Source organism: Prunus avium, chromosome 8, assembly GCF_965620075.1.
Source record: "Prunus avium chromosome 8, drPruAviu1.hap1.1, whole genome shotgun sequence".
Taxonomy (NCBI): domain Eukaryota; kingdom Viridiplantae; phylum Streptophyta; class Magnoliopsida; order Rosales; family Rosaceae; genus Prunus; species Prunus avium.
Genome location: NC_142291.1, coordinates 30,544,252 through 30,600,503, shown reverse-complemented (window position 1 = coordinate 30,600,503; position 56,252 = coordinate 30,544,252). Strand labels below are relative to the sequence as shown.

General features: G+C 37.8%; 7 protein-coding genes, 2 non-coding genes and 1 pseudogene across 14 annotated transcripts; 1 reads left to right on the top strand and 9 right to left on the bottom strand.

Annotated features, from left to right (window-relative positions):
• Window positions 1–15,348: 15,348 nt before the first annotated feature.
• On the bottom strand, window positions 15,349–18,377 carry LOC148292527 (putative disease resistance protein At1g50180; annotated as a pseudogene).
• A 1,582-nt stretch (window positions 18,378–19,959) lies between these two features.
• On the bottom strand, window positions 19,960–22,997 carry LOC110746435 (disease resistance protein RPP13). Its single transcript, XM_021946658.2, is given in 1 exon segment — window positions 19,960–22,997. A coding segment is annotated over 1 exon segment (2,571 nt). The 5' UTR covers window positions 22,876–22,997; the 3' UTR covers window positions 19,960–20,304.
• Window positions 22,998–26,203: 3,206 nt separating this feature from the next.
• On the bottom strand, window positions 26,204–29,001 carry LOC110772405 (putative disease resistance protein At1g50180). Its single transcript, XM_021976833.2, has one exon. It carries the CDS (start codon window positions 28,917–28,919, stop codon window positions 26,349–26,351), a length of 2,571 nt encoding a protein of 856 aa, XP_021832525.2. The 5' UTR covers window positions 28,920–29,001; the 3' UTR covers window positions 26,204–26,348.
• An 891-nt stretch (window positions 29,002–29,892) lies between these two features.
• Window positions 29,893–34,191, bottom strand: LOC110771698 (uncharacterized). Of its 4 annotated transcripts, none has more exons than XM_088245353.1 (3): window positions 34,050–34,191; window positions 33,710–33,776; window positions 29,893–31,843 (listed from the first exon to the last, which is right to left on the bottom strand). In XM_088245353.1, the coding sequence occupies exon 3, from the start codon at window positions 31,818–31,820 to the stop codon at window positions 30,225–30,227; it is 1,596 nt and encodes a 531-aa protein (XP_088101479.1). In that variant the 5' UTR covers window positions 31,821–31,843; window positions 33,710–33,776; window positions 34,050–34,191; the 3' UTR covers window positions 29,893–30,224. The 4 variants fall into 4 exon arrangements, with proteins under 4 accessions (XP_088101479.1, XP_021831738.1, XP_088101478.1 ...); XM_021976046.2 differs by having other exon boundaries at window positions 33,710–33,815; window positions 34,050–34,188; XM_088245352.1 differs by having other exon boundaries at window positions 33,710–33,815; window positions 34,054–34,173.
• Window positions 34,192–36,098: 1,907 nt separating this feature from the next.
• Window positions 36,099–37,753, bottom strand: LOC110771691 (thioredoxin M3, chloroplastic). The gene is made up of 2 exons (XM_021976037.2): window positions 37,428–37,753; window positions 36,099–36,753 (listed from the first exon to the last, which is right to left on the bottom strand). The coding sequence occupies exons 1-2, from the start codon at window positions 37,633–37,635 to the stop codon at window positions 36,434–36,436; spliced, it is 528 nt and encodes a 175-aa protein (XP_021831729.1). The 5' UTR covers window positions 37,636–37,753; the 3' UTR covers window positions 36,099–36,433.
• A 155-nt stretch (window positions 37,754–37,908) lies between these two features.
• Window positions 37,909–37,981, bottom strand: TRNAR-UCU (transfer RNA arginine (anticodon UCU)). The gene has a single exon. It is a non-coding gene; the product is annotated as a tRNA-Arg (tRNA).
• Window positions 37,982–38,497: 516 nt separating this feature from the next.
• On the bottom strand, window positions 38,498–42,916 carry MCCB (3-methylcrotonyl-CoA carboxylase). Its single transcript, XM_021976032.2, has 10 exons — window positions 42,542–42,916; window positions 42,323–42,442; window positions 41,705–42,139; window positions 41,523–41,613; window positions 40,882–41,120; window positions 40,625–40,789; window positions 39,850–39,924; window positions 39,194–39,325; window positions 38,942–38,998; window positions 38,498–38,856 (listed from the first exon to the last, which is right to left on the bottom strand). Exons 1-10 carry the CDS (start codon window positions 42,746–42,748, stop codon window positions 38,653–38,655), a joined length of 1,725 nt encoding a protein of 574 aa, XP_021831724.2. The 5' UTR covers window positions 42,749–42,916; the 3' UTR covers window positions 38,498–38,652.
• Window positions 42,917–43,015: 99 nt separating this feature from the next.
• Window positions 43,016–47,433, top strand: DJ1C (Class I glutamine amidotransferase-like superfamily protein). Its single transcript, XM_021976033.2, has 8 exons — window positions 43,016–43,426; window positions 43,632–43,832; window positions 44,256–44,405; window positions 44,502–44,681; window positions 45,529–45,606; window positions 46,067–46,267; window positions 46,404–46,541; window positions 46,621–47,433. The coding sequence occupies exons 1-8, from the start codon at window positions 43,178–43,180 to the stop codon at window positions 46,831–46,833; spliced, it is 1,410 nt and encodes a 469-aa protein (XP_021831725.2). The 5' UTR covers window positions 43,016–43,177; the 3' UTR covers window positions 46,834–47,433.
• Window positions 47,434–47,546: 113 nt separating this feature from the next.
• TRNAE-CUC (transfer RNA glutamic acid (anticodon CUC)) lies at window positions 47,547–47,619 on the bottom strand. Its single transcript has one exon. It is a non-coding gene; the product is annotated as a tRNA-Glu (tRNA).
• Window positions 47,620–48,163: 544 nt separating this feature from the next.
• LOC110771690 (ABSCISIC ACID-INSENSITIVE 5-like protein 5) lies at window positions 48,164–52,001 on the bottom strand. Of its 3 annotated transcripts, none has more exons than XM_021976036.2 (5): window positions 51,844–52,001; window positions 49,749–50,908; window positions 48,867–48,938; window positions 48,746–48,775; window positions 48,164–48,572 (listed from the first exon to the last, which is right to left on the bottom strand). In XM_021976036.2, the coding sequence occupies exons 2-5, from the start codon at window positions 50,859–50,861 to the stop codon at window positions 48,498–48,500; spliced, it is 1,290 nt and encodes a 429-aa protein (XP_021831728.1). In that variant the 5' UTR covers window positions 50,862–50,908; window positions 51,844–52,001; the 3' UTR covers window positions 48,164–48,497. The 3 variants fall into 3 exon arrangements, 2 of the variants coding, with proteins under 2 accessions (XP_021831728.1, XP_021831727.1); XM_021976035.2 differs by lacking the exon at window positions 51,844–52,001 and adding an exon at window positions 51,592–51,786; XR_015826585.1 differs by lacking the exon at window positions 51,844–52,001 and having other exon boundaries at window positions 49,708–51,789.
• Between the last annotated feature and the right edge of the window lie 4,251 nt (window positions 52,002–56,252).

Here is a 56,252-nt window from a genome sequence, read left to right as displayed (position 1 = left end):
CTGGGCTTTTTGATGGTTTTTCTTGAGTTTGCAGGTTGAAATGCAGGATGCTCCTTCTTTCAACCGAGAAATGGTTTAAATAGACATATGCTCATAAGGGAGCCGACACCACTTTGCATTTCCTGCGCAATTTGTGGTTGCGTCCAGTTAAAAGGGGAAGCATTTCTACTTTCGCTTTGCTTTCTTTTCCTCCCTGTTTTCTGGTGCATTATGTTTTGATTTCTTTTTAGTTTGTCATTTTTGTTTTATTTCAGTTGGGGAAGTGTGATTTGTGTCTTTTTCGTTTGTCGCATTCCTTTTATTCCGGTTTGGGAAGTGCGTTTTGTTTTTCTTCTTTGTCTTTTGCAACTTTCTTTTCTTTTATTTCCGGAAACGAGAAATTTAAAAATTAAAAACAAAAAAACAAAAAAAAAAAACAAAACAAAACAAAAAACAATTACACGGAAAGGGCAAAGACAACCAGGCACACCACTAATACATTAGCAATTATTCTTTCACAGTGCTCGGTTTCTCGGCCATTGGACCTTTGAGTTTAGCCCTATGGCTATCCTCTTCCGGGGCTTCACGCACAGCCTCTTGGGGCTCATCACTCGAGCTCCCAAAGATCGCACTCTTAGCTTGAGCGTACCTACTCTCGCGATCTATTTTCTTGCGTTTACCCGGTCGGTCTATGTCCTCCAGCTGCTTTCTCATGTCATGGGCGTAAACACTTACCATCTTTGAGAGATTTTTGTTCTCTTCCCGCAACGCCTCCAGCTGGTGTCGATTCACCTCTAGTATCCTTGCCCTTTCTGTTTTTAAACTTTTAATAATACTCTGGCACTCTTCAACCATACTTCGCTCTGCCGCCAACTGACCTCTTAGCACCTCCACCTCATGGGACTTCGCAAGTAGGCGATGACCCACACTTGCGACTGTTGCAGTGCTTTGCACGCTTAGTGCCAGAGCATCGCTCACGACCCGGTTGTCATCCCTTGATCCCAGCACCCGTATATCCTTGGGAGTCACTAGATTTCTAGCAACTCCAAGGGCAACATCGTTGTCCAGCAGTATCGAGTCATTCACTGTCACGTGCCCCCGTGCAGAGGCAAAGTAGGGCATCCACACTGGTGCCACTGCTTGGCCCCGAGTCTGAGTCGGTGGAGCTAGGTTGAGATCCAACGAGAATGGGTAGGAAGAAGCCATTTGAACTTTCTTTTCTTTTGTTCTTTCTTTTCTCTGTTGTGTGTTTCTACGTTTGTGTGTTTTTCCCCAACTCTTTCTCTTCTTCTTTTATAGAGTTAGTTTCTTTGTAACCCTAGACACTGCGCTTCTGCGTTTTGCGCGGCCCTTACGGCCTATCCCCTTAGGTCACCTCACCTGGTCCCCAACCCCTTTAATTACAGTTCCGCCTTTCAGCGCTTTTGAGAAACGAAAGTCGTCACGCGTTCCTATGAAGCCAATAATTCTGGCTTGGGACCGTGAGGGAGACCTCTGCTTGTCGACACGTCTCTCACTTTGTATCCCGTGACTCACAGGTGCCGAGACATCGGGGCCCATTTTTTCTATTTTTCTGAGTTCTCGCTCTTTGTGCTTCTGACTTTGTTTCTTTGTCTTATTACTCTCTTCGCTTTTGGGCTTTCGTTTGGGTTGGGCTTTCATTTTGGTTTGTGCGTTTCTTTGGGTTGGATTTCTGCGTGCGTAGGGCTATTGTTAGGGCTTACTGTTTGGTTTTGTTTGGTGTTATTTTGTTTTGTTTTGTTTTGCAACTGTGTTGTAATTGTTTTTCTTGTGTGTTCTTGTATTTACTTGATTTATTCCCTTTATTTCTTGTTATAACATTGTTGATGCCTAAATTCTTTAACATTGAGGACAATGTTTATTTCTAAGTTTGGGAAGGGATAGCAAGTCTTTTTCGTTTCACTTAAATTCTTACTTTATTTTATTTTGTTTTCTTTTCTGTTTTGAGTCTTTTTGTTTTCAAGTCACTTTCCGGACATATATGATGAGATTGTGATGAATGTTTACATGACTTGATTGAAAATTTTGTATTAAAAAATAAAAATTAAAAATTAAAAAATTAAAAAATTTGTTATTCACTAAATGGCATCGTTCTAGCATGATATGTTTGAAACCCTCTATGCACTTGCCATTTGTTTCATAATTCTCCAGTTGAGGGACTTGCATGATCCAAAGAATTGTATCAAGCATGAATTAGACTTGTATAACCATAAATAATGTGAGCTTTGAGCCTTTTGCTTCAATTCATGAGTGTTATACACGTATTCTTTTTTTTTCTTGTCATCCGAGTTGTTGTTTGATCTCATTATTCATTGACTTGGTTGAGCACTTAAAAGACATTCATTATTGTGCAATTTGATTACATGACATTTGAGAAATGATATTAAGGCCCTCTTTGGACCGTTTGTGCCTTTCAAGCTAACCCTATGCATGCGTAAGCATGATTTTCCATTGTTAACCACCTTGAGCCTATATGTATGCCTTTTCTTTCAAGTAACCAATTTTTACTTCTAGCCTTAGCCTGAAAAACAAGAATTTACCTTTCTAAGGAACTCGTGAGCTTTAATTTAGATGTGTTTTTCATGCTAAGTTTGGGAAGTTTGTTTAAAAAAAAAAAAAAAAAAAGGAAGAGTACTTCACTCAAAGGGTGAAAGAAAAGAGAAAAGTTGTGGTGGCAATGGTTTCAAATTCAATTCCATGTTTCTTGGTTGTTCGAATGGAAGGAAGGAGTGTGAATCATAATTAGTGGAGGTATAAGGCTTTGTGGTCTATTTGATCACCTAAAAAAACATGAATGAAAATCTCAAGCGTGATGTTTCAAAGTCTTTTAGTCAACGATTATATGCTCTTACATTGTGAGTTCCTTGGACTTTGTTGTATCCATATCCTTCATTTCTCACTCACCTTACGCCCTTAGCCCCATTACAACCTATAATAAAGACCTAAATTGATCCTAAATATCATGTGGTTGAATTGTACACATTCTGCTTTTAAGTGTTTGGCATCCTTCTTGAGATCATATTCATGCATGTTTTTCATCTTGCCAATTGTGAGTTAAGTCCCGTATGGTTTAACTCTATTCTCATATTTACTATTGAGTGATGCATTGTACCCCTCTTCCGAGTGATTCATTTGTGAGAGGACAACTTTTGTGAGATTTGAAGTTACATTTGTGCTTGGTATGATTTTTGAAGTTGTGTGAAAACTGAAATTGGAGAATGAGTTCCATTTGGCCATCACACTACTACACTTTGAACATGTTGTGTTCTGAACTTTGCTGCCTTGTGAATAATGTCTAAACTGAGTTTTTCTTGTGAAAACTTTTGAGTCGTTTGCATGAGTCGCTCTCTCTTTGGAAAGTGTTCGGAAAGTTTGTTTCGAGTCTTGTTTTAGTTTCTGTTTTGCTCGAGGACTAGCAAAAGATAAGTTTGGGAAGTTTGTTCGGTTCATTTTTACACATGATTTTTCATGTTATTCACCCACTATTTTGAGTTAGTTCTTGACATTTTATAGCTTTTTACTTCTTTTTTGTGTTTTCTTAGATTTTACCTTGGTTGTGATGAAAATGAGCTAAAAGTGCATTATTAGTTATAAATTCTGTTTTTGTTCATTTTCGTAGGTCAACTTCTTGGCCTGGGATCAACATGCTCTGGTGCTCGGATGAGGTCATGATCTTCATGAGACTTGTTCCAATGGATGTTAACTACAACATATCCAAATTTGAGCTCCATTGGACAAGTATTGCCTATCCAACCAATCCAGCATGTTACCACAGCTCTGGAAATCCGGATTTGGCCAGCTTTTACCTCCTTTGTGTCATCTTAATTTCTTGTTACCATAACTCTTGGTAACAAGGAATTACCTTTGTAAATGAGATATTTTCTGAAGCTTTTGGCATCTTTGTGAGGACAAAGCTTCATCATGGCAAGGGGACAAGGGCAAAGGCTTTAAGGAAAGTATGAGTTTTATATTATATTTGTGAGCTGGAAATTGATGGGCAATGGAAAGGAAAGTGCAATCAGATTTTGGGAGAGGTTTTGAACGTGGGTAGCCAATTCATTCTATCATTCTACACATTGAGAGCAGATTTTGGAGAGTTTGGAGCTAGGAGAAAGCCAAGGTGCAGCCAAGCAAAGTGGAGAAGAAAGCTTCCACCATTGATGACCTTGAAGCTTTCACAATTTTCTCAAAATCTGTAAACTCTTTCTAATTTTATTTTGAGTTTGTATTTGGAATAAGTATGAGCAACTAAACTCCATAGCTAGGGCTTAGGTTGAAGCCCTAAACATGATTACCTTATTGTTTTGATACTTGAGTGTATGAATTTCTAGATATTGTTGATGAATTCCAATTCACCAAATTAATCTATCCTTGATGTGTGTTTTTCCTTGGTTGGCCATCTTTGAAAGCATGCTTCTTGAGATTGTTGGGATTATGTGTATCTTCATGTTATCCTAAGCAATAAATGGATGAAGTAAGAATCATCCATGTGAATTGGTTTCTTGAATACCTAATGTAAACACCATGCTATTAGGATTCTTGTGATGTTCATATTCTCTTTGAACTTAATGGGTTCTCCTTGTAATTGAATCGAAGTACGAACCATACCTAGGTTCGGTTATGGGGAGGGCACAAGTATTGTAGCACGAACCATGCACTTTACGTATATTAGAGAGAATCAATGCGTCTTGAGCCACGACCCATGGTCTTGATTGCGAACATCTTCATCAACACATTTAGAGTTCATCACTTGAGTATTCATGAACTTTGGTAGAATTGTTTAGGGTGGATTCCGAAACCCTAGTGTTTGTTACATTTTAATTTCACAATTTGATAATTCATCTCTGCTATTCTCATTTAAATTCAAAGTCCATTTACTTTCATGCAATAGAAATAGGTCACTTGAACCAAACCAAAACCCCTCCCCCCCAATGTGTGTGTGAGTTGTGTGTTTGATACGTTGTGTGTCTTGTTTACTGAATTCTGTTTATTTTAGTAACTGTTTTGGACTTTTGGTCCGCGCTGTGTTCTTCCATTTTCTGTGCTGATTCCAACCGTATAAAGAACGTGAAATTTGGATAAACGGTTGGAAAGTTATAGGCAAAACACTGGACAGAGGTCGAAACTGGAAAAATAGAAAAACGAATCTGTCCAAATGGTGATAAAATGGTGATAGAAAGTGCTGTTTGTGTTTTTCTCTAGTTTTCTTGTATTGTTTCATTTCTTTTACACTTTTTTTACTCATTTTTAGTTTCCATTTTGCATTTGTGGTGTGTCAATTAAGTGTTCTTTACGTACTCAAATTAGAACTTATAGGAAGCCGACAAGTTCTTCGTGGGATCGACCCCGTACTTACATAATCTATACTTCGATAGATCCGTGCACTTGCGGGTATTTTTAATTGGTTGTTTGCACATTAATTTGTGTCCTCTTAGGAATGCAACACATACTAAGTTTGGGAATGGGTGTTACATTTCGAAGAAAAAAAAAATCACACAATTGGTGAAAGAAAAGAGAAAATTTAAGTGGTGGTTGATTGAAATTTCATTTTTGGGCCTTCAAAATAAATTGGTGTTTGTTCAATTAAAGGAAAGGAGTATCAATCAATGTAAATGAAGGTATAAGGAGTTTTGATCATGTAAAAGAAAAAATCTAATCGTGATGATTCGAAGTCTTGTAAACAATTATTTTATGCTCTTACATTGCGAGTTCCTTGGACTTTGTATTATCCATACCTTTCATTTTTTACTCACCTTACTCCCTTGGCCCAGTTACAACCTTTACTAAAGACCTAAATTGATCTTAAAGGTCATGTGGTTGAATTGCATTCATTTTCTGCTTTTAAGTGTTTGGCATCCTTCTTGAGATCATATTAATGCAAGTTCTTCATCTTTCTATTTTGAGTTAAGTCTTTATGGTTTAACTCTAATCTCATGTTTATAACTGAGTGTTGCATTATAGCCCTCTTCTGAGTGATTCATTTGTGAGAGGACAACTTTGGTGAGATTTGAAGTTGAATTTGTGCTATGTATGATTTTTGAAATTGTGTGAAAACTAAGATTGGGGAATTTGTTGCATTTGGCTATCACACTACTACACTTTGAGCATATTATGTTTTGAACTTTGCCGCTTTGTGAATAATGTCTAAAATTGAGCTTTTATTGTCAAAACGTTTAAGTCATGTGCATGAGTCATTTCTCTTCACAAAATGTTCGGAAAGATTGTTTTGAGTTTTTATTTTGATTTTGTTTTTTTTTGTTTTTGTGTTTTGTGTTTTGTGTTTTGTTTTTATTTTTATGTTTGTTTTTGTTTTTGGTTTTGCTTAAGAACTAACAAATCTAATAAGTTTTCTAACCATTTTGTTTTGTAGAGTTAGAAAAACGTTTGTGGGTATCGTAACTGTTAAACCCTCAGGAGACAAAACTCCTCCTACTAGGGATGCCTAGAGGTTTAAAGGCTTGTTGCATACGCTCAATGCAATCGAGTTACCTACGAAAGTGGTCTAGTTAACTTCTTGTTTTGTTTTTAACTTTGTTTTGTGTTGTTTTGCTCGAGGACTAGCAAAATCTAGGTTTGGGGGTATTTGATCGGTTCATAATTGTATATCATTTTGTACCCTTCTAGCTTATGATTTGGTTATGTTTTTGAGTTAAACTTGTACTTTTAATCCTTTTTGTGTTTATCTTTCAGCTTTAGGGAACAATGATGGCTTTGGATAGTAAATGATGCAATCCATGCATGTTAAAGCCTGATTTGGATAAAGGGAAGAAGAGCTTAAAGACAAACTCATTTTGGCTACAGCCCCCTGCCAGTCCAGTTCCGTAGGTCATATTGCAAGTATTGTTTCAACAACCTACATAGCTCGAATGAGGCCACATTATTCATGAAAGTTGTTCCAATTGGTGTGTACTATAACATATCCAAAATTCGGCCCCATTGGATAAATTTGGAGTCCGTTACCTAGCAAACACAGAACCATGCTCAGGATGGATCTTATCAGCGCGGAAAATGAGTTAGCAATTTGTTTCGGCCTTATCTTCTTCCTCCGACCTTGGATTGGCCCAAATAACATATGGCTGGAAAGAAGACATTCTGAACTTCAATTTAGAGTGCTTAAAGTCCTAATTTGATTAAGAGAAGCCCAAGTTGTAAGCCCTTGAAGTTGCTGGTCATGCTGACCTCAGCATGTGCTGGTTGGATGCTTGGTCATGGTGAGCTAGGTATGAGCTATCATTTCTGGTTGGAAGCTTGGTCATGGTGACATGAAGATGAGCTAGGGCTGCTGGTGGGATCTATTGGTGAAGTGCATCAACCAATTCAAGATTTTCTAATACAAGTGCATCACCCAATTTAGATTTTCTAATACAAGTGCATCAACCATTTCAGATTTTATAAAACGAGTGTTGTATGCATTAGCCATTTTGAATTCAGATTTTCACTTCCCCTAGGCCTATAAATAGGGAAGTTCTCTAAGCTTGTAAACACACCCCAAGGGGGGGAGCTCTCAAGCACTTCTCTAGAGCTCCCTTCCCTTCTCTCCCTCAAATTCTCTTAGTTTCCCTTTGTAGTTCTCAATTGTTGTAATAAGATCATTCTATTAAATTTTCTTTGTACTAAATATCAAACATCTCTCTACTTCCCTTCTCTTCCAAAAGTCTTCATGTCTCAAACACTTCACAAACACATTCCCTTCCAAAATCCTCAAAGCTCTCAAACACATGTTCTTCCAAAATTCTCTAAAGTTCCCAAACACTTTCTTCTCCCTCCTCAAAGTTCTCAAACACTTCCTTTCTTCCTCAAAGTTCTCTTAGTTTCCTTAATGTTTTCTTAGTTGTAATTTATTTTTCTTTGTTATGTAAATTCTTTTCTTAAGTTTTCAAGTTGAATTAGTTTCCAAGTTTCAATTATGGTTTTTGTTCTTATTCATTATGCTTATAAGTTAATATGCTAGTTTGAATGATTGATCACCATTTAGGCTTGCATGTTAGCTATCTTGGTTTGAATTAAGAGTATACACCATGCTTTAATTCGAATTGAACTATGAATAGGAAGAGTATGTATGGACATTCGACAACAGGGATTAGATACATGCTTGGTTGTTTAAAATGTTCTTCTATGCTTAATGGGTTCCTAATGCTTAATTTTAGGTTAGACAACAAATGATCAAATTAGGGAATTAGGAACACAAGGTTATGACCACACACCATGGCTTAATCATACTTTAGCTAGAATCAATCCATTAATCTAATTGAACTTGGGAACTTATTTGCTTGAGTTACTTATTTCTTTCTTCCTTGTTTTATTCATTTCCTCTTTTTCATTTCTGTTTTGTGTAGGGAAACTAAATTGGATCATTCAATCACCAATCCCTGTGGAATCGACCTCGCACTTACATACGCTAAACTACCAACGGCTCGTGCACTTGCGAGTATCACAAGTTGAGGATGCAGCTTAATCCATTTTGGTGGAGCTAAATCTACGCAACAACGACCCTTTTTTGTTCAAAACCGTCGTTATTTATGGGTAAAAACGACGGTTTTTTAAAAACCGTTGTTATTTATGGTTAAAGACGACGGTTTTTGTTTAAAACCGTCGTAATTTATGGGTAAAAACGACGGTATTGTGTTGAAAATGGTCATTAATTATATGCACAGACGACAGTTTTTCCAATAAAACCATCGTTTTATTATCTTTAAATATGTCGTCTAATAAGTTCTCAACCTTTTACATTTTAGTTTTTTGTTTCCTATGATTCTATACAATGATTGTAACTAGAAAACCAATTATAATGCTTTATTAACAAATATATGCACTCAAAAATTATTTCTTTCATAAAACTTGAAGATTCAAAAGTAATTACATAGTCGACCAATCTTTATTCTATTACACACATACTTCCTACCAATAAATTAAAATAAAGGAGCTCACAAATTCTACTAATTTGATCTGAACTTTATCAATTTGTTCTTGGGTTGACATAGCTCTGCCTTCTTGCACATTTTCCAAGTTGTTGTATTCCCCTCCCCTGTAACAATATCAGCAACAGCAAGCCCTTCTATAAGACTTGCAAAATTAACATCAAACTCCACAAACACAAATCTTACTTCAGCAGTCATGTTGTTTTTGTCCATGCACAGTGCGTCTTGTGTGAGCTGCTCTGAGAAAAGATAACCATAAACAAAGTATTCCTGAAAATAACAATAGGGATAAAAAGCAGAGCCAAAGTAAGAGAATGGGTTTAACTGAACTACTCCAATTATCTATAATCAATACCTAAATCCAAACCTATAACCCATACCAACAGCAGAAAATCTGAACTCAAAAACAAAGATTCCTTTAATTCTTTTAAAGAAACATACATATATATGGTAACAGCCATTCTCTGTGGCCATTTCAGCCACTTCTTCTTTCTCCAATCTGCCAAACTAAAGTGTATTAGAATTGCTTTGAGTATTTTAAGTAACCCTTTTCTTGATGATCTGATAATTGCTTTTAGTTCGAGCTTTACCAGTGAGATGGTCCACCAAAGAGCCATTTGAGATGTTCTCAAGAACAATAAATACAGTGCTAGTTGTAGTTAGATGGTCCTGATAAGTGACAGTGCAGTGTCCAAGAAGGCTGACCAAATGCCTACTCCTCAGCTTTGACAAGGCTTCCATGCTCTGGTTCAAGTTTTGGGGCAACTGCTTCTACTTTAATTTCACACATTTCACTTGTACTGGTAAACCATTTCTGAGCCAGCCTTTGTAGACCTGTAATGTAAATATTGCACATAAATAATGCTATCAAGTTGATGAACAATAATGTTGGCTCAATCAAATAATGCATTCAAAGCCAATAAACATCACAAATTCAATGTTAATACCAGTCCCTGAGATCCTTCTCCCATCAAATTCGGGCATCGAAATTGTTTGTTGCATCATCAATTTCTTCCAATGTAAATACACGATATGGTGGGAGCCCAAGTGTTGGCAACCTCATCATATGGGGCACACGCCCTGAAAAATCCAAATCAATATAATCAGCTTCAATGCTTCACGAACTAAAAACCATAAAGCATGCATCTTTGTTTTCTGTTTTTTTTTTCAGTCATTAAAATTAGGGACTTTCAAAGGAATTAAGGAAACAAAGAGGGCCTTACTTGCATCGATGTTCGGCTTTGGGGAGCTTCAAACGGAAATTTTCTCAACCATGGATCTATTAAATTTATCTTCTCTGTTCCTCTGCCCTGCCCTGCTCTTTTGATAATTACCAAAATCAACAACCCAATGAGTGCAGCCGCACACACAACACGAAGAGAATACAGAGAGAGAGAGAGAGAGAGAGAGAGAGAGAGAGAGAGAGAGAGAGAGAGAGTTTGGCTACCCATGAGAATCCCGGAGAGTCTGAGATCCATGGGAACTGAAGGATTCAAAAGATCCTCGCTGCAAACAAAAAAATCATGAAAATTTGCATTGGATTTTTAGACAACAAATCAGAAGAAGCCTAAGCAAACTCCTAGAAAAGTAACTTCGTACCTTTCTGGTCCACGAGGAAGAAGATCTAATCTAAAGCTTATGAAATGGAAGATGGGAATCCAGATGGGGGCTTAAAAATGGTCGCGATGAGGAAGGGTAGCTTCCATGGGCAGCGCAAGGGAGATGACGAACGCGGCAAGATCGGTGACCTGAACGGCTCGACGGAGATGGCGATCAAGGCAAGTTCGGTGGACGGCGCGAGGGAGATGTGCTTCATAGATGTGAGAAAGGGTTTTCTTCTGAAAGGTCGTGATGTAGTACAATGTTTGAGAGAGCGTGGGTTTTCTGAAAAGCTCCGCGCTCGCGAACTTAAAAGTTAAATTTTGTTTAGCGCCTCCTAAAAACACGACGGTTGTAATAAGGTATCGTCGCAACTTTATAAATTAACCCAAAGCATCAGCGTATTAGGCACCTTATCACGACGGTATTATAACACTCGTCGTCTTTTAAAATACCACGACAGTTTTTATATAAACGGTCGTCTATTGGGTGTCGTTGTTTAACATAATTGTAGTAGTGCAATAATAGACCTCAAACCATGTATTGCAATTAAGCAAATGCTTCACACCGTATAGTCATGTCCAATAGATTCCAAATATGATAAGCAGATGGAAAAACTTGCAACGTATATCAAAACGATGAAACATAGAAATTAGAAGTAGGTATCAATATTAGATCTATATAACATTTATACATCACAGGAAGGATGGAGAGTGCTCATTATCTTAGAAGCAGAAATGGCACTACCATATCTGCAATGTCTCTGTAAATTTCCTTGCAGCAATATTCTGTTAGGGTTCTTTTTCTTTGCTGCAAATTTCTATTAGGTCCTTTGTTAACTACAATTCTAGGATTAAAAGAAGGAAAAGGAATTATGGCCACTTAATGTATGAATACAACCACAGAAACTCGTATAGTTTATGAACTGAAAAAAAAAACCAGGGTACATGGAAAAATTATGAAAGATATTGGGCGCTGAACAAAACTAGAAAGAATTAGGAAAAAAAAAAAACCATTGGTTTGAACCTAGTGAGTTAAAACAAGAGATCAAACATAGGGATTATATACATATTTTGTCAGTATACCATTGGTGGGTCAGTATAATTGGCTCTCGATTCAAAGCTAGGGATTATATACCATTGATAATGGCAAAATATGTATTCGACAAAAATACCATTGGTGGGTCAGTATAATTGGCTCTCGATTCAAAGCTCAGCCAGATTCCAGATTTTTTATATATTAACGTGGCTAATGCTCTGGTAAACTCATGGTTTATGCTTATCTTGTTACTGGCTTGTTTTGTTCATGAGATTTCAGTTCACAATCAGTTACACAAACACACACACTGATAAAATAGATTTTCTTCCTAATTTGCTGTTCTGAACTGCAGGAGTATATATCTCCATTTCTATTGTGATCCTCCTCTGTGCCATAGAGATATTAAGTCTAGCAACATCTTAATTGGATGAGAGTTTTCGTGCCAAGATATATGGTTGGATACAGATATAGCTTTTAATACAATCTCTTTGGTGCAAATTTTTAATTTTTATTTTGTAAACAACTAAATGAAGAAAGATAATAGTTTCTCTTGATAGATCCAGGTGTGTTCACATACTCATTTGTGACTAAATTTTCTCCTCTTTAAATAAAAGAGGTTCAAAAGGGGAAGGACACTTTTTACAATTACTTTTAGAGTTTTAAGATATTATGGCATGGAATGCATGCTAATAACCCCTTTTAAATTCTTTGAAATAGATCTCTCCCCTTTTTGTTCCAGGTTGCAGATTTTGGCCTTGCGCATGCTTCGAAAGATGGTTCTATTTGCTTTGAAGCAGTAAACACGGATATCCGGGGCACTCCAGGTTAGAGTAGTCAAGCTTGTTTAATATCCGGAACATAAGAATATTGAACGGATGACTTCAGGTTATATGGATCCTGAGTATGTGGTTACCCAAGAGCTGACGGAGAAAAGTGACGTATATTGCCAATGTTTTCAAAGACGAGGCGTTTTTAGTAGCGCTACGCGAGGCGTAAGTCTTGAAGCATTAAGGCGTAAGCCTTTTGAATATTAATTTATTTTAGTAAGAAAAATTTATGAATAATACAATACAATTAAATTATACAACTAATTCTTATTAAACCATAACAATCTTTTAAATATAATTAAATATAAGTACTAATTGTCATTCAAAGCATAATAATCAATTCCAAAATATAAAATATTTATTCAACATCAAAACAAAAACATAATTTACTTGCAGTCTTGGATGCACCGATACGCCGGATTTTTGGGGTATGCGCGTATCCGATATGCCCCCGATACGATACGGCACCGATACGGCTCCGATACGTATCCGATACGCCACGTGGCGTATCGTGGACTTTTCTGACCTGTTGACTTTGCGATACGGCTCCGATACTTCGTCGATACGGTCACGATACGGTCGCGATACGTTTTCGATATGTCAGGGGGTAAAATTGAAAATAATTGGAAAATTTGGGGGTGATTTTGAAGGTTATTAAATATTTGGGGTAAAATTAAAACTTAGAAGTTCAAACACTCTGCCTATGTCGAGAGGCTAGGTTTTTTTGGGTCTCATTCCAACAGCAAACAAAACAGAAGACGGAGGAAGAAGGAAATAGGAAGAAGGAAGAAGGAAGAGAACTCACCAGCGTCGTCGCACCTGGCCGTCGCACCCATAGCCGTCGCCATCTCAGATTCATTTGGGGTTTCTTACGCAGCAACTCAAGGTTTTCTTTCTGTTTTCTTTTAATAAGCTGCTTTGCTGTTTTGTTAGTTGGGTTTGGGTATATAATTTTAAAAATTGTTGTGTGGTAGTTTGTGAAGTTGGAATTGTTGTTAATTAGATAATAGGTACGTATATACTATATTATATGGGTTGGGTATATAATATATTCTTTAAAATATTTTGGAAACAGCTGCCTATGAAGTTATGTGTTTTGTTAATGTTTTGAACATATTATGGATGAAATATCAATTATCAATTATTCTATTTATATTATTATTTTTAAATATATATTATTTTAATCGCCGTATCGGTGCCGTACCCGTATCCTACTTTTTGGAGATTTGCCGTATCGGCGTATCGTATCGTATCGTATCGCCGTACCCGTATCCGTATCGGTGCAACATAGCTTGCAGTTGAAAGATGAAGAGAATTCTTGAAATTGACGGAGATTATCTAGTAAGAGTAGAAATTAGGGTTGTACTATATAGTGTTAATATATTAATTTAGAGAAAATTAAAAAAAAAAAATTAAAACAGGTAAGTAGAAAAGCTACAGTCGGCTGGAGATAAGAAGATATTACAATAAAGGGAAGGGAAAAAAAACAGAAACTTGCGTCTTTTCTCTTTTTCAAAACACTCCAAGTGAAATGACGTCGTTTCACTTTAAGGTTTTTTAGAACACTTCAATCGAAACGACGTCGTTTCATTACAATTAACCTAAAAAAAAACCCACGCAAGTCGTCTTCCTCGTAGAGCCGCAGCAAATTTGCAGACTCGCAAAATTTCTTCCAGTTCAGAGTGTCCAGATCTGGCGCGCCTTGCTCCGCCTCGCTGCGCCTTGAAACGCCTCGCTTCGACTCCTTCCCCGCGCTAAACGTGCAACTCGCGAAACAAACGACGCCTATGGTGTGCTACTGTTGGAAATAGTGACTGCGAGACGAGCAATACAAGACAACAGGAATTTGGTAGAATGGTCGCAAAAATACATGGCATCAGAGTTAAGGCTACCTGATCTAGTGGATCCCAGTATACGGGATTTAGTTGATCTGGATCAGCTTCAGACTATCATGTCTGTTGTGAGATGGTGCACCCAGAAAGAAGGCCGGGATAGGCCTTCAATTAAACAGGTGCTCAGGCTTTTGTATGAGAGTTCAGATCCAATGTATAGTGGATTTCTAGCAGCTGTGGACAATGAAGAGTGCGAAGAGACTGAAGGACGGGGAAGGAATAGTAAAGGGAAGATGCATAGGAATGACATGATTTTTCACAGTGGGGATGGAAGATATCTTGCTTCTTCTTCAAGTACATCCAGGTCGTACTGTAGTAGAAGCTTCTTGCTGGAAAATGGTTCCCCACAATCCCCTCCAAATATTCTATCCGTTTGACGCATTCATTTAGCCATTATCACCAATTAGAAAGGGCTGGTATAGCACTTGATCATTTTTGAAACCACCGTATCAGATTGCCGGCCTGTTGCGAGATTCAAGGTACGTTGAGTATTTCTTTAGCTCAACTTTTTGAAAAGCACATCAAACAACTTCAAGGTATTTCCCAGTAATGTTGCATCCTTTTGTGTTTTGCTTGTGCTATTGGTATTAAGTTTAACAATTTTATAACCAACATTTAGTAGAAATTAGTGTTATACCTAGAAGAAATGTCTTTTGGATATGTAATTCTACATGAATTCGAGTTACTTGTGATGGCCAAAACAGATAAAAAGCAATCTTACTCATCCGTGTCCCAAAAGGGCTGAAAACAAGCCTGAGGCTTGCATCAGAAATTAGCCTGCATTTATCTGCATATTTCATTGGATTGCCAAATTTCAAATCTGGCATTGGATCGGATGTGAGAACCCAATTGAATCAAATCAAACGTAGTTGGTTTCATGCAATTTTTCCTCTTTTAGTAATTTGAAATTAAATAAATTATGAACATTTTAAAGTGATTTGATGGAGAATTATGTCAGTGTAATATATTATAATGGACCGGGATACATACGGTACGGCCTCAGAATAATCCTCAACTCAAGCAATCAAACAGCAAGCTTGAAAAACAAAAGAAAAACAGCAGAACAACAATGCAAACCCACCCTCAACTCAATTACATAGTATTTTCTTTCAGAAATTAACACTCGAAGAACAACATACTTTTATTAGGAAAAGCCAAACAAACAACCTGCAAAATAACCCAAATAGCTAGTAGAACCGGAGGAAATAGACAGACCAGCGGACAAGGAGAAATTTAAAGAAATAAGACAGACCAGCCAATATAAATCCCCTTCCTTCAAGATTGTGTAGTCAATAACTTAAATCGTTCTGGAATCTTTCGCAATCTTGGACAGCGGAGTATCTTTAGATTCTTGAGCTTCATCAGCGGAGTATCTTTAGATTCTTGAGCTTCATCATTGCCCCTTCCACTATCAACTCCTCCAATTCATCTAAAGATTGTAGATGTAGAATGTGCAACTGAGGAAACCCTTCCGAGGAGGAGCAAACCAGTTTTGTCCACTTGTATGAATGGTATCCCAAGAGAAGCATCTTTAGGTTTGGCAACCTCCCAAGCTTAACTATTGAACCTTCCTTGAGATCGGAATGAAAAAGACTTAGCTTGACGTGGTTCGGTGGGAATTGGTGTGGATCAGGTAGCTTCTTTATTTCCCCATCCAAATGCAGCTTGTGGAGATGCTCCAAATGAGAAAGGCTTATGGTTGTTGGCAATGTTGAATTGGACCAGGGGAAATCCAGTGACAAGGATTCAAGGCAGTGCAATCTCTCTGTGTTGGAAACCATTGAGTTTAATTCTTCTTGCGGTAATTGTACTATTTTCAATCGTCGCAGATTAGTCAAGCTGGCTAAACGGCCATCTTCTATCCATCTTCCACCCGTTACCCCTTTTAGGGTCCTTAAATTGTTTAACAAATCCAATCTAGAATTCATTACAGGGACTACACCGACGACCACCAAATGTCTCAAATTCTTCAACTTCCTAATAGTATCAGGAAAACACAGATCATCAATGCTGAAATCGTTTACTTCGAGTGTCAGTAGATTCTTCAGTTTTCCAATTGATCGAGGCAGATCGATTTTCTCCATATCTGTTTCCATTAATACTCCTAAATACCTAAGTTGAATTAGGTTTCCTACATCACTTAATGCTCGAGATGAAACACCATCTAGGACCCTAAGCAACTTGAAATCCTTGAAAACAAAGTCGAGTTTTGAATACCCTATGTTGAAAAATAGAAGGGAGCGTAAATAGGGGGCATACGGCTTTAGAAAAACATACAGATTATCATGTTCACCATGGATTGCAAGCCTTCAACATTTGGTCCGTTGTGATGTTGGCGATGCAATTTCCTGCCCACTATAAATTTCAAGAAAATTTTCCTCTCGGCCCTTGGAGATGGAGAAGTCTCTGAGAACATCATGCATGCGAACGGCTTTAAGACTTCCAAATGAGGTTAGTGTTCCTACCTGGATCATGCACCTATCAACCAACTCGTTTAAGCAATTTTCGGCAACACCTTCCGCAGCTTCTTCTCCTTGTTGTGGTAAGAATCCTTCTACAACCCACAATTGTATTAACTTTGTTTTCAATATAGAGGAATCCTCAGGGAAAAGACCCATATAGAGAAAACATGATTTTAAGTGGAAAGGCAAATCATTGTAGCTTAGAGCTAAAACTGCAGAAACACGATCTTGGTCAATCAGTCGCCATGTGATGTTTTGAAGCACACTTCTCCATTCCTCCGCGGTCTTCCTTTTTGTGGACAATAATCCTCCAAGCACCACCACTGCAAGTGGAAGAGCACCACATTTAGCCATCATCTCTCTACCGAGTTTCTCCAAATCACAAGGCATGTGGTCCATTCCCGGGAGTGCTTTCTTGCAGAACAGTTCCAAGCTTTCATCTTGTGTGAGAAATCGTGGCTCAATGGGTTCGCTCCTTGCATCTGCATATAAAGCAACTTCCTTATTTCGGGTGGTGAGCATCACCTTACTTTCCATCTTTCCACTCGGAAATGCAGACTGCAAGCTATCCCAAATCTCCCTTTTCCAGATATCGTCAAGAACCACTAGATACCTCCTCTCCTTCAACAAGTCGTGCAGCTTCAATACCAACGCCTCCTCTGCTAGTTTCTTCAAATCCTCCATTTTGCAATCAAGACTTGTAGCTGCAATTATTCCTTGTAGAGTATCTCTTCTACTGTAATCATTAGATACATAAACAAACGCTTTGCAATCAAATTTGTATTTGAGATCACAATGATTGTACAATTGTTTTGCAAGAGTGGTTTTGCCCAGACCCCCCATGCCCACAATAGAAACCACACGGCGACGCCGGTCCATGCTGGACAGTTGTGTTAGCAATGCTTTGGTATCTTCTACAAGATCAACCAAATCATCTTCCTCGATATTGGGCGATGTCTGTCTCCACCATCGTAACCTTTCATTTGGGGAAGCACTCGTCCCTTCACGTCCCTCTTGAGCAGTGCCAGTGATTCCAAAATGTTTTTTTTGGCGTGAAATATTTTGGACCCTAGATCGGATTTTTTCAATTTTCTTTCATGCCTGGTGAAGATTGATTAACTTTGCAGCTATGTTGCATGAACTGTGAGATGCTGCTTCGGCGATGTAAGTTTCTACAACAAGTTCAGCATCCAGGGCCACTTCTCTTATTTGAGACATCCAATTGCGAAGTCTATCATTCTTCTCTCGAATTGCATCTACATCCTTGAGGAAACTTTGCATCCACCGCAGTTGGTCTCGCAGTTGCTCAACCTTGTCGCCCACACCTTCCAAGAGAAGTGCTTCTTCGGTGATCCAGCTCGTGAGCTTTTCGACGACAGTCGAAACTGCAAACTCAGCCATCTTCTCTCTCTGGTCTGATTCTTTCTCTATGTTTCTTTTTCCAACAATAAAAATGGCTGGCTCTTAATAATTAATGGATGGAGATTACTTTTTTTTGGCTTTTGTTGATAATGAATGATTGGTTGCTGTTCTTCACCTAGGTATCTGAGTTCCTTGGATTCCCTTAACACAACGTGAAATTTGCTTTCGGATAAAGATAAAGTTCCTCATCTTTGTGAGAAGAGAAGAATTGAATTTCAAGGAACTTGCAAAGCGTTATTGCACCAATAATGATAAAGTTCCTCATTTGAGTGGGAACAATTGAATTTGAAGACACTTGGAAAAAATAACTGTAAAGTGATTGGTGAGTCCCTCCTACAGAATTGTACAGTTTTTTTGTTATGGGTCCTTCGATGCACCCACCTTCCTCGTATTCAAGGAACTTGCAAAGCGTTATTGCTTGGTAGATGCCCACCTAAAACTTTTTACACTTTTCAGCACCAATAATGTTTAAACATGTTTTATACAAGGACAGGATGGAGCCTCTGATAAGAACCAAAAATGTTAATCTAGTGTTTAAACATCTTTTACACAAGGACAGGATGTAGCCTCTGATAAGAAACATGCAGCAAATCACATGGGCAATTTGACAAAGGAAAGTGCTGTGAAACAAGTGTGGAAATTGTCATGGATTTTATTGACATTATTTAATGCATTAAGGTGGAATTTGGCAGGTGAAAGGAATATTTGTTGTCTGGTGCTTTCGGCTGGCTTGAGGCAATGATGGTGCCTACGCACGTGATCCCTGCTTGGGCTAGAGTGGGCTTTAGCCCAATGTTAACTTTGGAGAGAGAGACAAATTAGGCTTAATTGTGTGAACTCAATCCAAAAAAAATTAAATAATAACCCATCACTTTTTCTAGAAAGCAGCCCATGTCTACAGCCAAATACTTTAACACTTCAATTACTAAAGTTTCTTTTCTCTCTCTCTTCTTTGGTTTATTGAGCTTTTAATTTGGCTCAAATAATGTTTATATGTCTTTCCGATTTTGTTTTTTCAAATTTATTGAAGTTGCCTCTTTTGGAAATTTTGAAATATGGACCCTCCCAAACTAAGCCACTCCGCTAAGCCAAAGTCCTCGAGCTTCAAATTGTTCTTTGTCTCAGCCTATGAATTTTGGTTTTTCTAGGTTTTCTTTGTTTATTGTAGGTTTCTTTATTCACATATATATCTCTCCAAAAATAGTATTTTTTTTAAAATAAATTCTGAAAATAGTTTTAAATTTGAAGGAAATATACTGAATTAGTCAAAAAATATAGAAATATTGCTTTATATATATGTTTAAAAATACTGCTTATAAATTATAATTGATCCCAAAAAAAAAAAAATTAGCCCACCCTGTAAATATTCCTGGGTTCCATTATTTGTCTTTGCTTTGGCTATTTAATAAGGGATGGCTTGGCAAAGAGATAGTGTGGGCAGTTTTTGTGAGCACAAAATGTGAGAGAGTGCTCGTCATGGTGCAAGCCATATGCCACCATGGTGTCTTTGCTGGCGCACTTTTTGTATAAATGTTCTTCCTTTGTAACCTCTCTTTCTCTTTTGGTATCAGTGTGTGAGTGACTTAGGTGTATTTTGGGTTCTCCCATACCAAAAAATAAAAAATAAAAATGTTCTCATTGTTTATATAGATCTCCCATATCAAAAAAATTAAAAAATTTAGCACAGCTCTAGAAAAATTCTTGGTTCCACCATGACCACATTAGCTGATAATTCTATAAACGTAATGTTTTATTTTAGTTCAAATAGTCAAACAATGTCTCTCTCTCTCTCTCTGTCTGGTTTTTTAAAAAATTAAATTTTTTTATTTATGATATTGGACTCGGATTACATTAGGATCGATAGGAAAATAAATAAATAAACTCGAGCAATCAAACAGCAAGCTTGAAAAACAAAAGAACAACAACAGCAAAACAAAGCAAACCCACCCTCAACTCAATTACATAGTATTTTCTTTCAGAAATTAACACTCGACGAACAACAAACTTTTATTAGGAAAAGCTAAACAAACAACCTGCAAAATAACCCAAATAGCTAGTAGAATTGGAGGAAATAGAAAGACCAGCGAACAAGGAGAAATTTAAAGAAATAGATATAGACAGACCAGCCAATATAAATCCCCTTCCTTCAACAGTATGTAGTCAATAACTTAAATCGTTCTGGAATCTTCAATCCTGGACAGTCATGTATCTTTAGATTCTTGAGCTTCATCATTGCCCCTTCTTCCACTATCAATTCCTCCAAAGACCATAAAGATTGTAAATGTAGAATGTGCAACTGAGGAAACCCTTCCGAGGAGGAGCAAACCAGTTTTGTCCACTGGTATGAATAGAATCCCAAGAGAAGCATCTTTAGGTTTGGCAACCTCCCAAGCTTAACTATTGAATCTTCCCCGAGATTGGAATGAAAAAGACTTAGCTTGACGAGGTTCGGTGGGAATTGTTGTGGATCAGGTAGCTTCTTTATTGTCCCATTCAAATGGAGCTTGTGGAGATGCTCCAAATGAGAAAGGCTTATGGCTGTTGGCAATATTGTATTGGAATAAAGAAATTCCACCGATAAGGATTCAAGGCAATGCAATCTCTCTATGTTGGAAACCACTGAGTTTAATTCTTCTTGCGTTAATTGTACTGTTTTCAGTCGTTGCAGATTAGTCAAGCTGGCTAAAGGGCCATCTTCTATCCATCTTCCACCCGTTGTGCATTTTAGGGTCCTTAAATTGTTTAAGAAATCCAATCTATAAATCTTTACGGCAGCTGGAAAGACGACCACCAAATGTCTCAAATTCTTCAACTTCCAAATAGCATCAAAAGGTTTGACCAAAAAATAACGCCCAGATCTGAAATTTTCTACTTTGAGTGTCTGTAGATTCTTCAGTTTTCCAATCGATCGAGGAAACTTGACGTCCCCCTTGATATATCCGTTTAATACTCCTAGATACCTCAGTTGAATTAGGTTTCCTACAGTACTTAGTACTCGAGGTAGAAAGGGAACACCATCTAGGACCCTGAGCAACTTGAAATCCTTTAAAACAAACTCGAGTTTTGAATAACTTGTGTTGAAAAATAGAAGGGAGCGTAAGTAGGGGGCATACTGCTTTAGAAAAACATACAGATTATCATGTTCACCATGGATTGCAAGCCTTCGACATTTGGTCCGTTGTGATGTTGGCGATTCAATTTTCTGCCCACTATAAATTTCAAGAAAACTTTCCTCTCTGCCCTTGGAGATAGAGAAGTCTCTGAGAACATCATGCATGCGAACGGTTTTAAGATTTCCAAGTGAGGTTAGTGTTCCTACCTGGATCATGCACCTATCAACCAACTCGTTTAAGCAATTTTCGGCAACACTTTCCGCAGCTTCTTCTCCTTGTTGTGGTAAGAATCCTTCTGCAACCCACAAATGTATCAACTTTGTTTTTGATATAGAGGAATCCTCAGGGAAAAGACCCAAATACAGAAAACATGATTTTAAGTGGAAAGGCAAATCATTGTAGCTTAGAGCTAAAATTGCAGAAACACGATCTTGATCAATCAGGCGCCAGTTGATGTTTTCAAGCACACGTCTCCATTCCTCTGCGGTTTTCCTTTTCTTGGACAATAATCCTCCAAGCACCACCACTGCTAGTGGCAGACCACCACATTTCGCCATCATATCTCTACCGAGCTTCTCCAAATCACAAGGCATGTGGTCCATTCCAGGGAATGCTTTCTTGCAGAACAGTTCCAAGCTTTCATCTTGTGTTAGAAATCGCGGCTGAATGGGTTCGATCATTGCATCTGCATATAAAGCAACTTCCTTATTTCGGGTGGTAAGCATCACCTTACTTCCCATCTTTCCACTTGGAAATGCAGATTGAATGCTATCCTAGACCTCTGTTTCCCAAATATCGTCAAGAACCACTAGATACCTTCTCTCCTTCAACAATTCATGCAGCTTCAATACCAACGCCTCCTCTGCTAGTTTCGTCAAATCCTCCATATTGCATTCAGGACTTGTAGCTGCAATTATTCCTTGTAGAGTGTCTCTTCTACTGTAATCATTAGATACATAAACAAATGCTTTGCAATCAAATTTGTATTTGAGATCACAATGATTGTACAATTTTTTTGCAAGAGTGGTTTTGCCCAGACCCCCCATGCCCACAATAGAAACCACACGGCGACGTGGCTCCACACTAGACAGTTGTGTTAGCGATGCTTTGGTATCTTCTACAAGATCAACCAAATCATCTTCCTCGATATTGGGCGATGTCTGTCTCCACCATCGTAGCCTTTCATTTGGGGAAGCACTCGTCCCTTCACGTCCCTCTTGAGCAGTGCAAGTGATTCCAAAATGTTCTTTTTGGCTTGAAATATTTTGGACCCTAGATCGGATTTTTTCAATCTTCTTTCCTGCATGGTGAAGATTGATTAACTTTGCAGGTGTGTTCCATGAACTGTGAGATGCTGCTTCGGCGATGTAAGTTTCTACAACATGTTCAGCATCCAGGACCACTTCTCTTATTTGAGACACCCAATTGCGAAGTCTTTCATTCTTCTCTCGCTTTGCATCTACATCCTTGAGGAAACTTTGCATCCACCGCAATTGGTCTCGCAGTTGCTCAACCTTGTCGCCCACACCTTTCAAGAGAAGTGCTTCTTCGGTGATCCAGCTCGTGAGCTTTTCGACGACAGTCAAAACTGCAAACTCAGCCATCTTCTCTCTGGTCTGATTCTTTCTCTGTTTCTTTTTCCAACAATAAAAGTGGGTGGCTCTTAATAATTAATGGAGATTACTTTTTTTCTAGCTTTTGTTGATATGAATGGTTGGTTGCCGTGCTTCACGAAAAAAACTTGCCTACACCGCAGCCCGCCACGTGTCCAACTTTGTCAGAAAATGAACAAGTGGTGGGCTGCGATTGGAGGGGGATAGGACTACAGTCCTATCCCCGGCGCAAGTAAGTCTTTCTCGTGCTTCACCGCATCCACCTTCATCGAAAATTCTACCAATCAGAGAATTGTTGACTTTTTGGTACCTATAATGTTATGGGTCCTCATATTTTGGTACCAATAATGTTATGAGTCCCTTCAACGCATCCACCCATCTCCTTCGTAGTCATATTCAGAGAACTATTCAAACAAAATTGTAAAGAAAGTCATCATCTAGGCATTAAAGAACATATAGCTTCAAAATCAAAAAGACTTTTTCCTAAAAAAATTCAGCTTAAACAATCAGGACTCTACGTATTTAAAGTGTCAACAAATGCTTAGAAATTAGAAGTAGGTATCAATATTAGATCTAAATAACATTTATACATGACAGAAATGGCACTACCATATCTGCAATGTCTCTGTAAATTTCCTGGCCGCAATCTTCTGTTAGGGTTCTTTTTCTTTGCTGCAAATTTCTATTAGGTCCTTTTTGTTACCTACAATTTTAGGATTAAAAGAAGGAAAAGGAATTATGGCCACTTAATGTATGAATACAACCACAGAAACTCGTATAGTTTATGAACTAAAAATAAATAAAAACAGGGTACATGGAAAAATTATGAAAGATATTGGGCGCTGAACAAAACTAGAAACCAAGAGCATTAGGAAAAAAAATACCATTGGTTTGAACCTAGTGAGTTAAAACAAGAGATCAAACATCCGGTTCTCTTTGCTTCAACACATTGTATGCTCCTCAAATAATCAAATTGCAAAAAATAGGGATTATATACATATTATGTCGAATACAAAACTTAATATATATTAAATCTAACAATTTAACTTTCCAATTAACAACATTCACACAATAAAAAACACATATTCAAAGTGGCAACCATTTAGATTTTAAAAGGAATTATTTATGTTTTTCCTTTTCAATTTCAGGATTTCTGTACTAGTTAACAAAGTATCTACTCTGGAGAATACAATTCCTTCAGGGCTTGTTTGGTACATCGTATTAGACTCTAGATAGGAGTTAATAATTCATGTCAGTTGTTTGGTGTCAACTTGTATTATTTAATTACATGACTATTTTAAACGGTTTGGGCTTTTAATACTCTCCTTACCTGACTAACTAATACAACCGCACACTCTCCAGTTTAGATAATACACGCTTAATTATAAGGCTAGGAAAAAAAAAGAACACACTTCTACGTGAAAAATCAGACACTATTTTTATTTTCTTCTCCCTAGGGTTCTTCTCTGCTATCTTCTCCAATGGTTATTCTCTTCACTCTTCTCCAGGTATCCATCTCTCTTTCTCATACTTTCTCCAATATGTTTCTCCTCTCCACTCTTCATCTTCTTCTCTGCTATCTTCTTCATAGGCTATTTGGTGACTATTTATGGAAAACACAAATCAATAATTTGTGTATGGTGGTTTTTTTGTTTGAATTTCGAACACCCCAAGTTTGCAGCTTTGCTTAGTGTTGAAATTCATTCTTCCCATTTATGTTGTCTCGATTCAAAGCTCAGCCAAACAAGTTTGGTTCTCAATCCTATTTTTAATTTTTTAATTGGTGGGTTAGTATAATTGGCTCTCGATTCTAAGCTCAGCCAAATTCCAGATTTTTTATATATTAATTTTTTTTATAATCAAAATCCCATATTCCAAATTTAACTTGGGGGTTTTGCATCAATGATGTGGTGGGCCAGTGAGGAAGACAATGAAGGAAGCAGATAGAGGGAAGAGAGAATTGAGAGAGAAGTTTCTTGTTTTAGTATTAGGCAGCCGTTGGATGTATCTAATGGCTAAAATGATTTCTCAATACTTTGGCAAAAAAAAATAATTTGTCACATGAATCTTACCAAAAAATTTCGTGTTATTTGAATTTCAATTTCCACTTAAATTATTAAAGAATTATAAAAAAAATAAAAACAAAAAACAAGATGGAGTCAAAAAAAAAAGTGCGGGAGCGTGAAAAAATTGGAGGGAACAAGATGCTTTATTATTTTTAATAAAGCATCTATTCCAAAAAAAAAAAAAAAACTACTTTTAGCGGTATATTTGGATCTTTTTAAGGTTAGAAAATAGTTTCTTTAAGACAAAAAAAAAACATAAACACGCTAATTAAAATCATGTCGTTTTGTTTCTCTAAAAAGCAAAACCATGTCGTTTCTTTTACAGAAGTTTCTGGTCTCTTGCTTGCTCTCTCTCTCTCTCACTCACTCACTCCCTCATCAAACGAATTTGATAGCACATTGCCAAGCCCCTTTGAAATTTCCAACGGGTTGTTGAATAGATGATGACTACTGAGTTTGATGTTTGACAATTTGGTCTCTCTCTTCATCTTTCTCCCTCTTCTTTTTCCAGATAACTCAAACCACCAAAAAAATTCCAACTTGGAATTTCTTATTAATTATCATTTTATGATTGTTGAATTTAGCAGATATCAGTTTCTTCATAGGTTTAAATCTACCCAATTGAGATGGGAAATAAGGTAGATAAAAAGTAAGAAATCTGTAACGTGGCCTTAGCTTATGTTTTTTTTATGAAACATTACTCAGGTCAAAATGAAATAGAGAGAGACAGAGAGGGGCGGAGAGATTTCAGGGGAGGAGGGATAGGGGCTGGGGCTGGGCTGCGTGGAGAAGAGAGAGAGGCTGGGCTGAGAGATTTCAGGGGCTAGAGGAGATAAGGGTTGGCTGTTGTGGCTATGCCCGACAGGAAGGGAGGGGGAGGATCGCGTTCGCCGGACGTAGGTGATTGGGAGGGGCGTTGGGCGATGGGGAGGGAGATGGAGGATTGAGATGGAGTAATTAGAAAATGACTGAGGTAGTCACGTGTGAAAAGCAACCCACAACTACCGGTTTCCCAGGTTTTTTTCTCAATTTATTCTGGACCATTGGATCAAATAATTCAAATCTAACGGTCCAACAAGTTGATGTATAGATACTCTGATGTATATTAGAAATTTGGAGTAAATGGATTGTTAAGAGTATATGCTGGTATCTGTAACAAAACTTTTTTAGAAAATGCTTAGAGGACAGAATTTTCAATAGGAAATTTAAACCCACACAAACGACTTGTATTAGGAAAAACCAAACAAACAACCTGCAAAACAACAAAGAGGACAGACCAGCAAACAAACTCTTCAATCCAATCCAAGCAAATAAACATCATGTCCAACGGTGAAAAACAGATGTGCAACAACAAAACAAACATCATCAGCATTAAGAAGGATAGGAGAAATTCCTCAATTAACAGTCCAACAAGTCTAAGTTCTCTAAGTATCTATCGCCAAGAAATTCAATCGACGCTCCTGGACAGCGGCTTAACTTCAGATCCCTGAGCTTCTTCATTGCCGATTCTTTCACTATCAACTTCAAATTTGGTATATCTTCTATATGTAGAATGTGCAACTGAGGAAACCCTCGGCTGCAAACCAATTCTTTCCAGTTGTATGAATAGGCTCCCAAGAGAAGCTTCTGTAGGTTTGGCAACCTCTTAAGTTTACGTATGGAGTCTTGGTCGAGATAGGAATTTAACAAACGTAGCTTGATGAGGTTCGGAGGAAATTCGTGCAGAGCAGGTAGCTTCACTATTTTCCCATCCAAATGGAGCTTGAGGAGATGCTCAAAATGAGAGAGTCTTAAGGGTGGTCGAAATAATTCGTTTTCTCTGAATTCCAGTGACAAGGATTCAAGGTAGTGCAATCCCTTAATGTTGGAGAACACAGAGTTTAAATTTGCCTCTTTTAATCCTACTATCTTCAGTCGTTGCAAATTAGTCAATTTGACTAAACCACCATCTTCTATCCATCTTCCACTCCCTAAATTTTTTAGTGTCCGTAAATTGCTCAAGGTATCCAGTCTAAGATTCATCGGGTTGGTTCCAGAAAGGAACAAATGTCTCAAATTCTTCATCTTCCAAATAACATCAGGGATGCAATTTTCTAGTTTAAGTATCAGTAGATTCTTCAATTTTCCAATCGATCGAGGGAGCTCGAAAGTGAACCTAGCCCTGCTCTTTAATGATCTCGCATACTTAAAATCAGATCTACTTACTAATCCTAGATACCTCAGTTGAATTAGGTTTCCTACCGCACCTAGTGCCCGAGATTGAGCGGGAACACCATCTAGGACCCTGAGCAACTTGAATTCCTTGTAAATAAAGCCAATTTCTGCATGCCCTATCTTGAAAAATTGAAGGGAGCGTAAGTAGGGGGCATATGGCTTTAGAAAAACATACCGATTGTCTTCAACATGGATTGCAAGCCTCCGAGATTTGGTCCGTTGTGGTGTTGTTGGCGATTCAATTTTGTGCCCACTATAAACTTCAAGAAAGCACTCCTCATTCCCCTTCAAGACAGAGAAGTCTCTGAGAAGATCATGCATCCGAATACTTTTAACCCTTCCAAGTGAGATTCCCACCTGGACCATGCACCTATCAATCAACTCGTTTAAGCAATTTTCAGCAACACCTTCCGCCACTTCTTCTCCTTGTTGTGGTAAGAATCCTTCTGCAACCCACAAGTGTATTAACTTTCTTTTCGATATAGAGGAATCCTCGGGGAAAAGACCCAAATAGAGAAAACAAGATTTTAAGTGGAAAGGCAAATCATTGTAGCTTAGAGCTAAAACTGCAGAAACGCGATCATTGTAGCTCAGGTGCCAGTTGATGTTTTGTAGCACGCGTGTCCATTCCTCTGCAGTCTTCCTTTTCGTGGACAATAATCCACCAAGCACCACCACCGTGAGCGGTAGGCCACTGCATTTCGCCACCATCTGTCTTCCGAGATTCTCCAAATCAGAAGGCATTTCATTCATTCCCGGGAATGCTTTCTTGCAGAACAGTTCAAAGCTTTCATCTTGTGTTAGAAATCGCGGCTCAAGGGGTTCGCTCATTGCATCTGCATATAAAGCAACTTCCTTATTTCGGGTGGTGAGCATCACCTTACTTCCCATCTTCCCACTTGGAAATGCAGATTGCAAGCTATCCCAGACCTTTATTTCCCAAATATCATCAAGAACCACTAGATACCTCTTCTCCTGCAGGAACTGATGCAACTTCAATACCAGCTCCTCCTCTTGTAGTTTCTTCAAATCCTCTATAATGCAATCAGGATTTACAGCTACAATTATCTCTTGCAAAGTGTCTCTTCTACGGTAATCTTTAGATACATAAACAAACGCTCTACAATCAAATTGTTTCTTGAGATCACTATGATTGTACAATTTTTTGGCGAGAGTAGTTTTGCCGAGACCTCCCATGCCCACAATAGAAACCACACGGCGACGAGGCTCCATGGTAGATAGTTGTGTTAGCAATGCTTCGGTATCTTTTATTTGACCAACCAAATCATCTTCCTCGATATTGGGCGATGTTTGTCTCCACCATCGGAGCCTTTCATTTGGGGAAGCACTCGTCCCTTCATGTCCCTCTCGAGCAATGCCAGTGATCCCAAAATGTTCTTTTTGGCTTGAAATGTTTTGGACCCTAGATTGGATTTTTCCAATCTTCTTTCCGGCCCAGTAAAGATTGATTAACTTTGCAGCTATGTTCCATAAACTGTGAGATGCTGCTTCTGCAATGTAAGTTTCTATAACATCTTCAGCATCCAAAGCCACTTCCCTTATTTGAGACACCCAATTGCGAAGTCTTTCATTTTTCTCTTGCTCTGCATCTGCATCCTTGAGGAAACTTTGCATCCACCGCAGTCCGTCTCGTAGTTGCTCAACTTTGTCACCCACGCCTTCCAAGAGAAGTGCTTCTTCAGTGATCCAGTTTGTGAGCTTTTCCACGACAGTCGAAACTACAAACTCAGCCATTCTCTCTCTCTCTCTCTCTCTCTCTCTCTCTCTCTCTCTCTCTCTCTCTCTCTCTCTCTCTCTCTCTCTCTCTCTCTCTCTTGTTTCTAACAATAAAACTGTTATGGTTATTAGAATGGAAATTGTTTTAGAGGTTTTAATTCATATGAAGCTTTGTTACCTTTTCTATGCATGCATGGTTGATGAATTCCTTTGTTTGCTTCACCGGTACACCTATCTGGATTACTTGATTCCCTCTAACCAACGTAACCTTTGGTTATCTGGGTTACTTGATTCCCTCTAACGTAACCTTTGGTTCAAGAATACATTCTATTTCTTTCTTTCTGAACTACATTTCCCACATTTCAAGTACATCATCCATTCGACAATCCTTCAAACCACTTTGCAAAGTATCGCATTGCTGACCAGTTCATGAAACACAATAAAGTTAATTGGTCGCTTTGCTTCACCCGTTCGCCTATCTGGGTTCCTTTGATTCCCTTCTTTACAGCTTTTTGGTTTTGCTGCTTTCCTTTACCCATCACTTTGGTTTACGAATCCAATTCATCGCTTTCCCCTTTTAAAATTATGTCCGCACCTCTTTTTTTGTTTTTTTTTAGCCAAAGTTATAAAGAGGGAGGTGTCATAAGATTCAAACCTAAGACCATTGGTTTGCAAGTTAATGCTCTTTTCCACTATTCCGTTGATGTCTATACTAGGGTTGGCCCTAGACTCTGTTTCATTTCCTCTATGTTTTCTTCTTAATTAACCTATCAATTTTTTATATTTATGTATACCATTGGACTTATGTAGTAACTATGTCACAGAAATTAATTAATAGGAAATGATCTTATTACTGAAAATCTCCCTCTATATATCTCCAACACAATCTGATGAAAGTAGGAGAGTTCACAACCAAAGCACTTCTAGCAAATAATCAGTTGATAGAACATTTGTTGATTTGTTGAAGATACTATCTTGAACACTATCACTATACATAGGTAAATCTAATTCCTTTTTTATTATAATCAAGCACAAAAGCGAAATGCAAGTAAATTTACATGAAGATCTGCCATTAGCAGTCGATACCGGGCATGGAAATTTCAAATCCATGCAGGACACATTTAACAGATAAAAAAAGGTGGTCCCCAAGCCTCATCTGTCTATTTTTCCCCTTTTTTCATATTGTTAAAAAAGAAAATATTCAAAAAGGAGTGGGAGAGATGCTGGGCTACGGTAAGCATACCTAAAAACCCTATGGTCAGCACATGAGAGTTGAAAGCATCAGAAAACTACTAGAACCAGCAGCCAAACCACCTTGGTTTTTTAGCCACCGCTTGCAGCCAGGAACTTCCTCTTGCTAACTGGCTCTTCAAGCAACACCACCACATCTGTCACCTTCTCAAACAGTTCCTCTAGCTGATTAACGCTGAACTTCCGATAGTCCAGAGGTTTTTTGTACCTTTGCTGGTAGATCGCCTCAAAGCAGCCCAAGAAAATCCGACAAGAGTAGCTGACAAGAATCTCTTGCAACTCATATTTGAAATTCTCAAGACTGCGGTCATCAATTTCACATTTACCTGCTGTTCCCACATTGGTCTTTCCTTGGCTCCTCTCATCATGTTCTTCTACAACAACTCTTTCCTCCTCTGAGAACTCATCTGATGAACCATTGCCTGTAGTAATATCCACGCACTCTTCTTGAGTCCCCTTCCCTTTCTTATTATCCTTCTTTGACAAAACCAAAGGTGGTGCACTTGGGCCCGTTTTCCAGTTTCGGAGGTAGACAAATCTCTTGTTCCCTTTTCCCTCCACAGACATTGTGTCACCCAGCTTCTTGAACAGATTTACGAGCTTGAACGCACCATACTCTGATACATAAAGAGGCCTTCCGAAAACTTTCTGATACTCAGAAGGAACTCTGATAAGAGGCAAGCAACCTCCCGAAAGTTCCAGCAATTTTACAAGCTGTCCCTTCAGACCATTTAGGTCCCCTGGCTGAACCCACCAAGTAGATTCGTTTTGATCACCAGAAATTATAGGTCCAGCAGAAACTTCATTGAGACCAGATGGGAGACTGTGTGACCTTGAAGCAGTAGGACAGCAAGGCATCATTAAGGAACTACTGTTGAATTCAGATACTGATTGTGAGACTATTGAAAAATCCCTTGAGTTGTAATAGCTTTGTGATATTCCCCTATATAAGATAGCTTCTTCTTCATTTTGGATATCTACATTATCATTGATGTGGCAACCCATGAAATACCCAGAAATATCAGAGTGACCCCCACGAGGATGCATTAAAACCTTAGTAGCAGGCACAAAGCCTTCTCCACGAGCCACACTAGGCCAGTCCCACACAAACTTACCAGCATTGCTGAGAGCAGATGAAACACCAACTCCAGAAGGGATTACCAGGATCACAATATATCCACGTTGCCCAAGTATATGAAGCGCTGGAGCAAAATCAACATCCCCGGAGATCAGCATGATGGAAGAAGGTGGAGGATTGTCAAGGGCAAACAGGAACATATCAACCAAGATAGCCTTGTCAGCAGCATCCTTTCTTCCATTTGGAACATCAATTAGTTTAACACCAGTTCTCTGGCATCCCTCGCGGAGTCGCCTGGGGAAGGCATTAAAATCCCCATAAGCAGAAAACGTCATAACTGCTCCTTTAATTACAGGATGCACCTGCAAAGCCATTCTGATATTACCAGCTACATCTTCAGGACGGACATCACTAGGAACAGGGCAGTTCTCAATATCCCAAAGGATAGCCACAGGACCATCAGAGGAGCTTCGGCTGGGCTGGTTTGTTGGAGCTTGAAGCATGTTTGTATTTGAATCTGATATACGTGCTCCTATTTGCACTGAGGGTTCTGAAGGCACTATTGATGTTGATGTATTTGGGCAAGCCATCACAGTTCAAAATTCAAATAGTCCTGCTTAGGCAAATAAAAGAAAACAGGATTAGAATGGTCCTCGAAAGAATTATAAACAAGAAGATGAACCAAAAGCAAAAAACTGCATCCCAAAGTACACAAAATCCTAATACTTGAGCATAACTGATGCAGGGCAGCGGCTAGCTGCTGTCCAGCGAAACAATCCCAAAATACAGAGAATAGAAGGATAAAGCAATAGAATTGAAGTTGGAACAAAGATAATTGAGTTCTATCTAGGCAGAAATCCCAATAGAAACTCTATAGACTAAAGTCTTGAATTATATTCATAAAAATTAAAAAAAAAAGAATACAAGAGTCTCTTAATAGCCTATTTATACAAGAGTAAAGCAGCCTAGAATTCCTATTTCTGGTTTATTAAGAAAACCTAATTGACAAAGGAAATTAAAAACAAACCAGGAAGTGAAACCAACTCCTAGTAAGAATTGGAAAGAAAAAAAACCTAATAATTTAAAATAACTAGAACCCTAGCCCAGTTGACTAACAGGCCCAAGAACTCTTGAACAGCCATGTGGATGCTCCTGCATCAATAACTCTTCTACTATTTTTGAAAAGTTAGGATTGAAGTTATACCCAATTGGTTTGCTTAGCTGGAACTTTATAATATTCAAAGTCGCAATTGGCATAAAACTATACATATAGACTACTTGACAAACGTTGGTTATAATCTAAATGCCGCAGTATATAAGATATAGACAACCTGGCCTCCGAATGTCTTCAGCATATTTTCTAGGGCAATTAATCACAGAGTGAAGGTCAGTTTCAAATTAAACCAAACTGGTTTGTTGAACTGGAATTCAAAAACCAAGTAGGCTTTAGGCTTGCACTTAAAAGGTTTAGACCATTAAAAGTGAATAGACAACTTAAAACGAATGCAGTGTACATTGTTGCCTAGAAACCATTCTTATAGTGCTGTCATTTTCTTGTTTAGTAACTCTTTCTTCTTAGTAGAATATAATAATTAATCAGTTATCCAACAATGGACTTAACATTGAAATCTTAATTTGAGTGCGTAAGAAATAAAATAAACAGAAGACAGTTAATGAAAACTAGCCATCAACCACCGCTCTCTCTCTCTCTCTCTCTCTCTCTAAACTCTCTAACAATCAGAATCTATGTTAAAACTCATTCTGTCTTTAGCCCTTAATCAGATTATTTTCAATCTCTAAGTCTCTATTGTCGATCTCAATTCAAGCTTGATCCGCAGTGCAACTCTAAGCTCAAAGGTAATGAAACCTCCAATTGTTAGGTTCGCTTAACCTTCTTTATTCTTTCTAGACTTTCCTTTTGGTTTTTTTTTTAATAATGGTGAATATCATTGTTTACATGTTACATAAGCTCTACAAAAAGACTAAAACTAATACCGATATTTGATTGAAGTTTAAATTATTATTTTCAGTGCAATGTTCTTGTAATCATTGAGATCGGTAACTTTTAATACCAGATGTATGCACCATACTTTGAAGCTGTCCTATTAATCATAGCTAGTGCAACAGTACAACAAATAAGCAAACTTTCAGATTGAATACTAAATTGCAATCCATCAACTTCAACCAAGTTCCAGACTACATAAGGACTCTGTTTACTAACTGAGAATCTTGCAGAAATCACAGAACCGTAAAAATTTTCTAATCATGTGTTGTGTGCCCAACTTATTATGCAAATCCAATAGTGGCAGAACCGTTGAATCAAACGCATCAACAAAACAAACCCATGAGACAGAAACAATAATAATCCCTAAATCAATCTGTATTCCACAATCAGATAAAAATCATCATAGGGAATTTAACACCACATGTAGAATTCTAAATTAAAAATTAAACAACAAAATCCGAGACAAAAGGGTACCTCATATTTTGGCTGCCGCTCCTCTTCAAAGTACGATTGCTTCCCCAAAAGCCAAAAAACTTAGATCCTAAAGACCAAAGCGACTGGATAATTATCAGAGAAAAATCTGAAATCGAAAAAAAAAACCCACAAAAATTCGAACCACAAAAACAGAAATTGATTAGATATATCGGAAACTTGGAAAGAAGGAAGGCTTCTGGATAATGGGTATTTGTCTTGGGGACTTATCAGAGAAACTGAGATTTTATAGTTTTTTTCTTTCTTTTTTCTATGGAAAGCGGTGAGAGACTCAGAATTTATATAACACTTATTAAGAGTAGGGACTGACTATAACTCATACCTACTTTTTGAATTTCAACAACAACAACAAAACTGTAGATTTGGGCTTTTTGAAGATGAAGCCCAGAGAAGGAGTGTGGATTGTGATTTTGGGGGGGTTTTTTACTGCCTCTGAAAGTCGAGAGAATACCAGATTATACAGAGAAGCTTTAAGTTGGAGGCTTCAAAGCTTTTTCCTTTTTTGGGGTTATAAAGGTTTCTTGTTTCTGATTTTTGATAGATTTTCACGCGTATTTTAAAACCGACATATTGGACAATCGGATTGACATCTGAAAAATGCGTGCGTTATATGGACGGCTCAGATTCCTTGCCTTTATTGGCAATGCCATGGTACTTTCCCGATCTTTTACTTCTCTTTCTTTTGTAAGCAGGCTTAAGATGAGATAGATTTCATGGGTTTTCTTAACTCTTATTTCTACTCTTACACACATCAACTCTTATTTCTACTCTATCAAGCGCGGTGGATTTCTTGAAAGAGCATTACTTGACTCCTTAATATCATTATGTAAGATATGTGCACGGCATACTCTATACAAGAGAGCTAGGAAAATTAAGGGTGTTTTAATCTCCATTAATTGGTAAGTATTTAAGGGTTGTTTTAATACCCAAATAATTCATTCCATCAAATTAGGAAGACAATACATCATCATCAAGGGAAGAAAACACACAATTTGGTCTTTCCTTGAACAGTGTAAACCGAATTAGATGATGAGAAATATTCTTTATCATATTGAACATATGAACCTTTGATTAGCTATATATTCTTATTACAACGTGTTGTCTAAATTCATAGCCTGAAAACATAAGCATTTTTTTAGCAACGTAAGTTTAGTAAGAGAACGTTGCCCACTACAAAGTAAGAGGACTGATTATAGTAAAATGAGAAGTTTCGAAAAGATACTTAAAGGGGAGATGTGCCCTTTGCTTAATAATAATGCTCTAAGTAAATCTAATGCCATAAATGGCTGTTCAATAGAGGTCACGCCATTATCAAGATTCAAGAAAGATGCCTCATTACTCTGTGTAATTATTACTGTTTAGGGAATGGGGAGCACAATAATCAAACTTGTAAAGAGTTCCTTTTTTTTTTCAGTCGAAGGATACGAAAAACTCTCAATAGGATGGTACAAATAGAACAATACAAGCAACCCAGTAAGGAAGCACAAATCTAATCTACAATATTGATATAAACAGATAAACAAAACTAAAAATTGAGAAAAACTAACAAAATTAAAAACAACATAGCAACAAAAACCATAGAAAAGCAAAAGCACCACCAAACAGCCACTATAAACTAACAATACTCAAGGCAACCCCAAGGCAAAACAAACAAAACCATCAAGACAGGAAGGAGGTGGTGCAAGCACCCGAGCCATAGCAGTGTCGTGGCTCTACACACCTTCCAAGATAATCACGAGAAATCGCTTTGCGGGTTATCTGCTACAACAAAGGAAAGCAGGAACCAATTGGAGAACAACAAGGGATGGCACTGAGCGGAATGGAATGGTAGAGATTTTGGGGAACAATAAATATAGGAGGCATGAAGCCCCAGTAGAGAGGCATAAAGCCCCAACAAAGAGGCAAGAAGCCCCAAAAACGAGTAGGAAAGCTCAAGCACGAACTGCAAAAGAAAATCAAAAACCAGGGAAGAGAGATGGGGGGAGGGGTAGAGACCTCCTCCCTCACAAAGAGGAGATGCGGCGCTGGATCTGGAGAGCCCAAGTTTTGCAAAGTCACTTGTAAAGAGTTCAATCTCAACTCGGCAGTTGTAAAGAGTTCAAATCCTAGACCTACCGTATAGGGTTATTGCAATAGTAAGATCAGCAAATAATACTCACAATATGCAATAGACCTCACAATATGCAACAATAATTAGCAAAACAGTGTTCTTGGATCCAGATAAGCTTTTCTGATGCTTTCATGGAGCAGAGCAGCATGGCCACTTGCATATATCAATGTAATGGGAATGTTGTATGAAACCTGCAACTAGATTTGTTCCAACATGAAGAAATTGTATCAATGCTTTCATGAAGAAACCGATTTGGAGATCAACAATCAACCTTGTTTTTGTTTCAAATGAATCATTAACTCTAATATCACCAAACACTGTTCAAGCCGATAAACTGGGAATGAACAATCAGCAATACTTTTAGTTACAGAAATGTCTCACTATTTTCAGCCAATGCCTCAAATATAACAATGCCAAAGAGGAGGTGCAAGAAACGATGGAAACTAAGTAAGATCTATGCTGGTAAGGAACTAGGCATATGTCTAAGATATATGTACAACCTGTATAATCTCATTTGAATACTCAAGTAGTAGGAAGTGAGAAATCAACTCTACTGTTGATTGTTGTCAACTTCTCTGGCACGAATCGGTCAATGGTTATGACTTCAGGACCCTCTCAATGGCAGCAACATAGAACTCCTTGGGCATGGTACCAACCACAGTGTCACATTTCTTCCCATTCTTAAACAGCAAAACTACAGGTACAGCCTTAATTTCATTGTCCTCAGCAACCTGCAGATCAACATCTGTGTTGAGCACAAAGCATTTAAGCTTCCCAGCATATTCAGCCGCAATTTCATCAATCACCCGGTGCACCATCCTACACGGCCCACACCAGCTCGCATAAAATTCAACGAGGACAGGTGTTTTGCTGTTGATGACTGATTTCTCCCATGAGTTTCCGGTAACCACCGCAGCTGCATACACACAACTTGATACAGTTAAGAGGGGCCATCCACCAGTCAATGATCACTCTAGTGGACCATATCTAGCAAAAGATTATAAGCAATATGCTAATATAAAAAATTGACATGGGTGGGGAGAGCAATAGCATATTCATATTGTGCCCCAGGAGACACACCTACAATTTTTCCAACCCTTGATGATTTCTAAGAAACACAAACTCATAATATAATAATTGAATATCCCAATATACAAACACACCAATCTCTCTCAAGGAAATCTCAAGATAAACAAAAAATCTAGAGGGATCTAGTCTTATCACTTCACACATATGTATGCAATCAACTAATCTATCAATCAATTTTCATATATTTATGCAATCACCAAGAGAGGCAGATAACCCCACATCCTACCATTCAAAACCGAATTTAAGCATCAAAGGGAAGTTTTTGGGACCAATTGTTGGATACCCAAATGCTAATATGCCTTGAGGAAACTAAAAATCCGTCACAAAGCATACGAATTATTGCCACAATAGAAAACACTATGCATCCATAGAAATAACTCGTAAACAGATAAATCAATCAACTAATCAACCAACCATAGAGCACATAAGAAATGGAAGGTTTAATGGATTGGATCTACTATGAACATTAACAAATAACAGAGGAGAAGGATCAGAAATTACCTTTGGATTCGCGCAGAGAAAAGATCGTGAGGCTGCGAGGAGGAGCATTTGGAACGCCAATAAGTCCCCTTTTGGGCTGCAACCGGAAAGGAAATGAGAGATTCGGCGAAGAGTTTAGGTTAGAGTGGGAGAGGAAAGGCGAGAGCATTGGGTTCTGTAGGGCACGCGAGCGCAATGAAGTTGAACAGTGGAATGTGGAGGCAGCCATGGTAGCTGAGCAGCAGCAGCAGCGAGAGAGAGAGAGAGAGAGAGAGAGAGAGGTTGAGAGATTGAGAGACTGAGAGATTGAGAGAGCTGATGAAAATGGTGGGGATTCGTGTGAAGAAGTAAAATAACAATTTGGGCAGGTTTTTTTTTCTGATGATCTAGTGACAGTGATTGGTGGAGAATAAGACAAATGCGGGACCCACTAATTGTTTTTGATTGGGAAATTGATGGTTGGATTATGCCGAAAAAAAATATAGAAACGTTAAAAACATTGCACGCCCGGTGGGATTCGAACCCACAATCCTTTGATTAGAAGTCAAATGCCTTATCCATTAGGCCACGGGCGCTCTTGTATGCTAACCCATGCCTCAATCACTATAATAATAACTTGCCCTAACTTTACAATTAAATTTTTTTTAAAATATATTTTGCTGTAAACTATTTCTTTGGATTTTTTTTTGTTTCTTTTATACAAGCAATAGTCTACGCTACTCTAATTCACAAGGAGGGGGGGCTCGAACTTGTTTGCAAGTACAAACTCACTACCCTGTCAACCGACCTAACTCACATATACATTCTTTTGATCTCCGAATGAGAAGATACTGAAGTCGGAACCTCCTAACATTTGCTATATAAAAATACAACTAGATAAAAGACCCATATCTAATTGGCGGAATGGTAATCATATCTCAAATTATATTTTGAATGCAACGGTTCTCATCTTTTTTATATATCATCCGAATCAAAGCTCTTGATATAAAATGAATATGCATCAAGGCATTTTGTGTTTTAGGAAAACCAAAACATAAAAAACAAAAAAACAAAAGTGGTTGGATTGTAGGGTCTCATACCCACGTCGAGACTTTATTCTTATCCTTTCAACTAAAGAAAGTCGTTGGATGTTTTTTATTCAGTGAGAAATTTGTGGGGAACATTTCAAGAGAACAACATTTGAATGAACAAGGACCAAGCATTTTGGCTGCTATTTCTTTCACAGATTCATTGTATTACTACAACATTACATTCTGAATACACCGTACTTGGTTTCTTCTGGGTCACGGTTCATAGAAGCAGAGATGGAGAGGCCTATGACTTTTCTTGTGTCGGCCGGATCGATAATTCCATCATCCCATAGCCTTGCTGTGGAGTAATAGGAGTTTCCTTCCCTCTCATATGCCTCCACTACCTTTGCCTTGAATTTTTCCTCTTCTTCCTTGTCCCACTGCAATACATGCACATGACAGATAAATAAGAGAACAGAGTGATTGTTTCTTAAAAGAACCTTGTATCATAGACGTAATTCTAACCTCAATTCCTTTCTTTTTCTTGTTGCCCCTTTCTATTTGAGCAAGGACGCCAGCAGCCTAAGCATTTAAATAAAAATATGTCAATCCATACCTAAGGAAGCTGTTAGTATGCAATTCAGGGAATGAACTATAAGTGCTATGAATTGGATAGAAAAACAGATCTATTGGGATATGCAAAGTCGAGAAGATAATGCAATACGCATAAAATATACTAAAAAACAAATCACACATATGTTGTATGGAAAAGGTCACCTGAGCACCACCCATCACAGATATTCTGGCATTCGGCCAAAGGTACATGAAATCAGGACTGTAAGCACGACCACACATTGCATAATTACCAGCACCAAAGCTTCCACCAACAATGATAGTAACCTTGGGAACCTGTAAACATTAATCACTAAAATTAGACAAGTAAAGCTTAATTCTTCCTTTCTCTCCCATTGTTATTTGAGATACATAATTAATTAAGTCATAACAGAAGAACCAATAACTTTTTTAACAGAAAACATTGTGTAACTTCAAAGAAAACAAGGCAATGGGAGCAAAAGTCATTAAAGAAAATTTTTGATATCTATCTTGAAGAGAAAAGGAAGCCCTTTTGAGCTAACATCGTAAAGTTGATAATTGTACTATATATTTTTGAACACATATGGGAAAAAAATTAAGATGAAAAAAAAATACTGTTACTACAATAACAAATTCAGGTGGACCTAGTATATGGGAAGGAAGAAACTTCCAATAGCTAATGACCTGATAAGATGCTTAGAGTGCTCCAGTTAGGCAATATACAAGTTTAAGATCGGTAGCAATAACACTCTTAAGACAAGCATATTCACATAAGGGGGGGAAAGATGCTCTTAATCACACAAGAACATATACTAACAATGAAATGACAAAGAACGAACCTTGGCACAAGAAACTGCCATCACCATTTTTGCTCCAGATTTTGCTATACCATTTGCCTCTGATCTCGAGCCAACCTACCAAATGAATAACTGTTATTGTTCCATGCCTCCACCACCTGGCTTGCTGTTCTATCTTTGTTTGGTGAGAGCTTGATGTTTTATATTACAACTATGTGATAATGTATACAACCATGTGGTAAGGAGAAGAGCATTGTTATCCTTATTTAATTTCTAAAGTAACTGATAGAAAGAAAAAAACTTGTAATGTTAAATTCAAACCACTAAATAATAAAAACTCATTTTCTTCTTCTCCACAAATGGCCAAATCATCAAAATTGCAAATTTTGAATGACATAAAAGTTACTGCTATTGTGTGCGATTGAACCAAAACAAAACTACTAGGATTAAATGTGTAAAGTGAATCCAAAGACCTAACTACAACCTGAGTTACTGAATCCATTTTATTTCCATTTCACTGCATTTCTCCTGATTTACCTTATATGTTGAAACTTTTTAAGTTCAAAGACATTTAAATACCTTTACACGTAAATCTCAAGCAACCTTTTCAGAGGATATAATGATTATATAACTTTCCCATTCTCAATCAAAAAACTTATGGTAAGCATGGCTTCCTCATTCTAGAATGGAACACATAAGCAAAGCAAATAAGAGACTTATTAGACAAATTCAAAGCGTGCCCCTCTTCAAAATAGCACAGTGGTGTTGATAGCTCCTTCAGTAAGAGAGTAACAGAAAAATGACCAAGCTTACATACCATAAATCCAGTGATGTTCTGAAGGAAGACCAAAGGAATGTTTCGTTGAGTACATAATTCAATGAAATGGGCCCCCTTTAGAGCAGACTCGTTAAATAATATCCCGTTGTTCCCAATAATTCCCACAGGCTGCCCAAAGATTCTGCCAAAACCTGTTACAAGAGTCTGCACAGATGCTATTGAAATTACAAAACTCACATATTAAACGAGAATAAATTTTTAAAAGTCAGAATTGAAAATGGTGCAAATGCCCTCACAGTGCCATACAATTTCTTGAATTCATCAAATTCGCTTCCATCGACAATGCGAGCAATAACTGATCGGATATCAAACTGCTGCTTGTGGTCGGTTGGTGCGATGGAACGAAGTTCCTTTACATCATATAATGGTTCCTGATATTCAGAACTTATATTCTGCAAACCGCTTTTCAAGCCTCTCGCTGCCATGTGCAAGTTTTTAATAATATTCCTCCCAATAGCAAGTCCATGGAGTTCATCTACAAGAAAACTTGAGATTATACATGTGATCTCTAATGGATAACCTCCCTGCCTCCCACCTCACTCCACATACATGCATTATGCATAGAATAATAATTCTAATAGGTCAAGAAAAATTAAATGTGATCTAACTTCAACAGTTTAAATTTTGCACATTTCAAATACCACTCCAATCACGTGATAATACCTTCTCTAAGACATTATACAAACTTGTAATCCAAATGGCTAGACTTTCATATACTTTGTGTTAGTATTTCAAAATTTTCACATTATAACTAATAACAAAGCTTTCCATTAATTATTAACATGTCAGGTTAGAACCTAAAGTAAGCAGAATGAGATGATAGTTTCAAAGAAATGTATGTGAGGTTTAAAGTACAAAATGGCATGAAGTAAAATACCTTGAGCAAAATAGTCTGAAACTCCTGACGTCTTGCAATGCACGCTAGCACCCCCCAAATCTTCTGCAGATACTTCTTCTCCAGTAGCAGCCTATGGAAACATTTCCTTGCGATGAATATAGATTGTATACATACACCTACAGATATGTATGTACTCATATACCAGAAGGCTAGAAAATAACCTTCACAAGTGGGGGTCCTGCTAGAAATATGGTACCATTTCCTTTGACCATCACACTCTCATCAGCCATTGCAGGAATATAGGCACCGCCAGCAGTACAGGAACCTAATACCAGCGCAATTTGAGGAATGCCTTCGGCAGACATTAAAGCTTGATTGTAGAAAATTCTACCAAAATTCTCCCTGTCAGGAAAGACCTCGGCCTGCTTGGGAAGGAAAGCGCCTCCACTATCAACAAGATACACACACGGTAATTTGCATTGATTGGCAACCTCTTGTGCCCTGAGATGTTTCTTAACAGTGATGGGATAATAAGTCCCCCCCTTAACAGTAGGATCATTAGCCACAAACATACAAAGTCGTCCATGGACCGGACCTATTCCAGTAATAATCCCAGCAGATGGTAAGGATTCTTCATATAGTTCATGGCCTGCAAGCTTATTATTAACAAAATATACAATGTCCAATTAATTCATCAAAAAAAAAAAAAAACTTGCATCGTGGAAAGATAAGATATGTGATTAATGGGATTTTTATTTCAAAGTTGTTACTTTTAGTGAGCTTCAATCAAAACCCAACAAATGGGAAGCTATAATTGATAGTGAAATGAAATGGGAAACCTGAGAAAGCTCCAGGAAAGAAGCGCCAGGGTCAAGCAGACGATCAATGCGTTCTCTGGGGAGAAGTTTATTTCTGCTCCTGTTTCTCTTCACAGCTACAGGTCCTCCTCCACCAAGAACCTTCCTCACACACACACACACATTCATCAGTTACTAATAGCCCAATATATACATACACAAACGCATGAAATAGCGAGAGAGAGAAAGAGAGAGAGAGACCTTTTCGATGTGGGATTGGAGGTCGGAGATTAAGAGGTCCATGGCCTTTGAGTTGCGAGAAAAGGCCTCTGAATTCCGATCAACTCCATCGGGAAGAACTCCAAGGCTATAATCCCTCCTTGTTTGTACAATTTGAAATGCGCTCAGTGATGATTTCCATGAAGCTGAAGCTGAAGCTGCTACTCTCCTCGTCAGTATCCCAATCATCTCGAGCTCTTCCTCTCTCTCCCTCTATCGCACGCAGAGATGCGCTGAACTCAGTCACTCTGCTTATGTGGAATGTCTATCCCGTACTGGGCAGGGGGTAGTGGGTAGTAGCTTATGATAGAATTTTTCTCAATTTTTTAATCTGTTGACGATAAGGGTGTCACAATTTTTGAAGATGACGATGATGATGGAGGCAAAGGTTTAGCATATGACCGATGAGATGAGAGTGGATTGACGTGTAATTACAAGGCTAAACCCAAAAAAAATTGATGAAAATTCAGATATAAATTGAGGAAAACCACCTTCACTGAAACGACGCCGTTGTGGACCCAAGTGAAGTGGACTATGTTTCGGTCCAAGAAAGAAAATCCTACTGAGCCCAGATAAGGTCCACTCCATGATTCTAGCGCCAAACTGGGAATTGCGTCAATGGAGTCTCTGTCTTCTATTCTCTCACCAACCGCGGTGAAATTTTCTTATCCAATGCTTGCTTCAATGGCTGCCTCTGCAGCTACTGCTACTTCTTTCTCATTGACGTCCATGGCCTCTGGACAGCGAAGAACAGCTACTTCAAAACACTCTGCAAAACCCACTAAAACCCTCTCTGCAACAACAGCAACAAACCCAGTTTCTAGTACAACCAGCACAAGCACAGCCACATCGCTACCTCCCAAGAAGGTCTTTTCCAATACCCATTTGTCCATTCCTATAAAAGCACCAAACCCACATGAGCTTCTCCATGTGGTTGCTGAGAAAATGGATGAAAGAAATGAGAACTTTGGAAAAATGGGTTCTTGGCTTTGTGATATATTATTTCTTAGCAACCAAAGGAAGCTTAAGTGAGAGAGTTAGTTAACTTTTTGGGTTTTTTGTGTATGCGCAGGTTCTGGTTCCAATTGGGTTGGGGACAGAAGAAATGGAAGCTGTCATTATAGTTGATGTTCTGCGCCGAGCTGGTGCTGATGTCACTGTGGCCTCGGTGGAGCCACAGCTCCAAATTGAAGCTTCTTGTGGTACTAAATTGGTTGCTGATACCTCCATTTCCTCATGTTCCGATCAAATTTTTGATCTTGTGGCTTTGCCGGTCAGTTGTTTTGAACCAATTTTTGTTAAATTTCATGAATTTCTAGTATTACTAAGTAACAAGCAAACTAGAAGACACGTAATATTGGTCGTTGAGATTTTTTTAAAACAACCGAAGTTCGTCAAATTAGAACGAGAGCTATAGAAAGTTTTCTTCTTTTTGGCCTAGAGCTGGAGAAAGTTTAACAAGAAGAGTCAAAGTGTGTATCTATAGTTGGAAGCAAAAAATACTGTAGGCACAAGGTATTTTATATTCTGGAGGTGTTATTTTTGGAATTATTGTGATGCAATCAATTACTCCCCTTGGTTTTTGTCTCTTGATTAACCAATGGATATCAATATTAGGAAGTTTGGTGATAAGTTGTATGTTGAATTGACAAACTTTTAGCATCCGCTGATTACTGTTATGTATATGACCCTTAAGGGAGGAATGCCTGGCTCGGTGAGGTTAAGAGACTGCGCAGCACTGCAGAAAATTACAAGCAAACAGGCCGAGGAAAGGAGGTTATATGGAGCTATATGTGCTGCTCCAGCAGTAACACTTCTACCATGGGGTCTTCTAAGGAGAAGACAGGTCGGTTAACTTTGGCTTAGTGTTGGTTAAATTTTCATAGTTTTGTGCGTTTCAATGTAGTTTTCCGGCTAATGGTTATCTAGTGTGTTATGCAAGACTACATGCCACCCTGCATTCATGCACAAGCTTCCAACGTTCTGGGCAGTCAAATCAAACATTCAAGTTTCAGAAGGGCTCACAACAAGCCGTGGCCCTGGAACTTCTTATGTGTTTGCCCTATGCCTAGTTGAACAGCTATTTGGGGAATCTGTTGCCAAGGGAATTGGAGAATCATTGGTGAGTACTGAGCCCTGTCTCAGTTTTTTGTTCATTAGACAAGCATAGGAGTGAGTGTTCAGATGATTACCTTAAAATTATAGATCAACTAAACAATTATATACATAGATTTTAGATGTAACTCCAGATGCCAGGATTAATTGTGTTCTAAAATATGTATATATTATTCTTATAAGAAACATTTGTGTCCCAAAACATGACCATGTTCTTTTAAATTTTGTCAATTGGATCATCTGCATATAATCCTCTTATGCCAATATATTTTTACTAGATGGGAATAAATGGAAGAAACGGACTTTACAGAATACTTACTCCATTTTTAGATCTTGAAAAGGTGAAGGGAAAGTAACAGGGAATAGAAAAATGCTTAAACAAGAAAGCTCATTTCTAAGCAGTCAGAAAGTTCCTTTTCCTTCTTATGTTTCCCAACATTCATTTAGGGCTTTAAGATTCAGAGTGAAATTGGAGTATGACGAGTAACTCAGACTTGAGGGAGATGTTCGAAATAAAAATCTACATTATTAAGGCTGGTACCGTGTTTTATATTGGTTTAAGGGTCAGCTTTTGCCATACAAAATACAAAGTTAATAGAAAACAAATAAAAGTTATTTGTGAACCATACATTACCTGTCTAAGAAGTCAGTGGTATGACTTTTTTGGTTCTTTTATCCAAAAAAACTTCATCCTTTGTCAGATTGTGTCTCCAGGAACAGACTGCCTAAACTATTGTGCTTTGTATCAAGTAAATATGTATGTATCTAATCAGATTCGTTGTATCCCTATGGTTTTTCCCTTTCATTATTTTTACTAATAACTTAAAGTTAATACCCTGCCTCTCTTGTATTAGTTGGTGTGCCTCGATGATGATAACTCTAGAAAGGAAGAGTTCAACAAAGTTGAGTGGTCTTTTGATCACATCCCTCGCGTAAGTTTCTTTTGTTTCTGTTTCATTACTGAATTTTTTGTCACTTCGATCTATGGACACGTAGTTTGGTTTTCTATGGACCAATACCCTATGGAAAACAGAAACTGTCATTCTTTGGTGACCTATTACCGAAAAAAGGCCGAAAGTTTTCTTCTTTTTTTTCTTCTAAAGAAACCCACTAGAAAGAACATATTGGTAGGTACCCAATCTTGGTCCGGTGTTTGAAATGTTCTCTTGGATGAACAAGAAAAGATACGACGATTAAACTTCATCTTTACATTCTTTTTTCTTTGACTCCTAACCTTGCTCACAGTTCATCTTTTGCTTGCTCTTTTCCATGCTTGCCCAGATTTATTTATTACATAGTTTTATCTTCTGCCTGTCAATGTGGGTATTCGTTATCTCTCTGTTTTTCCTTCGTTTTGGCCTAAAAAGCCTTTTGTCATTCCAATTCATGTAGGTTCTGATTCCAGTTGCAAATGGTTCTGAAGAGATTGAAGTAGTGACTATTGTAGATATTCTACGACGAGCAAAGGTCGATGTAGTAGTTGCTTCAGTTGAAAAATCTGTGCAGATTTTGGCATCTCAAGGCACCAAAATCATTGCTGACAAGTTGATTGGTGTTGCTGCGGAGTTAACTTATGATTTAATCATTCTTCCGGTGAGACAAACCAAATCGTTAGTGATAAGTTATATTTGGCTATGTCCCTTAATCTCTGTGGTGCAGAATCAAAATAAAATGCCAAAACTCCATAATTAATTCATATGCCTTCAATGGTTCTGGTTCATTGTAATAGGGAGGAACTGCTGGTGCTGAGCGGTTAAACAAATCTAGGATTCTAAAGAACCTCCTCAAAGAACAAGAACTAGCTGGAAGAATATACGGAGCAGTCTGTTCCTCACCGGGAATCCTACATAGACAAGGCTTACTGAAGGTAACACAAAACTATTTCTCTAATTTTTTATTTTTTTTTGGGCTTATATGATTCCTTATGCTTCTTTGGTTAAACATAGGGTAAGAAAGCCACTGCTCACCCTTCCATTGTAAGCAAGCTCACAAACGAAGTGGTAAATGGCACCAAAGTAGTGATTGATGGTAAAGTGATTACAAGCAGGGGACTTTCTACGGTCACAGACTTTGCATTGGTTATTGTGAGCAAACTATTTGGTCATGCAAGGGCAAGAAGTGTTGCAGAAGGCCTTGTTTATGAGTACCCGAGGAGTTAAGATGATCTGGACTCAGAGCCAAGTCCTTGCGGATGGAATGCAATCTTCATCCCTTAGCCATGAAGAGTAGAGTATAGACTGTCGGATCACATTAGCCAATGGAAGCAGAATCTTCATACCAAACAGTTTTGGAAAATGGAATTTTGAAAGTATTGAGTTTGTCCACGTTGTCCATCTGTTTCTAAAGTGCTTTTCTCCCCAAACTGCTCATTGGCTGGTCCAGCTTCCGCAACATCACGACTAACAGGATACTTCAGTAACTGATGTAAAGGCCTTCAGTAACCTTCAGTAATTGATGCGAAAGAGAATGCATTTGAGATGGAAAGGCATGTGTAACCTCAATTATCAGTATTTTTTGTATCTTCAGAGACAGTGAACCTTCAGTAATTGATGCGAAAGAGAATGCATTTGAGATGGAAAGGCCTGTAAATTTTTGTTGGTTGTTACTTGTTGTAAGTTTAGGTGTTCCAGGCTTTTTAGCCACTCCGTTTATTTTCATGACTTCATAGGATACTTACGTGGGGTGTAAATATTTTGCAGTTGACTTTATCGTCTTTTGGAATGAGAAGTTGATGAGGAATTTGAACGCTGTTAAATAAATGTGTGCAAAGATTGATAAATTAAGATGGTAAAAAAAATAAGATTGATAAATTAAAAGAATGTGCCTAAAGGTACCGTTCTCTGCTAAGGAAAACTTAAAAACCGAAAAAATATTCCGTTGCCGGGACTTGAACCCGGGTCTCTCGGGTGAGAGCCGAGTATCCTGACCAACTAGACTACAACGGATTGTTGTTTGTAGTACCTTTGAAAACCTATTTAAAAAATGGTTCGTTTATCTACCTACAAGCAATTTAATTTCAGTTCCCACAAAAACAGATACGTGGCGGATGAGGTTCTGAGGTGAGTAACTATTTGTAAATTCTGAGATGGTGGAGCCTTTTGAAGAACTACCATGAGGTAGGTTAATTTGAGGTTCCATAACTTGAATGACTCATAATATGTTTATAGAAGAGAACAAAGTTAACAACATCAAAACTCTGTGTCAAGGGAAATGGCTTTTTTACCATTTTGTTTTTTGGGCCATCTAAAAGCAGAGAGAAACTCATAAATAAGCTTGCATTTGATTTGATTTTCATATAAATTAATTACCATCACAGAGCAGGTTAAGATTTCAGTTTTTCCATCTCCAGCATTCCATCCACCACCTTCCAAAATTACTAGTGCTGGGAAAATACGAAAAGAACAGTACTTGAATACGAAACCCAAGTGAACAAATCTGCAGACCTGAGCCAATTCGTTAACTGAATTCAGTTCCTATATGCCATGAAAATAAAAGTTTTTGAAGGGCAGAAATGTATTAATTATTTAGATGGACAATACTAAAATAGTTAACACATGACTTGCTCAATTATCCTAGACTCTCTCTGCAATCAAAATGAGAAGCAAACAGAGATCACACCAGTACAAAAGTTTAATCTACAAGATGAGACCGTAGTTTGTAATTTACAACTCAACCACTCCTCTCCTATACAGACAGCTACCTACTGTTTCTAGTATAAGATTGGATTCAGATAACAGATACATGCTCCAATCTTTGTACCATACTACCTATATGTTGGTCAATCAAGCACTCATCTTACATCTGCAGTCCAACTTTATCCAAGTTACCAAGGGCCAGTCAATGTTCTTCGTAAGCATTGCCTTTTACCTCCCCTTTGCCGCTTCACTGTCTCCAAAATCTACCAAAGTATTCAAGAAAGAAATCGGTCAGCCTACTTTGACAGTCATAATTACAAGAAATTCCTAAAGGAACGTTATCGTTTGCCTCATTGGTTATTTTAACTGGGAGCAATAATACATCACATAAAATGTAAGGCAGTGAGGCACTAGAGAAATAGCTGCAGTGATGTACCTGATCTTTCTGCATTTCCATAATTTCTGTCTGCAGAAACCACATTAACGTCAAGGAGCGTTAGCCAAACTAGGACAACCAGATGAATAGCCAATCATTTTTACTTAAATAAAACATATACCTGTTTTCTCTGTAATTCTTCATTCATTTCTTTAAGTTTTGCAACTTCTGCCTCTAGTTCCAAGGTATAGGCCTGCAATAAATCGTGAAGAAAAGGTTACTAAAAAAAAAGTATCAATCATGTTTCTTAAACAAAAAAAGTATGAACAAAGCAGAGCGCCACTATTCAAAGAGCTGATTCTAGGACCATGACTCAAAAAACATATTAAGTTCAAAAAATCCCAAACATGATTAGCCTTCCAGAAATTGTGTCAAAATTAAGAAGGAAAAGATTAAACACTTTCAAATTTTGTACATGATGTAATACATCGGCAGTGCAGAAGGCTGCTTTACACATTTATGTCGTCATAATAAAACTGACAAAACCTCTTGACTGGGGTTCATCAAATATCAGTAGGATTCTATGAATTTTTAGGTAGATATGAATCAGCATTAGCAGACATAAAAGGACAACTCACCTTGAAGTGGTGGACTGTCCATTTATACACCAAAACATAACTAAATGAGTATAAACATATGAACTTGTCTGTTGACTGCCTATTTTCTCTCACGTGGCATGACTACTTTGTGCTCGTTTAATCATAGTTTTTGTTTAATTCATTAACAATTCTGCTGGTGTGTGCAGATATCCCAAAGTATGCATTTGTAAGGTTGTCACCAGAAAACTATGCATATGTAAGGAGCAGCGCAAATGCATGTTGATGAACAAAATGCCACCAACTAGACATCAAAATATAGGTCTAAAACTACAACTAAACCCCAAAAACCACTTGATTAGCAAATACAACAAAGTTAAGCCAAATTCAAAAGACAATGAGCAACAAATTGAGATAGTACTTAACAGATAAATAATGTATGATGGCAGCATAACCAATGTAGTCACCTGTTTACGAGCTCGGGACCTTGCAGCAGACTCTCTGTTTTTTATCATTCTCCTTTGCCTTCTCTCAACTACTTTCTCCAAAGCTCCATTGGACTTCCTTCCCCGGCTAAACATGTAAGGAACTGGTGACAACGACGATGTATCCCCACTGCTCTTAGCAATCACATCTGGTGATATCTGATTTGTGGGAGATCTTGCTGCAACTGCACCGCCCCCAGTACCTAAACCAGTCATTCCAATTCCTGTTCCCGGAAACCCACCACCTTGAGTGAAAACAGTGTTCATAGAAGGTTCCACAACCCCAGTCATTGGTCCCCTGGTTCTTGGGCTTGTTAACTGAGCATTGTTTATTAAATGCATAGAAGGGGCAAAAGCTACATTTGTAGGCTTGGGGAAGAGCGGCTGCTGTTGTGGGGGCAGCTGCTGTGTTTGTTGCTGAGAAGATCTAACTCCACCAACATTAAGTGCTAAATTGGGAGACTGGTTAAGAACCGAATTATTGTTATCTGCAACTCGATTACCTAAAAGACCGTTGGTTCGACTTGGTTGTTGAAATCCGGGAGCTAAACCATTGTGGTTATTTGGACGGTATAATTCACCATAGAATCCACTATTATTAGGCCTTACAACTGGTTGGACATCTTCTCTCACAACCCCTGCTCTCACCAAAAACTCCTCCAAAGTCATCTCTCCCAAAGTTTGTTGTCTCTGTGGCAAATTTGTACCCGTAGCAACAGTATTATATTTAGCATCACTTGTCTCTCTAATCAAGTCTTTCCAAACCTCATCAACTGTCTTCTGACTAAGTGTTCGTGGCAAAGTTAATGACCCTTGTCTCTGCAAATTACCCCCAGGAGCACTTCCTTCTCCAGCCCCAGAAGTAGATGTCACGCCTTGAGTCTCTTCAGCAGTCCATATATTTTTCAAAAGTTCATCCATGTTCATAGATCCAAAATCCTTTCCAAGTCCACCTATGGTGTTCTGGAACTCATCGAACGTCAGAGAGTATACGGAAGACTGCCGGGCCAAAGTAAAATTTCCTGCTGCCTTCCCACCATTGCCTTCCCCAGGTGGTGCATCACCAAAGTTCTTGAAGTTGAAATTAGACCCCATCTTCTGGCACCTTGAAATACTAGTAACAGCTAGCTGTGCAAACTTTCCTATATATCCATCCAAGTAGAACACAAATAGTTCAGACAAAAATCAGGAAAATGATAGGCCAATGAAACAGTTCTATGCATGAACTGAATTAGAAAACCCAAAAGCACCAAACTGCATACACAAAAAACTTACTGCATAAACAAAGAAATAAGAGAATAAATTTAATAATAGCTTCAGAAAATTGGAGACATACAAAGACAACAACCCCCTCAGAGTTCCAAAAACAGACAAATGTCTGAAAACAAACTTAACAGTGGCTTTATTCGATCCACCAACAGAAGTTTGACAACACAACTCAAACCATTAAAGTCAATATCTCACACAAGATTCTATTGCCTAGAATTTGAACTTTATGAAGAACCAAGAATTTGAAAATGATCAGAACCAAACAAATTGTTCATCTACACTTGTCCAATATATTCAGATCAAAACTGTGATGACAAATACTTTTCCCATTAGCTTCAGATCCACAAACTCACTCAAACCAACATGGTACTGGACCACTAACAAGATCTTCCAAAGTTTTCCAGCTCCATTAAATCATATCAACATCAAAATCTGTACTCTCATAACCATTATCCAAGACCAACCCATTTCTCCAATTTTTTTTCATCACAACCAATAATCGAAAAGCTTAAACCTTTCATTAAAAAACCAAATCAAAACCCAAACCATATCTTACTTCATACAACAACAAAGCTCAAACAACCCTGTAATTTGAATCCATAAATTTGCTTCCTTGACCAACAAAAACCAATTACAGCTAAAATATAAAAAAAAACCCGCAAAAATACTAAGATAATTACTAAGATGTATTAAATCAGATAAAGACAAAACCCAATAAACAGAAAAAATAGCTGAAATGAAAAATAAACAAAAAGACAGAGTTAGATAGATAGAGAAAGAAACATTGAAAGAGAAGGACTTTATTTACCTTAATTTTCTTTTTCTTTTTTAATTTTCTTTTTTGTGGAAAATTGGGAGTGACTGCCTGGTAAGAGAGAGAGAGAGTGTCTGTTTCTCTGAGCTTCGGGTTGTCTGGGTTGTGTGGAGGCGACAAGTGTCTTGGGCCGCCTCGACACGAGTCGCTATTTAAGGACGGTTCGGAGGCTAAGATTTCGGAATTGTTTAAATTTTTTTAATATTAAAGTGGTTGGGTAGCCTTCCAAATCTCGCAACGTGGAGCAATCAGGGCGTGAGATCGTGATTTGATGTCTGTCCAATGTAGGGTGGCGACGTGGGACGATCTGAGCCGTGAAGGGGGCTCTCCGACAGGTTGATAATTGATTGGAGTGAGAGATCTTTTGGTTGGTTTTATTGGTCGAGAATAGTGGCACAGTATGAGGATTTTTCTTTTTCCTTTTATTTTATTTCTTTAGGGGGGGTTTTTTTTTCTTCTTCCGTTTTCTTGTTTGTTTGTTGATGATTTTGTAAGTCAAATCCCAAGCTCTTTTGGGAAAAAGAGGTCACACTTATCAACCAAAGATAAACAGAAGAGGAAGGTTTGTGTGTTGCAGAACTTTGACTCTTAGTTTGTTCTAAAGTTGCAGAACATGGTAGTGATGTTTTGATTGGATAAAATATGGATGAGTTCGTCAATTATGGTAGTATTGAGCTCAAACTTGCAGAAGTCAATATATGGACGGTTCAATGCCTTTTTGTATGTTGAAAAACCTACTTGGATGCATTTGGTCATGCCCTTGCTTTGAGTGTGAACTTAGGGAGATGATCTTGCAAACAAAAGAAAAAGGTCTTATCTTTCTTTTTAGCTTTTAAGTTTGGGTAAGATAGTTTGGTCTTTTCGATAGTTTCGTAAGTTATGGTATCAAACTATAAATCATTATCAGGCATTACCTCGACGCAATTCAATTTTTTGGTTTTGTATTCCTTTGATGCTTGCGTACTCAAAATTGGTAAGTCAAAGAATGTTTTGTAAGAACTTTATTCACTTGAGTTGGACGTGTGAAATTAAACATGATTGATTTCATTAGTATAACTTTCTCATTATTAATCGAGGGCAAAACCACCCTTATACTAGGGTGGGCTCCAACCCAGTAAAAATTTGCCCACTCCACCTCAACATGTCTCAAGAGAAAGCTAGCTGGCCCACTCTTATGAGAAAATTTTTAGTTTCGCCCTTATTATTAATTCACTGTAGAGTCCACTATTGTTAGGCCTTACAACTGGTTGGACATCTTCTGTCACAACAACCCCCTGCTCTCACCAAAAACTCCTCCAAAGTCATCTCTCCCAAAGTTTGTTGTTTCTGTGGCAAATTTGAACCCGTAGCAACAGTATTATATTTAGCATCACTTGTCTCTCAAGTCTTTCCAAACCTCATCAACTGTCGTCTGACTAAGTGTTCGTTTGTCTCTGCAAATTACCCCCAGGAGCACTTCCTTCTCCAGCCCCCCAGAAGTAGATGTCATGCCTTGAGTTTCTTCAGCAGTCCATATATTTTTCAAAAGTTCATCCACGTTCATAGATCAAACTGCATACACAAAAAAGCTTACTGCATAAACAAAGAAATATAGGAGAATAAATTCAATAATAGCTTCAGAAAATTGGAGACATACAAAGACAACAATCCCCCCCAGAGTTGCAAAAACAAACGCCTGAAATCAAACTTAACAGTGGCTTTATTCAATCCACTAACTGAAGCTTGACAACACAACTGAAACCATAAAAGTCAATGTCTCACATAAGATTCCATTGCCAAGAATTTGAACTTATGAAGAAGCAAGAATGTGAAAATGATCAGAAACAAACAAATTGTCATCTACAGGTGCCTTCCCACCATTGCATTCCCCAGGTGGTGCATCACCAGAAGTACTTGAAATTGAAATTAGACCCCGTCTTCTGGCAACTTGAAATAGCAACTAGTTCTGCAAACTTTCCTATATATGCATCCAATTGAAGCAGAACACATATTTTTTTGGGTAGTGGTAGGGATCAACACTTGGCCGGGCCGAAGTTGGTCAACTTTAGCACGATGGGTCAAAGTCAAGCCCAAACCCAAAAATTTAGGATCGGTCCGGCCTAATGAAGAACCCTATCAAGGCATCACCTCCACGTAATTCAATTGTTTGGTTTTGTATTCCTTTGATCATTGAGTACTCAAAATAGGCAAGTCAAAAGATGTTTTGTAAGGATTTTATTCACCTAAGCTGGATGTGTGAAATCAAACATGGTTGATAGTATTGGTATAACTTTCTCATTGTTAGTCTGAGTGCAAAACCACCCCTAGACTACAATGGACTCCAATCGAGTAAAAATTTGTCCACTCCACCACCTCACCAAGTCTCAAGAGAATGCTAGTTAGCCCACCCAACCCTTGGAAAAATTTCTAGTTTCGCCCCTGTTTACGTACCTCTTATAAACACAAATATTAAAACATGAGATTGCAGACATACAAACTTGTGTGCATCATTTCTTTACAACCTAGCTTTTGTGCATCATTTCTTTATAACCTGATGTTCTACCATGAGTTTAACGACAAAATACTTATTATTCTTCTAATTGAAGAACATTATGTCCCAAAGTGAGGTTTAATTTGCTCATGTGGTTGGTGTGATGGTGTATAGAATAAAATCCAACAAAATCAAATTGATAAAAATATAGGGATCGAAGAATAGTGAAGGAATCGCGCATGTGAATATAGTGGGCCATCCATTATCAAGAGCTTAGATCCAAATAAAAGACGGTGAAAAGTCGTAAAAGATGCCATGCCTTTCCCCAACAATAAAATTACAAAAGGACGCTCTGATACTATCGTGGGTACTAAAATTGTGGCACTGTTAGTGGGAGGACAAGCTCCACGTGTAGCGCTGTGATTCCTTTCTGTACTAAAAAAAAATGGGGGAGGAGTAATGGTGGGCCCGCACCAGAAAGCCGATTCAGATGCGACTGAATGTGGTGGCGTCATGCGATTACGGCCCAAATAAAAAAGAAGAGAACAGAGTTTGGTGGCTCATGGAGGAGGACGTCCTGCTTAAGAATGTTGAGGAATCTCTGATCAGATCGGTTGGCCAAACTTTGAGGGCACTGCCTCATTTGGATTGGGACTTGGGAGCATGAGTACATTGTGAATTTTTTTTTTTCATTTTTTTAGTTTTCTTTGGTGTAAATAAAAATGAGTGATGTTAAACCAACTTCAAAATTAAATGAGTATACTCTATCATCTAAGTACATTCTAATATTTTAATCAAAATGTAAAATTAACTAAGTACGCCATCTTTAACTACCAAAAATACTCACAATACACCCTAATACAATCTATCAAACAAACCTGAATATCAATACTAAATCAGGTTTCTCTTTTTACATGAATTCGTTTCCTTTTTCCAAACTTTGGGTTTGCATCAAAATCTTTAATTTTGTAAGCTACTGTGGAAGTAGATTTGCTAACTCCTTCAATTCAAAGCTTCATCATCTTACTTCTCTTTTCAACGGTGTTTTAGTCGCACATGCACACAAGAAACAAACTGAGTTATAAGGATATCAAAGTGTGCATAATTTTAATTTCCAATAAGACAATAAAATAAGATTTTATTTGTTTATTTTTATCTATATTGCTATTTGCCTTTCTTCGAGATCTATGCATTGAAGTTTCTCTTTCATAATTCAGTTGAGAAACAGGAGAATTTAAAAAAAGAAACATCAATGCATAGATCTCGAAGAAAGGCAAATAGCAATATAGATAAAAATAAACAAATAAAATCTTATTTCATTGTCTTATTGGAAATTTATAAATAAAAAAAAAACAAATAATTCTCCTGTTTCTCAGCTGTGCATACTCTCCCATAACCCATTACAAGTTTGCCTTCACTTTTTAGGAACTCAAGGGACAAACCATTAGGTTCAATATTCATGGCTCTGTTATGCTTTTTCAAATCAATGAAATTATCAAGATTGGTGGGCAAAGAAGCAGGGTCAAACTCAAAGGATTCCTTCATCACCAGTCATTTTGAACGACAGAATTCGATGAGAAAATCTATATAGCTCATTAGGTGGTACTTGAAACAAGATCCTTTTACTAAAACAAACTGTCAAATCCTTTTATTGGAATCAAGCAATACAAAAATTTCTCTACGTTTGATTAGGGCTAAATACGATGAGTATGGTGTACTTATTAAAATGATATTCGTTTCACAATTCAATATATCTTTTTTGGTCATTTTATACTATGGTAAATTAGTAATTCAATAAATAGTTTGGTAGTATGGTGTACTCAGTTAATTTTAGGGTTCGTTTAGCAACACTCATAAAAATTTGTGTAATATTTAGAGTTGGTAATATTTAAAAAGTATGATTGCGCAGCTATACTTCTTAAATATTCGAATA

What these genes read in the sequence shown, in the direction of transcription:
- LOC110772405 (XM_021976833.2), bottom strand. Translation starts at nt 28,919, where the DNA reads ATGGCTGAGTTTGTAGTTTCGACTGTCGTGGAAAAGCTCACAAACTGG.
- LOC110771691 (XM_021976037.2), bottom strand. Translation starts at nt 37,635, where the DNA reads ATGGCTGCCTCCACATTCCACTGTTCAACTTCATTGCGCTCGCGTGCC. An exon ending in TTCTCTGCGCGAATCCAAAG is followed by an intron (nt 36,754 to 37,427) that starts GTAATTTCTGAT and finishes GTGTGTATGCAG; the next exon opens with CTGCGGTGGTTACCGGAAAC.
- LOC110771690 (XM_021976036.2), bottom strand. Translation starts at nt 50,861, where the DNA reads ATGGGGTCTAATTTCAACTTCAAGAACTTTGGTGATGCACCACCTGGG. An exon ending in GGTCCCGAGCTCGTAAACAG is followed by an intron (nt 48,939 to 49,748) that starts GTGACTACATTG and finishes GATTTATTGCAG; the next exon opens with GCCTATACCTTGGAACTAGA. An exon ending in TGGAAATGCAGAAAGATCAG is followed by an intron (nt 48,573 to 48,745) that starts GTACATCACTGC and finishes ATACTTTGGTAG; the next exon opens with ATTTTGGAGACAGTGAAGCG.
- DJ1C (XM_021976033.2), top strand. Translation starts at nt 43,178, where the DNA reads ATGGAGTCTCTGTCTTCTATTCTCTCACCAACCGCGGTGAAATTTTCT. An exon ending in TTGATCTTGTGGCTTTGCCG is followed by an intron (nt 43,833 to 44,255) that starts GTCAGTTGTTTT and finishes ATGACCCTTAAG; the next exon opens with GGAGGAATGCCTGGCTCGGT. An exon ending in CTTTTGATCACATCCCTCGC is followed by an intron (nt 45,607 to 46,066) that starts GTAAGTTTCTTT and finishes CAATTCATGTAG; the next exon opens with GTTCTGATTCCAGTTGCAAA.
- MCCB (XM_021976032.2), bottom strand. Translation starts at nt 42,748, where the DNA reads ATGATTGGGATACTGACGAGGAGAGTAGCAGCTTCAGCTTCAGCTTCA. An exon ending in CTGTGATGGGTGGTGCTCAG is followed by an intron (nt 38,999 to 39,193) that starts GTGACCTTTTCC and finishes TTAAATGCTTAG; the next exon opens with GCTGCTGGCGTCCTTGCTCA. An exon ending in AGAAAAAGAAAGGAATTGAG is followed by an intron (nt 38,857 to 38,941) that starts GTTAGAATTACG and finishes CATGTATTGCAG; the next exon opens with TGGGACAAGGAAGAAGAGGA.
- LOC110771698 (XM_088245353.1), bottom strand. Translation starts at nt 31,820, where the DNA reads ATGGCTTGCCCAAATACATCAACATCAATAGTGCCTTCAGAACCCTCA.